Source organism: Acomys russatus, chromosome 15 (genome assembly GCF_903995435.1).
Source record: "Acomys russatus chromosome 15, mAcoRus1.1, whole genome shotgun sequence".
Taxonomy (NCBI): domain Eukaryota; kingdom Metazoa; phylum Chordata; class Mammalia; order Rodentia; family Muridae; genus Acomys; species Acomys russatus.
Window position 1 is genome coordinate 60,284,444 of NC_067151.1, and position 71,405 is coordinate 60,355,848.

Genomic DNA, 71,405 nt, shown 5'->3' on the forward strand with positions numbered 1-71,405 from the left:
TTTTTGAAAGGACTGAAGAATTGGATGTGCAGCTAGAGTTTGCAGATCGAGTTTGTGGTGCTTAGAAAGAGAAAGGCACCTGAGAGCATAGAACAAAGGGTTCAGACCTGATAGCTGGGAGCAGGAGCTCCCCAAAATTGCTGCCAGGTCCTTTGTGCACTTTCTGTTTCAACTCCAAGCAAACTTGAACACAAAGCAAGTCTCAGTATATACAAGAAAATTTAAATAATACCCTAAATTCTATCTGGCCGTAACAAACTAAAGCTATAAATCAACATCAACAGAAAGTATATAAATTAATGGAAGATGAACAACTCACAACTGAATGAGAAAAAAAAAATGAGTCATGACAGAAATTAAGGAAAAAATGAAAGACTTTCTAGAATTGAATGAAAATAAATACAAAGCATACCCAAACTTACAGCACACAATGAGGGCAGGTCTAGGAAGCAAGTTTATAGCATTGTGTTTATATTTTTTAAAAAATAGAGAAATCTCATTCTGGTAACTTAAAAGTGCATTGAAAGCTATATAACAACAGGAGAGCAAGCAAGAAAGGACATTCAGAAGGAGTAGACAGCAAGAAAAACTAAACTCAGGCCTGATAAAATAGAAGCAAACAAACAAGATAATACAAAGAATCAATGAAACAAAGAGTTGGTTCTTTGAGAAAAATCAATACAATTGACAAACCTTTATCCAAACTAACTAAAAGTCAGAGAGAGAAGATCCAAATTAGTAAAATTGGAGATGAAAAGGGGGATGTGACAATAGACACCGAGGAAATGCAGAGAATCATAAGAACATAGTTTAAAAACTTGTGCTCCACCAAACTGGAGAATCTAAAATAAATTGATAGTATTCTTGATACATACCACTTACAAAAGTTAAATCAGGAAGAGATAAGCAATTTAAAGAGATCTATAATGCCTGGTGAAGCAGAAGCAGTAATTAAAACTCAGCCTAAAAAAGCCCAAGGCCACATGGCTTTAGCACAGAATTCTGCCAGACTTTTAAAGAAGAATTAGCACCAACATTCCCCCAAATCATTCTACAAAAATAGAAATAGAAGGAAGATTTCTCAGTTTATTTTACAAGGCTACAATCACCCTGATACTCAAACCACATAAAGACTCAACAAAGAGAATTACAGACCAATTTTTATTATGGACATAGATGTAAAAGTTCTGAATAAAATAATTGCAAACTGAATTTAAGAGTGCATCAAAAAGATCATCCATCATGATAAAGTAGGCTTTATCCCAGAGATTCAGGGATGGTTCAACATCTGTAAATCAATAAGTGTAATGATTAGCCATATAAACAAACTGAAGGGGGAAAAAAAAGCACATGATCATCTCATTAGATGCAGAGAGGGCTCTGACAAAATCCAACGCCCCTCCATAATAAAAGTCCTGAAGAGATTTAGGGATACAAGGAACATACGTAAACGTAATGAAGGCACTTTACAGCAAGCCTATAGCTAGCATCCGATTAAATGAAGAGAAACTCAAACCAATCGCACTAAACTCAGGACAAGACAAGGTTGCCCACGCTTGCTATACCTATTCAATATAGTCCTTGATGTGTTAGCTACAGTAGGAAGACAACTGAAGGAGATCAAGGTAGACAGAAATTGGAAAGGAGTCAAAGCACCTTTATTTGCAGATCATATGATAGTATACATAATTGATAAGAAAAAATTCACCAGGAAACTCCTACAGCTGGTAAACACTTTCAGCAAAGTAGCTGGATACAAAATTTTCTCAGAAAAATCAGTAGCCCTCCTATATATAAATGACAAATGGACTGAGAAAGAAATCAAGGAAACAACACTTTTTACAATAGCCTAAGATAATATAAAAATCTTGGGGTAACCAAGAAAAAGTGAAAAACTTTTATGATAAAAATTTAAGAACATTGAAGAAAGAAATTGAAGAAGATATCAGTAGATGGAAAGATCTCCCATACTCATGGATCAGTAGGGTTAATATTGTTAAAATGCCCATTTTAAGAAAAGCAACCTACAGATTTAACTAACCCCCATTAAAATTCCCACACAATTCTTTACAGATCTTGAAAGACAATCTTCAGCTTTATATGGACACACACACACAGGATAGATAAAATGTCCCTGAATAGTAACAGAACTGCTGGAGACATAGCCATTCCCAATTTCAGGTTGTACTACAGAGCTATAATAATACAAACAGCATGGTAGTGGCACAAAACTAGACATACTGATCAATGGGATCAAACTGAAGACCCAGACACAAATCCACATACCTATGGATATATGTTTTTTATAAAGAACCCAAAATACACATTGGGGGGAAAGGACAGCATCTCTAAAGTGGTGCTGGTCAATCTGACGTCTGTACATAGAAGAATCAAGATAGATGCCTACTAATCACTCTTCACAAAACCCAACTCCAGGTGGATTGAAGTCCTCATCACAAGGCCAGATAAACAAAATCTGATAGAAGAAAAGGTGGGGAACAATCTAGAGGTCATTGGCATAAGAAAAGGACACCAATTAATACATGGGACTTCATGAAACTAGAAAGCGTCTGTATGATGAAGGACACTGTCATTCAGACAAAGCTGCAGCCTACAGAAAGGGGGAAAAAAAAGTTACCTACCACACAGCCAATAGATGGCTAATATCCAAAAAATATAAAGAACTCAAAAAGCTAGATAGCAAGAAAACAAATAAACTAATTTAAAAAATGGATTTCACATCTAAACACAATTCTCAAAACAGGAAATTGAGTAACTGAAACACCCTTAAAGAAGTGTTCAATATTCTCGGTTATCAGACAAATGGAATTTAAAACTATTTTGAGACTTCATTTTACACTAGCTAGATGGGTAAGATCCATAATAGAAATGGCAGCTCATGCGGGCAAGGGTATTAGATATTGACAAAGGCCTTCTCCGCATCCAATGGGATGATCATGAAGTTTTTGCCTTTCAGTTTGTTTATGTATTGGATTGTGCTTATTGCTTTGTGTCATACTTCATCATGGTGGATTGTCATTTTGATGTGCTCTCAGATTCAGTTTGCAAGTATTTTCATTGAGAATTTTTGCATCCATGTTCATAGAGATTTGGTTTATAATTTTCTTTTCTTTTTTTTTTAAGATTTATTTACTTATTGTGTATACAATGTTCTGCTTGCATGTGTGCCTGAAGAGGGCACCAGATCTCATTATAGATGGTTGTGAGCCACCATGTGGTTGCTGGGAATTGAACTCAGGACCTCTGGAAGAGCAGACAGTGCTCTTAACCTCTGAGCCATCCCTCCAGCCCTACACTTTTCGTTGTTGTTGTTGTTGTTGTTGTTGTTGTTGTTGTTGTTGTTGAGTCTGTATGGTTTAAGAATCAGGGTAGTTATGACCTCATTTTAAAAATTAGGGAATGTTCTTTCAGTTTCTATTTTATAGAATAATTTGAGTAGTCTTGGAGTTATTTCTTTTGAAGCTCTGATATAATTCTATGCTGAGTCCATCTGGCCCTGCACTTTTTTGGTTGGGAGACTTTTAACTAATTATCTCAATAGAAGTTATGGTCTATTATATTTGCTTATTGGATCTTGATTTAACTTTGTTAGGTTATATATTCCATTTCTTTCAAGTTTTCCAGCTTGGTGAAGATTTCTAGATTTCTAGAAATCTTATGTTCTAGAAACCTTATGTTTCTCTCAATTTCCTCAGTGTCTGTTCTAGTGTCCCCTTTTCTTTTCTTTTATTATTATTACACATGTATAAGACAAACTACATACAGCAGGGAGAACCATGTGACAATCATGAGAATAATGAGTTCTATACATGTTACATTCATAGTGATTTGGCCATCTGCATTCGTCTTGTTTGAAGTAAATGTTTTTCCTGTCTTGTTGGGTCTAAATTTCTGAATGAGATTCAATATTTATCCTATCTCAATTCTAATAGCTTAACTTCTTTATCTTGATCTAAAACGATCTTATCCCCTAACCAACTAAGCTTGGTTGTAAAACTATACTATCTTGTCTTCAGTGCCCCTCAGAGACTTGAGAAAGAATAAAATGTAAATTCCTGAGTGAACCAGCAGTGTGGGTTAGCAGCTTCCAAAATGCATAAACTGCTAATGTCCCCTTTTCATCTCTAATTTTATTAATTTGGTCTTGTTTCTCTTTTAGCTAAATTAGATAAATAAAAAACACAAATAAATAAAACTGGAGATATAAAAGGAGGTGTTATCAGATACCAATGAAATTCTTAAAAAGCAATAGAACACGCTGTCCCCAACCCGCGGGTTTAGTTATTCGTGGAGTGGCGAGGAGGGTCGCAACCTGTGAATAAAGCAATGGGAGAGAGAGAGACAGGGACCCAAGGAAACATTGCTTGTCAAGGGCCGTTTATTGTAAGGGGGTATCCAAATTTAAAATAAGCTTCTGGGAGGGCGGGGGATAGGAAGGAATGCAGTGAAAAGTTACAAAATCTTCTGGGCCAGGCCCAAGGGCAGCAGGTGTGGAGTGGGGCGATTATTCAGAAGTCGCGATACACCGAATGTTCTCTTTCTCAAGGTCAGGCTGGATCTTTTGTGGTTGCCAGGCAGAATAATTATCTCAAGTATGCAGACAGCTGTGGCTTTCAGCCAGCAGGGCCTCTCAGCCACTGGGGCAGGTCAGGCAAGGTCCTATGCCTCCTGACAACACGTCTTAAAATATTACATTTCTTTCTTTCTTTTTTTTTTTTCCGAGACAGGGTTTCTCTGTGTAGCCTTGGCTGTCCTGGACTTGTTTTGTAGACCAGGTTGGCTTCGAACTCACAGCGATCCACCTGCCTCTGCCTCCCGAGTGCTGGGATTAAAGGCATGCCCCACCACGCCCGGCCCCAAAATATTACATTTCACCAAACCAAAAAAAAAAAAAAAAAAAAAAAAATTAAAGAAATGGATGAGTTTCTAAACTCTCATAACCCAAGAAAATTAAAGCAAGATGAAGTAAACAACTTAAATAGATGGATAGCTAGTGATGGACGGTGAAGATTGGTATCATCGGTGAGGAGCAGCAGCTGAGCTGGAGTCTTGGACATGGGAAAGCACATGGAAACCCATCCTTGCTAGAAATTCACAGGGACCAGTCGGATGAAGAACAAGAAACATCCTGTAAACAACAGATCAAGACTCTGGAACAGCAGCTTCCAAAGCACCAGTGATGAGGGAAGAAAAGGGAAAAGAAAAGAAATGCTGAAGGTGCGGGAGACAGAAGGAAAGGAAGGAGGCACGACATAAGACTGCTGACTGAGGAGGTAGGCATCTTCCTCAAGACCGCTGGTTTGGTGGCCTCTAAACAGTTGCAAAACCTCTGAGATGTCATTTCCTCGTCCCATTTCCATCTTGTAGTGAACAAAATGGCTGGCCGAAAGGACACTGTCCTTCCGTAGGTCATGTGCAACAGGAATGCTGCAGACACAGAGAAAGGCCCCTGGGGCCCAGGGGAAACCAAGTCATCTTCTTGGTCACACAGGTCAATGAAAACCTCCCTTTGGTGATGAAGACTGGCATTTCCCAGCATGTCATTTCCAAGAAAGGTAAGAGTGTGTGCCTCCAGGGGACCCTCACTGTCCTCCATGGAGGGCAGCAATACAATGGTGGCCAGCCATGGTGGGGACACTTCCCAATGCAGCAGGACCTCCCAGGATAGTGCCACTTTCCTCTTTTCTCATGGCCTGATGCTGAGCCATGGGGTCAGAAATCATCAGGTGAGGGGCCTTTCTTCGTGCGAATTTGTGTCCATCACGAGGCTTGGATCAGAGATGTCCAGGGGAGCAGCTTTGGGGCACAGGGCACTAACTGGCTCCAGGAAGTGGTTGCCTCCCCTCTTGCTGCTTCTGAGGCATCATAGGAACCACTCTCTTTACTGTCATTTTTGAGTCCCATTGAAAAGAGGAACAGGAACGCGGGTTAATCGAGATCAAATTACGTAAATGCCCGTTACCTAATGAAATGCAGAAATAAAAATGTGATGATGCTAGCAAAACGCAGGGCAAATCCTAGCCAAGAAAACTGCCCCCAAAGGGCTATGGTATCTGGCTGACTGCCTGACCGGTATGAAGCTGGGGAGACATGGATTGAGGTCTCTGATCAGCAATGCCCAGGCTCTTAGCTCCTCAGCCACAATGTTTCATTGTAGAGGCAGTTGTCAGTGGGTCCAGAAAAGCTCAGGCAGAGCATAGTGGGGACATAAAATACTAGGGCCAGTTTGGGGGCCAGCAGGACACAGCCAGCCAGTAGATGCTGCCTAGGCAGCCAGGCTAGCAGCAGGCTTCCTCCTGTGGATGCCACTCCTGGACTGCCATCTCCTGTCTGCCCCATTCTTGGACCTCTCCCTGCATGTACCTGCCACAAAGGAGACCACTGTGGCTTTGTTGTGACCTGAGGGAGACCACAGCCTCCATGTTCTGTGTGTTTCTCAGCTGCCATGGTGCCCAAGACTGACAGGATCACCGCTGGGGTTTAAAATCTTTGGGCCTCTTTCCTGTGCATGATTCGAATGTTTTTAGTTTTTGTTTTTGTTGTGTTTTTCAAAAACAAACTTTTATTTGATAATATTTTAAAAATTAACTAGAGCAGGAAATAATCATTTTGAGTGAGGCAATACAGACTCAGAAAGAAAAAGGCTGCATGTTCTCTCTCATATGTAGAATATGTGTGTTTAAACTGAAATGTCCCTAGGGAAAACTGGTCATGCCCCTTGTGGCCTGGGTGTGGGATAGCTGGCCTGCTGAAGTGAGTGTGGGAAGGCTGGCTCAGCAGCTCACCAGTTGCAACACACAGGAGAGCTAGCACTGCCCCTCACCTGGGCAACTCAGGAGAGCTGACTACGTTGTGAGGGTGCAGGAAAACTGGTGGACTAACCAACTCAGCTACCAGCTAGGCCCAGATTCTGAGCTTTGAGTTGGCCTACCCCCAACATCTACTCTATCTATGAGCTGCTGGGGTGCATGAAGGGGCCAGTCCTGCAGAATCAAAGCTACGGGATCTCCATAGCTCAGGGAAACTGCAGGGTATCTGAGAGGAATCTCGGGGGGGGGGGGGGGGGGTCCAGTCCTGATGGTGTGACAGAAGTGGAAGGGTCAATGACTCATCTGCAAGTAAGCTGTTTGGACAAAAGGGTACCCTGTGCAACACACCATGACACACCACAGCTCCCAACTAAGATTTTATTTTAATTTTTAAAATTTTTTTATTTTCTCTGTGTGGAAGAGGTTACAAGGCTGTAGAGCAAAAATGAAAGGACTGGTTATGAGTGGGGTTGGGGTGCATGATGGGAAATTCACAAAGACTCAGTAAAGATTCAGTAAAAACAAAGTAAAACAAAGAAGCTAGGAAGCCACGGCCATGGCAGTGTATATTTTAAGGGAAGGGCGATATGTAGGTGATATGAAAATGGGAAGGTGAATGACGCAACAGGAAGGATTGTATGGTGTGGAGGAGAGGAGGGCTGAGTAGAGGAGGGAGTATGGTGGTGGCTTACCAACACTGAAGAGCTTTGAAAGCGTCATATGGAAATATACAAGTTTCCAAAATATATACATATATAAAAGGGATTTAAATGAAGTTAATCTATAACGGAGATACAATATCTCCCGGAGACACCACAGCTTATCAAATGAAAACCCCAGTGATAGGTATGGGTTAGGGTTACCTCTTTTCAAGTGGTCAGTGGGTTCCCATAGTTAGCAATTCCTAAACACTATAGGCTATTACCATTGGTCTTGGTTACTTCCCAGAACTTAATGGTAAGACCTTGTTGCTGAAGATATCATGTACTTGAGTTATGGGACACAGAAGTCAAGCTTCATCTCTGCTAGCTAGGTTTCATAGTACTGGATGTTTCTATGCACATTACTGGGGCAAAAAAAAAAAGTCATCAACAGATTTCCTCAGCAATGAGCTTAGCAAGCTACAAATCAATGAGCCTTGAAAAGTATGCTAGCTAGCACAATACTGACATAACGCTAACAGGCATAACCAAGCACTTTTGATTGGATTTAAGACCTGTTCCATGAGACAGAAGTCATGCCTAGTACCTTTAGTTAGGCCAAGAATCATGGTTATGTACGTCCTAGGTCCCAGGAGAGAACCTAATGATATTATTTTGATAATTGTATTTCTACCGCTGTGATAAAACACTACAACCAAAAGCAACCAGAGGAGAAAAAAGTTTATTTCAGCTTACAGTTCTATATTATAGTTCATCACTGAAGGGAAGTCAGGACAGGAACTCAAACAGGGCAGGAACCTGGAGCCAGGAGCTGATGCAGGAGGAGAGCTGCTTACTCAGTCACTCCTTATCACTTGCTCAGCCTGCTTTCTTATACCACCTAGACCCACCCATCCAGAGCTGGAACCATCTGCTGTAGAACGGGTCCACATATACCAACCATCAATCAAGAAAATGTACCACAGACTTGACCACATGCCAATTTGGGGGGGGGGGGAAGCATTTTCTCAACTGACACTAACCTGTGTCAAGCTGACATTAAAAAAAAAGAAAAACAAAACAAAACAAAAATCCAGCCATGGTAATAAAACAAAAACAAAAACAAAAACAAAAACAAAAGAAAACCCAACTTTCTCCTAAGTTTTTATCTTTAAACCCATAGGTCAGTGAATCTCTCAATTGCCATTAGAGCTTCCTTTTGCAGTAGACGCCAGTTAATACAGTCAACATACAGAGAATAAAGACTGTGTGGTGCTCTGCTCTAAATATGACACCGATAGTATCTTTGGTGGCCTGGTGGCACTCAAAGAAAGAATAAACAGGCTACCAAGATGAGACTTGATAGCCTATGACCATATAGTGGGGGGGGAGGTGCCCCTCGGTCATAGACCTAGGAGAGGGGAATAGGATGAAAGCGGAAGTGAGGGAGGAATGGGAGGATAGTATACCTCACATCCCCACACCTCAGCGTTCATTATGGCATAGGGATCAAGAAATATTTGAACCCGGGTCCTCCAGAAGAGCAGCCAGTGCTCATAACTACTGAGTCATCTCTCCAGCCCACAACTTGGTAATGAGCAGCACATATCACCCTTACAAAGGACCTGAGTTCAATCCCAGGCACCCACATCAGGAAGCCTACAACCACTTCTAACCATCTCCAGAAGATTGTTCTTCTACAGGCAAAATAAAATACACGCATGTGTACATGCCCACTCTCTCCCCCATAACTAAATAAAATGAAATAAAATAAAGAGCAAGGTTCATAGTGTACAAAGTCATAAGAGGCCATTTGGAGGTAAAAAAAAAAAAAAAAAAAAGAAAGAAAAGAAAGAAAGAAAGATTGTAAGAGCTACTAGCCCAAAAGGCACATTCCACAAAAGTCTTCACTTACCAGGAGATTGGGATAGATGTAAGGACATCCTACTGGGACTCTAGGTAAGAGAAATATAGGAGATGGGGAAATAGAATAACCCAGAGGGACCTAGAAACCTACAAGAACATCGTGATGAGTGGATCTGGGCCCAGGGGGGTCTGCTCAAACTATTGCACTAACCAAGGACAATATAATAGTAAACATCAAACCCCTACTCTGATCTACCCAATGGACAGGACATTCTCCACAGTTATGTGGAGAGTGGGACTGACTCTGACATGAACTCTGGTGCCCCATATCTGACCACCTCCTCTTGGTGGGGAGGCCTGGTGGCACTCAAAGAAAGAACAAACAGGCTACCAAGATGAGACTTGATAACCAATGACCATATAGTGGGGGAGGAGGTCCCCTTCAGTCATAGACCTAAGGGAGGGGAATAGGGTGAAAGTGGGAGGGAGGGAGGATACAAGGGATGGAATAACAATTAAGTTGTGATCTGAATAAATAAATAAAGAAAAAAGAGCCAGTGGTAGAAATTCTGCAGTGAAATAGGATCTGTTGGTCATAAACTCACAGTACCTGTGCAACATGAATAAGACCTGCCATGAATATCAACATGGATACCAAACCAGCCAAAAATCTCACTGTGGATGGAGGGGACACTCATGAAATCCTCACCTTAGCTGAGGAGCTTTGCAAGTCACGGCTATTGGGGGAAATAGAGTCAGTTTTACTCAGGAATGTGTCCCCTGAGAGGCTATCCATGTTCCAGTAGATGCTCCTACACCCGTGTGTGTGTGTGTGTGTGTGTGTGTGTGTGTGTGTGTGTGTGTGTGTGCGCTGCACTATGTGGATTCAGGGGGCTTAGGAACAGATCACAGAGATTTTGGAGGTAAAGTGGTTGGGGGACTAGGAGAGGAAGGAATTGGGGAGATTTGATTAGAACACATTATAGACATGTAGGAAATTTTCAGATGATGAAAATAACGTAAATAATAGAGCGCATATCAGTAGGCCATTTGATTGTGGTACAAACAGAGACAGTCGCAGATCACTCACGCATACACAGACAACCTATTTTCTCTTCAGCTGTTTTTTTTTTTTTTCATAAGTTAATAAAAGAGTTTCTCTCGCCAAGTGTAGTGACACCTGTCTGTAATCCCAGCACTCAGAAGTTGAGCCAGGAGGATTAGTGTGAGTCTAAGGTCATCCTTGGTTACACTGTAAGCTCCAAGCTAGCCTGGCTGTATAGAGTGAGACATTGTCTAAAAGAAAAAAATAAAGCAAAACAGAGGATTGTGGCTCAGTAGCTAAGAACAGTTGCTGCTCTTGCCGAGGACCTAGGCTTGGTTTCCAGCACCCACAAGGAAGCTCACAACCACCTGAAGCTTCCCTGCCATCCTGTTGTTCTGATTACCTACCTGTTGTTCCATAAACGGACGAGTGTGCTTTTGTTTGCACGTGCTCTGCCAAGCTTCTCTCATGCCAGCGCGCTGCTACACTCAGTTCTTAGGCCTTGACCCAGTGTCGTCACCTCTTTGAACAGCCCCAAGTCATTAACTACATTGTGTCCCCAAAGTTCTACCTCCCTCTCTTACATCAGATTTTATGTGCTACTGCAATGATTAGACTTTATGTTTTTGTGTTCTCACCCGGCCACTCCCTCCCTTCAACACATTGTCTGGCACCCACAGCTGCCGAAAACTGTTTTTGAAGAAAACAACCCTTAGACTATGGTCTGCCCCTTCAGACCAGACCCCAAAGCCTGAATCGTGTAACCTTCCAACTCTCTCTGGGACGGAGTTAAGACACAGTGAGCGTGGTGACTTGACAGCTCTCCGTCACACACGCTGTGCTGAACCAAATCATGTGATGTGGCACGTGCTGCCGCTCCTAAGAGGTTATAAAAATGTTAGGTCTTTCCTTTGTTCTTGGGATTGGACTGAAACTCCTCACGGGGATTTGCTCAGGGAGAGTCTCTGAAGGCTCCTTCAGCCCCCTCCCACCATGCCTTCTCTGAGTGCCCACCCCGAATCTCACTCATAATGGAGCCCTTCTCCAAGTTTTAAAGGGAAACTTCTCCTTCCTTTTCAGGCCCTACCATGTTAAGATCTGCATAGCGAACTGTCTGACTTCTCCCTTTTACCTCAGGGCCCCACCGCGGCCCCAAAGCTTCTCTTTTTAATAAACTTCACATCCAAAGGAAACCCCAAATTATGTGTCATCTTCCCTTTTTGTTTTTGTTTTTTTTGGTTTTTTTTTTTCAAGACAGAGTTTCTCTGTGTAGCATTGACTGTCCTAGACTTGTTTTGTAGAGCAGGCTGGCCTCGAACTCCCGTCGATCCGCCTGCCTCTGTCTCCCGAGTGCTGAGATTAAAGGCGTGCACCACCATGCCCGGCTCCATCTTCCCTTTTTGAATTGACTGTCACTATTGTCTTCTTTTATTGTATTTTAAATAAGTAAACAAAGAAATATAGTATTAAAAATAAACCCCGCAGTGAACCAAGTCCCGTGTGAAATGATCTAAGCTATGCCTTCATCAGGGAAAATTTTCTGTGCGTGGAGCTGCGTGCTGCACTCAATCAGTCTGCTAGCTCTTGAAGGGAAGGTGTACTTAATAATAAAGGAAGGCAGAGGGCTGAGGCTCTTGAGAGACACGTGGCCCAATTTGCTTCCATCATAATTTAGACTGAAAGACCACCAGAGTTCAGCAAAGGATGTCTGTCCATCAGCACGGGGAGCTGAGGCCGAACAAGTTCCAAAGATGGGTAACAACCAGCAAAGCCTAGAAAGTCAGACTATGTATCCATCCTCCTGCTCTGCACTTGGGAAGCTGGTTGAAGGTGGGAAAGCCAAGCCAGCCCTAACAACAGAGCCAGATACACAGTCATGGATTACGGCGTATGGGATGGGCCTTCAAGGGTGTCTAACATTTATCCTATGACCTCGGGCCCTGAGTGCTTCATCCAGAAGTCATTCAAATTGACTCACTGGCCCCACAGAGCATCTTTGGAGGGTGACTGTGCTCTAGGCTTTAATGAAAATGGACCATAATGGGGTACCTACCTTCCCTTGTGAAGGCTGTTTCCTCATTTACAGAGATACGAGAATGAAGCAGAGACAGGTTGAACTAGGCTTTCCATACAATGGAGTCAGCCCCTTTTTCAGGATCTTAGCTCCTTCCGGCCACCTCCCTTCCTCTAGGCATGCTGAACTCAGCATAACTTTATCAGTTCCACCTCCCAGGGCCCATGGGCTTTGGGTCACTTGGTGACGCTGCTGCTGCACACAGGACCTGCCTCTCTTCCCTCTCCTGGCATTCAAACCTGACATTGCTGCCCGAGGCCCTCATCCAGCCTGTCTCAACACACCATCATCGGCAGCTGCCTGGGCCATGGCTCTGTGGTCCAACATGATGCTCGGTGAGTGTCTCTGCTCCTGTCTGTCTAGAGTACCAGATTTTTTCCTCAAGAACATTCTCAGATCCAGGGTCAGGTGTCTTTCAAGAACAGCTTCTTAAATAAGGTAACTTGTAAGCCTTAAAAATCCCCTAAATCCATGCTTGAAGTTTGTCTTAGTGATCAGATTTTTGTCCATTTCCCTATATTTATACACCTTTTCCATAGATTTCCATTTTCACAAATTTCTCTGAATATATTAAGAAGGAGATGACTAGGTGTTTGGTAGCTGTGAGGTATGGAAACGGAAGCCAGTGAAGCTCAGTCTAACCCCTTGGGAGTATTTCTTTCTGTAACAAAACTCTGCCAACCTCCTTTTCTCTCTCTCTTTTTTTTAAGTTTTTATTTAAAAATAGGAACAAAGAACATAAGGATGCAGTATATTCATTTTTCCTTGGACTAGTAGTCTAGTGTCCTCCAAAAGCAATTCATATGTTTCCCTAATTTTCCCAAGGTCAGTTTAGATATTGGAAAATCTGGAGTTTCTGGTTGCAAAGAAACATGTATCTTAGTCACAACTCTCAACTGAACTTGTAGGTTACCATACTTCTCTGAAGAGTTACCCTCTGAAGTAAATGTAATGTTACATCCCCCCAGAGGTTTTAAAAAGGATTTGGTGTGATGCATGTGTGTATCAGAAGAAAACGTTGGCTTGTTGGCCAACCTTGATTTGAGACTATTTCACCAGCCTGAAGTTGACCAATTCGTCAAGGTTGGTTGGCCAGTGAGCACTGAGGAATCAGTCTCCCCTTATGTCTATTGCCAAGTGCATGCCCTACCAGAAGCCTTTTAATAATGTAATTAGTGTCCTATATCTAATGATGGCTACTGATCTGCTACCACAAATCATATCCATTTTTGGTATCTTGATTACTGATAACATTATCAAAGCCCACACTGTTCGGTTGTTCTTTGTTTTGTTTTGTTTCGTTTTTAGCTTTAGACTTAATAGGTCAAAACAAGGGTCCTGCCATATCTTAAACATCTCCTCATCCAGGCAGAAGCTAACAGCCACCTTGTCTCTTGTGGATTACTGTTGAGCCTTCCAGGCTCACCTGAAGTCTCACCTCCTTCCGACCTATGGCACCTGCACTTACCCCTCCTATCAATGGTGTTCAGAGGCTCCAGGCCACTTCCTGATTATATCACTTCTGCTCCTTGCCTATCAGCTTGGTATACTCACTTTCCTTCTAACGTCCTCCTGTTCTGTGTGGGAGGTTATGCAACGCACACACATCATATAACTGAGTTTTCGACAGCTGTAAAATACAGAGCCCCAGTCAGAGAGTGACCTCACGGTGAAGATTAAGAATAAGAGTCTCCAGAGAAGCTGTTCATTTCAAGATTAACTGCTGAGCTATTTAGAGCTGTTTGAAAAACTCTACACTGGTCCAAAGATATTTGCTCTACTGGGGAAAATCCAATAACGTACGTGGTGGGCAAACTACATAACTGAAAATACTTGGCTTCCTGAGCAACTGAGGGTTACAGGGCTTCACACTGTGAAGAAGGTGACAGAAGAGCCCAACCATAAATAGACTGTGTAGGGAAAGACTCTCCACGTTCCAATATGCTAGACTGGAATATGCTAAAATTTTGGAACTAAATAAATTGCTGCTCCTGGCCTGTTGATCTCAGTTAACTGTCAACGAATCACAGGTTACAGGCTGTGCATGCCTTTTACACTGTTAAATGGTGGAAGAAAATAAAAATGAAACTATCCCTTCGCAATGCAGAAAAATCACCTGAAATTTGAAATGATGTCCATAAGCAAAGGCTTCTGGGAACCAACAATGCTCTTTTGTCCACATATCCTTGGAAGCTCTCCTATCTCAGGGGCAGGGCTGAGCAGCTGTAACTGAGCATACAGCCTACAAAGTCAAAACTCTTTACTATTGGCTCTATACAAAAGGAGTTTGCCTACTCCCATCTGAAGGCAGTGCCAGTGAACAGAGAGGGCCATGCCACTCTGCCTTGCCCATGGAGTCATTGCCTTTCCCACCAGTGACTGGCCTGTGGCCACCAGTGCCCTTTTCTGTGAACTAAAATGCTACATCGCTACTCTCCCACTTTAGGCAACTACAGTAAATCAGTGTAAATGACAATAGTAGATACTACCTGGCCCCGGGCCTGGAGTGGAGCTGCGGACAGACATGTGCACGGGACAACCAAGTCACTTAGTTTGCTAGAATTGGCCTCTGTGATTCCATGGTGTCCTTTGAGGCAGGTGCCAGGAGAAGAAGGCTACCAGGACAGGGCTGCCCTTGGAGGCTAAGTGTCTCTCACTTTCCCTTAAGAAGTTTGGCAAAGGCCTTCTACACATGGGTAATTTGAACAAGGTCTATATGACCTATGACCGACCTTTCTTCTTTTTTTCTTCCCTCAGCCATTTCGGGCATTTTCATTGGATCGTGCCTCTCAGGTAAATTTTTTTTTTTTTTTTTTGTCTATGTTTGCTTCGTTTTGTTTGTCTGCTTGTTGAGTTCTCACGAGAGAAGCCTCTAGGCCTAGGACTGAAGAAAATCTGTATCTTCCTAGGCTGTAAAGAGCTTCAAACCAAGCAAGCAATCTTCCTTTCTAGTGCCTACAAAGACCCACCAGCCTTGTGTGGACAAATGTCCGCCTGCAGCATCTAGATGTGCCCGGGGTGGTTTTCCTGCTATGGGTCTTCTGTGGCCCTGGGAATTCATCCGACACCCAGAAAGGACAGGTCCTCACATCAGGTTCCTTAGTGGCCATGGCCAGGGAAGGCATTTTCTTTGAGCTTCCGGGTTCCCCCATCCACGTTTTCTTCCGGCCTTATTGGCACCTTTGAAATAGAAATGCTGTGTGGCTTGACCAGCAAAAGAAAACCTGGAGTTCAGCCCTCACTGGATGCCTCCTCGAGGAGCCTGTACAGTGGTGAGAGTGATGCTGCCAAGGGCGGAGAGGTGGAAGAGTGCACCGAGGGGAGGGAAGAGAGGAGGACCCACAGACTACGGTTTCTGTTTCTTTGACTATCCCTCTACGCTCTCCTTTGCTGGATGGTAGCGGCTTGTACAGAGGCAGCCCCATCCATTACGTAGTGAGACCCACCTGAAACATAGGTGCAACTTGACATATCAGGGTGCTCACCTAGACACTGGTGGGCCTCCATTGTTTTCACCAACACAGGCACTACCTGCCCTCTTTGCAGTCTCTTCATACCAAGATGTTGCTCCTGTACAACACACACACACACACACACACACACACACACACACACACACACACCACACCCTTCATTCAAGCCTTCTACTTTTAAAGCCAAGTAAGAGCACTGCCAGGAATGCAGTTGCCCCTGTGTCTCTTCCCTCAAGCTGAATTTCCTCAACTCAGTTCTTTCCCATGTATCCTCGCTGCACTTTTGGTTTATGTCATCTTTTCTGGAAACTGCACTAGCCACCTACTCCATAAAAAAATAAATGAAATAAAAATTCATCTCCCAGCACTTAGGAGGCAGAGGTAGGTGGATCACTGTGAGTTCAAGGCCAGCCTAGTCTACAAAGTGAGTCCAGGACAGGCAAGGTTATAACGAGAAACCCTGTTTCAAAAAAATCAAAACCAAACCAAACCATTTAAACAGGAACTTTATAGTCTAAAATAAAATAACTTAGCCCATGCGTGATCCTGATAACTTTTTCCCTGGCCGGCAAAATAATGCTAACATAGACTCTATTCTTAGATCCAATGACCCAAACAGTTGCCTCAGAGGGCTGCAGATCTCTCATCTGTGCCCAGAGGCATAAACTTCAAACTCAGTTCAACACAATGGAAAGTTTCTTAGTTTTTTTTTTTTTAATAGAGCATCCTTCATTTATTTATTTTTTGACAAGTCCATCCATACATGTAAACAACGTATCTTGATAATATTCATTCCCAACGTGTCCCTCTCACTTCCCCAGGCACTCTCAACACGTCCCTCTTCCTCTTTTATGTCGTCTCCTCAAAACAAAAACAAATCAGACAAAACCCAAAACAGCAACATAAAGCACTGACTTCAGCTGATGCTCCCTGTTGGCCTGTCAACTGATGCTGGCTTGAGCCTCTGCGTGTCTATTGACTGTGGCTGCGGTGAGCTAGCAAAACTGCCATGTGGTGTGTGGAAGGCAGCATCCCACAGCACACCTCCCCATCCTCCAGCTGTTCCTCTCTTCCCTTCCCTCAACCATGTTCCTTGAGGTGATAATAGACATCTTACCCATTGGCTACTTATTTTGAGTGCTCTGGCCAGGCATGAGTCTTTTCCTTAACTGATGCCCCACTACAGAGAGAAGATTCTCTGGCCAAAGCTGAAGAAAGCACCAATATATGTGTACAAACACAAATGTTTAGAAGGCAGTTTTGTGGCACGTCCGTTTGGTAAGACAATGGTAATAAGTTGCTCCCTGCCACGGCCTATGACCTCCACCCCCTGCCATAACCTATGGCCTCTGCCATCATCAGAAGGCCTACAGCGCCAGGCAGGAGTTCCCTTTTGTGAACAGGCCTCAAATTCAATCCAAAAGCAGTTGATAACCTTCATGCCATTATTGCACCAATTGGCGTGTTTTGCCTGACGAGTCGGTTTGTAGCGGGCAAGGTTCACCATTAGGTATATCGTGGATGGCTTTTCTCCCTCCTGCAGCCTACATTGCACCTTTTGGCTCTGTGAAAGCTAGCAGAAAGGAAAATTTCAGGTCAGTTCCAGCTTGGTTCCTCTATATCCTGCAAGGAAACTGTGATGTGTCTTCAGCAATGGGATCTTATTTACGGGCAGCAACCAAGATCAACAGCAATAGCCCGTGTTGTTTAGAAAGCCTCTGGGGACTTTCTAGTTAATAACTCACAAGGAGGGATCTCAGACTAGACACTGGCTTTCCATGTCTTCTAAGGGGAGGCATTACCCACCCACACAAGGTACCTGTGTTTAAATCTCCTTGACACACAGCAATAACGGGATATCCGACGACAGTCCCAGTGAGGATCCGATAACGATAGTGTAGGCCTCCAACCAGAGCCATGACTCATAGCAATGAACATTTGAAAGTAAACATATGTGGACAAAAGGCTATACTGCGTGATACACTACAGTTTCTGGGAAAAGAAAGAAAGAAAGAAAGAGAGAAAATTACTTTTTTTTTTTTTTCTAAGACAGATCTCTATGTAATAGCCCTGGCTGTCCTGGACTTTCTTTGTAGACCAGGCTAGCCTAGAATTCACAGAGACCCACCTGCCTCTGCCTTAACAAGTACTAGCATTACAGGCATGTGCCACAACATCTAGCTTAAAAGATTACATTTTTAATTAACCTACAGAGCAGTGGGTTTCTGTAATAATTCTTCATATATCCTCGGTTCTGGTTAACCTGCCTCGCCCCTTCCTCTTTTAACTTCCTCTCCTCTTCTCTTAGGAGCTTGTCTTCAAGATCTTAACCCTACTAACCCTTTGCCCTCCAGGTTTCTTCCCCACCCTGCTTTACTCAACTCTACTAACCCTTCACTCTTGAAGACATCCCCTCACCCCCCCCCCCCCCCCCCCCACTCCCCCCACCCCAGGCATTGGTGATGCACTCAGGAGGCAGAGGCAGGTGGAGCTCTGTGAGTTCCAGGCCAGCCTGTTACAATTTGTTACAGTAAAATGTATCGGTTTGGCCTAAGATGGCTAATAAATAACACAGAGTCTGAAGCGTACCTTAAAGCTGCCAGCACTACACTGGGCAGAATCTAAACTGATACAAATCTACTCCTAAAACTAACATAAACAAACCACTCTAAACCTCGTATCATACATGTACCCCAAGCACTTGCCACTATGGTGATCCTCGGGCCATTTCTCCCCCCTACCCGCCCCTCCTCCTCAGCTGTAAACCCTCTTCCCCTTCTCAACCCTCAATCCTAGGTCCACCACCCTCTCCAGGAAGTCCCACCTTCTCCTTCCTGTCCTTCTGCCCAGCTTGTTGGCTAAACAGCCCTTTATTGACACTTGTTACATCCACTCAAGACATTCCTCCACACCAGCCTGGTCTACAAAGTGAGTTCTGGACCGTCAGGGCTGTTACACAGAGAAACCCTGTCTTGAAAAACCAAAAAGACCTCTTCCTCTTGCCCTTTCCTGGGCCGTTCTAGCTTTCCCCATAAACACTTCAAATTAAACATACAAAACTAACAGTTTATGCTAGGGCCCATAAGAGAGAGAACATGTCATGTTCATTTTCCGGGGTCTGAGTTACCTCAGTATGACGTTTTTCAGCAGGTAAATTTCATTTTTCTTTACAGCAGGTAAAGGCCCACTGCCGTTCTCCTCCCTTCTGTTGATAGACATCTAGACTAATTCCATTTCCTGTGTTTTCTTGGGTTTTCTAGTGGTTGCATTTGAATTTATATCCTTAGTTTCAATACGTGATACTGCTTTCCCCCAAAGCATTAATAAAGAAAAATTTTAAATGAGCCAATAAACAAAACATAAACTTCCTAAGAAAACTGAAAGCTAAGCAGGTCTAGTTGGTCTTAGTCAACCATGCTGTTCCTGAGTCAGTTCCAGGTTCTAGAGTTTTGCAAAGTTGAGACAGGGTAGACAGTGGGAAGTCTGATACTCAGGAATCAGGCTGTGCTCATGGAGGCAGTGGTGTCAGCCATGGTGTCCCTCTCACAAGCAGCCACAGACTGCCAGACCAAATGTGTCCTTATCTAATATCTTTGACCCCTCAGTTGGCTTTCCCACTGAATGAAGATGTTACTGATTCAGCACTCTGCTGTTCTACTCTGAGGCTACAGCAGACTTGGCAAGATTGTTTCAAGCTGTAAGGAAAGCTCGGGGAGGGAACAGATTCCATGTGTTCCTCATTGTTTTCTGAGTTCACAAAACAATACTGGAAGCAAAGAATTGCTCGGTGCACATGTTTTGTCTGATAGGCTTGGTGTTGGTTCCCCAATAGCATTCTCTGCCCTACCTGCTTAGTGCAAGGGGAGAATTTATGCTTTTTTTTTTTTTCATACACAGAGCTTTAATATGGAAATACAACTCAGTCCGTTATTCCTCAGAACCTATGGGGAGGATCCAACGCCCCGCCCTCTTTCCCACAGACTCTAATCAAACCATTGGGGTTGGAAGCTCTGCCTTTGAAGCTCTGCCTCTTCTCTTGCTATATTTCTTCTGAGTTAGGTTTTTGGAGGAGTGATGTTATAGGAAACATCAAGAGAGGGGAAGCGAGAGGAGGAGGAGGAGAAGGAAGAGGCAGAAAGGGAAGGGAACTATGGAAGGGAAGGGGGAGAGATGAGTAGAAGAGAGGAGAGGGTTCGTTTGTTAACTTCGAGTCATGTATTGCTACCTACCTCAATCTGGCTACAGCAAAAGAAAGTCATGAAAGAAAAAAAAATCCTGAAAGTATCATCCTTACACAGTTCTGGGCTGGGGCCCATAGTGAGCCATGACTTCTATGAAGAGAGTTTTCCTTATCTATGAAATTGTGGGTAGACATTTATTGGTCCTCTTATTCTGACCACTGGAGGGTCTCAAATTTCTGCGAAGTCTTCAACTAGCTCTTTGTCTCAGTCATCACTCTGAAAAGGCTATCAGTAGGTCTATGTGTCTTGAAATGGCAAGTCTTGGAAGCGTTTAATTAAGAGCATAAACATATCAACAAGTTCCCTCACCTCTCCTATTGTGACTTCAACTCCCCATGTTGTCCATCAAAGGCGAAAAGGCCTCAGACTGACTGCATATAGACCTAAGCACCCTTTCTTCTGCTTCTCTGAGGCCTCCAGCTACCATCTCGTCTCTTTTGCAGAATCTCCATCCAAAGTGCGGCTAGTGGGAGGTGCCCACCGCTGTGAAGGGCGAGTGGAGGTGGAACGCGATGGCATGTGGGGGACAGTGTGTGATGATGGCTGGGACAAGAAAGATGCAGCTGTGGTGTGCCGAGAGCTGAATTGTGGAGCCCCCAAGCAAACCCCACGTGGTGCCTCATATAAGCCACCAGCACCAGAAGAGCAAAGCGTTCTCATTCAAGGAGTTGCCTGCAGTGGGATGGAAGACACATTGTCTCAATGTAGCCATGATGAGGATGTTTTTAATTGCCCGCATGAAGAAGATGCTGGGGTGCTGTGCGAGAGTAAGTATGAGAGGACCAAGGATCATCTTCCAGTAGCCCATACCCCATGTGGCCATTGGAGTGTCACACAGCACTAGCGTGAACAGGGGCAACATTATGCTTTACATTTCACACTTTCTTGCTTGTGAAACTTGGCTATAATAGTGCCCACAATCATTATCCATATTGCTTTTTTCTTAGTTTCCGTTTATATGTGAGATCCGATTTCTATAAACCAATATGTACAGCTCCATCAGCCACTGGCCAGTGACTCGGTGTTCATGGGATGGAGCTCAAAAAGAGGTTTAATATGTGCTTCTGTGAGCATTTAAATTCCAAAGTTCTCTATCAGCTTAGCTGGGGAGATGGAAGATACTTGTAGGAAGCCAAAGCTGTCTCACAGGCATCCAGATGTGCACCCAGTGCAGTCTCACAGATAGACGGGCACACATGCATAGTTAGGTGTTTCTTCACCCTTCTACATAATTAGCTTCCTATGAATTAACAGTTCATGTGTGCTTTCTCTGAAGACTGTGATCTGACTGCAAGATTGCCTCTGCCCCCTTCTTTTTGTCTCCCCACAGGATTTATCATTAGAGAAAAGATGACTCCTTCCAATGTTAAACTCTCTCTCTCTCTCTCTCTCTCTCTCTCTCTCTCTCTCTCTCTCTCTCTCTCTCTCTCTCTCTCTTTCTCTCTCCCCCTCCCCCTCTGGAAAGTGGAGGTTTGGGCATGCAAACATTGAGCCCAAATTATTTTGACATTTCATGTTAGTATGTGCATTTATTAACATTTAAATCCATACTTCCTTTAACTGTCCCTTGTGATGAGCAATAAAGAGTTACATACAGAAATAATTTGAAAAACTAGAATACTACAGAAATGACTACGACTTATCTGGGGGGCCGAGACGTCTTCAGTTCATTCTCTCAGCCACCACCCAGCATGTGGCACTCACTGTTCTAACAGGCCTGTAGTGGACACCAAGAACTAAACCATGTATACATCAGAGTCCCTTCTCTGAGCCGACCATACCCTGGCATTGAATAGATATCGTCTCTCCCTTTCTTTCCAGACCCAGACATTGGTGTCCCCTCCATCCCGGAGAATGTGCGACTGGTGGATGGCCTGGAGCGCTGCCAGGGTCGAGTGGAGGTGCTACACCAGGGCCAGTGGAGCTCTGTGTGTAAAGCGGGCTGGAACTTACAGGCATCAAAGGTGGTTTGCAGGCAGCTGGGATGTGGGCGGGCGCTTCGGACTCACAGATGCTGCGACAAGATGACGCAAGGCAAAGGGCCCATCTGGACGGGCAGGATGTCGTGTTCTGGACAGGAAGCAAACCTTAAGAAGTGCCCTCTCAGTGCTTTGGAGAACAACTGTACCCACAATGAGGACACGTGGATGGAATGCGAAGGTGATGGAAAATAATGACCCTGCAGGCAGAGATGAGGTTTATTCATAAACGTGATTAAATTAAATGGAAACCCAGGCAAACTCTATTTGTTTATTATTGTAAATTCTATTTACAAAGAACTACTCCTGCACTAAAAGGCCATTGCAAACTTATGTATTTGTGTTGATTGCCAATTCTCTTAGTAATAACTCCCTTTGTAGAGGGAAACACTTAGAATTATGTATTTTGCAGTCAGACTGTGAACTATGACGCAGAATGCTGCAAACAGGGCATATCTGCTGTGTTCTTTAGCTTTTAATAACCACTAGAAATTCATTTATAAGCATTATATGTCTATAAATAATATACATGTAGATATTATATTTAAAGAATAAAGTGAAGATATTCTAGTTAAGAAAACAGACCTGGCCATGGGAGCTAGAAACGGATGAAGTCACAGGGAAGGAGTGGCTGTCACCAAGACACATGGAGAGCTTCGAGGCTGGTGGGGTTTTAGTGACATCTATCTTCTCTCTCTCTCTCTCTCTCTCTCTCTCTCTCTCTCTCTCTCTCTCTCTCTCTCTCTCCCTCTCTCTCTCTCTCTCTCTCTCATCTTTTCTGTCATCACTTTCCTCCTTCAACCCACAGATCCCTTCGAGCTGAGGCTGGTCGGAGGGGACAACCCCTGCTCTGGGAGGTTGGAGGTGCTACACAAGGGTACATGGGGCTCTGTCTGCGATGACAGCTGGGGAGAAAAGGAGGACCAAGTGGTATGCAAGCAGCTGGGCTGTGGGAAGTCTCTCCTTCCATCCTCAAGAGCCCGAAAGAGCTACGGACCTGGGGTGGGCCGCATCTGGCTGGATGATGTCAATTGCTCAGGGGAGGAACAGTCTCTGGAGACCTGCCGGCACAGGCTGTGGGGGTACCACGACTGCACCCACAAGGAAGATGTGGCAGTGATCTGCTCAGGTAAGCCCTACTCCCAAGGGACGAAGGAGGAGAAAGGCAGATGCAAGCCGCTGGTCATGGTAATTCCATCTGGACTGTAGTCATTACCTGCTTGCTCTGTGCAAGCCTCCAGGGTTGGGAGCCAGGCTCCTGGCAGTAGTTTTGTTTTTCTTTGGGGCAGTGGAGAGGCTGGTGATGGGTGGGGATATATTTTTGTAAAGTATAGTTACTGACCATGAGAACAAGAGGGGCTGACCAGTGGCCTTAGAGTAAACATGAACAAAGTGAGTCACAGCAAACAGTTTTCCAAACCATGGAAACGACTTTTAAATCACACAAAAGTCTTTGTTTTCAATCCCAGGCTAGTTCTCTGAGGTGACCCGTCCCCCCAACTTTCAAGCCCTAAATTTGAGCTAACTGTAGAAGGCGGCTTGACCTCACTCTGTTGCTCCTTGCTGGAGTTTTAATGCCGGGGGTTGGGGGGGGGGAGCTGGCAGGGAGCCCTTTTGAGATTGTCTGGGAGCATCTTGCCAACGAGCACAAGATCCCAGCCCCGAACCACTGGCCTCCTTCTGGGAGGGGAGGAAGAGGTGCAGTGTGAGAGGAAGTGTAAGTGTACCCCTCTGATTCCAGCTGTAGGGCTGCTGCCCAGATGTGGAATTAGGATGGGGAGGTGGCTGAAAGGGGCTCCTTGCTTTAAGCAGCTACCTCTAAAGTGAGCCCAGATAAAGACTCTTGACCCATTTGCATCAACGTTGTTTGTGAATGTAGAAGGGATAAAACACGAGTACAGTCAACCATCTTTGCCCCTGCGCTCAGAAGTATCTGAAGGACAAAGATAACGCCTGTACTGAACACAACGTTTTCTTGTGGCTATTCCCTTCACGACACAGCGAGACTTTGCATCCGGTGTTATAAGTAACCCAGGGACTAGTTAAAGCATCTAGAAGGATGTGCTTGGCTTGTATGCAGATTTTTGTTACAACTATATGGGAGACTTTTGCTGCACCTGTGGGCTTGGGCATCCTTGCAGAGGCTGGCACCAGTTGTCTTTCAGTGCAGAAGGGGGCCTGGACTTTGTCACAGGAGACGTAGTGGTTGTGCCTTTGGAATGTAACTGCAGGTTTTGGCCTGTCTCATATCATCGTGGAAAGAGCTGTGCATGTGGCTTTGCTCTTTCCTATTCTGGCCCTTAATCTTGTCCCTTGACCAGTGCAATGAACCTTTCCAGGCCTGATTTTGCCCTCACTGTATTTTCCTCTTCTCTTTACAGAACAGTACCCTGGACTTTGATGCATGACCCAGTTCCCTGCCTGTTCAGTTGGTCCCTGATTGTCCCAGTGCTAACGTCTGGCCGTGGACTTTTTATCCACCTCTCCCTCAACCTTTCCGGAGTCTGAACCTCGTGCCCATATCTTGATCTCATGGCTACACACCATTACAGTCACCTCAAGATATGATCTGCTGAGCCCTCTCTGCTGATGAAATGTTTCCTGTTGCCCCGGGCTCACTGGTCACCCCTTGGTATCCATCCCAGCCTTTGCAAACTCCCTCTAGCACTCCTGCAGTTCTCGGGGGCTGCCAGTGTAACCTGCTGGACAGGCCATGTCAAAGGCACAGCCTGTCTGTAACCAACATTGAGGACGTGGCAAGACAAAGAACACTCGAAAGGGGAAATGGGTAGACAGTATTTTTGGAAGTGGGAGAAAAAACTGGTGTTTTTTTTTTTTTAATGCATTTTAAACTTTATAACAAGTGAAGTGGTCCAAAAAATAACACTTCCCTACCATGCCATCTCCCAGAGAAAGTAGCAGGGTGATTTTCCTGAATCTCCCGGCTGTTGTGTGCTGAGTTCTAGATGTCTACCAAGAACCTCTATGTCCAAAGTTTGCTGTCTAATGCAACAGAATTCTGAGGCGGGGCCTTTGGGGTCTAATACATCACGTAGCCTGATCTCTCAGCCCTTATGAGTGGATTTATCCACTAGCAGATGGTAGAAATTTCAGGAATTGGGACCTAGTTGGAGGAAGGTCGTTGGGTTGTGCCTTTGGAAGGGGATATTTTGTCCACTGCTTAACTCCCTCCCCTATGTTGATGGGTTGGTTCCATATCTTAGCTATTGTTACTTGTGCTGCAATAAACCCGAGTGTGCAGGTATTTCTTGATATGGTGGCTTTATTTTCTTAGATTTATGCCCAAAAGTCAGCAGTAATTTTATAACCACGTAATCATCTCATACCCATGGAGACATCTTCTGAAATTCGTTGACCAGTGTAGTCCTGGCCTCCTAGGCTCTGTTGGTAGCTCTAGCTGCCCTGGGGGTTAATTAGCACCGTCCAGGGACTGGATATTGTGGCACAGGGTAGATTGGTTTCTCCAGGTGAGTGGGCTTCTAACAAGTTATTCTGGACCTGGGAAAAGACCCACAGGTAATCGCAAACACATGTGCAGAGGATAACACATAGGACGCACATCAAGGTACAGGACAGAGCTTGGGAACCAATGGCATTCCTGACTTTATGTAACAAACTGCTGTGGCATCACAGTCATTTTGAAAACTGAGTTGACTGGTACCAGTTTTAGTACTTCTAACCAAACCAGTTTACTCATTTCAAATCCATGAAGTGGTAATTTACCCACGTTTCCTGAGGTTGGTTAGATAAGCCAGTTGTTAGCAATGCAGAAATTGTCATTGCAGCTATACAACAAAACTCATAGATGTGATAGCATGGGGACCAGGGCCCTAACGGGAGTGCCACTGTGAGGAGCTGACCACGAGTGGCCTGACTTGCCCTTTAAGTACTTAAGAGCTAACGTTCACATATAAGAGAAAACATACAATATTTGTTTTGGGAGTGGTGGTGGGGTCAGGGTTACATCATCCAGGATGATTTTTTTCTAGCTTCATCCATTTTCTTGTTAATTTTATAATATTTTATAATACTTCATTGTGTGTGTGTGCCACAGTTTCATCATCCACTGGCTGGTGGACATCTACACTGTTAACAATTTCTGGCGATTTCGAACAAATCAGCAATGAGCACGGTGGTCAAGCATCTCTACGGCAGGATGTAGTCCTTTGGGTATATTTCCAAGAGCAGTGTAGCTGGCTCTTGAGATAGACCTATATCCCCAAATTCCAGAGGAACCACTACACTGATTTCCATAGAGGCTGTTCAAGTTTGCAGTCCCACTAGCAATGAACAAGTGTTCGCTTTCCCCCACATCCTGGCCAGCATGAGGAGTGATTTGTTTTATTGGTCTTGGCCATGCTGAGGATGTAAGAGGAAATCTTAAAGTAGTGTTGATTTGTATCTTCCTGATGACTAAGGGCAGTGAACATTTCTTTCTCAGCCATTTGTGTTCTAGGCTTTGAGAACTCTCTACTTAGTTCTTACTCCACTTTTGTTTGTTTGTTTGTTTGTTGAGACAGTGTTTCTATGTGTGTAGCCTTGGTTGTCCTGGACTTGCTTTGTAGACTAGGCTAGCCTCGAACTCACCAAGATCTGCTTGTCTCTGTCTCTCCAAGTGCTGGGATTACAGGCATGTGCCACTGCACCTGGCTTCTTACTCCATTTTAAATTGGGTTGTTTGATTTCTTTATGTCCAGTATCCTTAGTTATTTAGACGTTTCAGATAGTAACCATCTGTTGGATGTCTCTTTGGTGAAGGTCTTCTCCCATCCTGTAGCCTGCAGCTTTGTCCGAACGATGGTGTTCCTTTGCCATACAAAAGTTCTTCAATTTTATAAGGTCCCACTTGTTGGTTGTTGATCTTAGTGCCTGTGGTTAGATGCCCTGTTGGGAAACTTTTTCTATGTCAATGACTCCAATCCTATTCCACACTTTTTCTATCAGATTCAGGGTATATGGTTTTATGTTGAGGTCTTTGGTCCATGGGTGTTGAGTTTTGTGTGAGATGATCAATATGGATCTATTTGCGTCCTTTTCCAGGCAGCCATCCTCTTTGACCTGCATCCTTTGTTGAAGATGCTGTCTTTTCTCCAGTATGTATTTTTGGCTACTTTGGCAAAAATCAGGTGCCCATAGGTGTGTGGACTTAAGTCTTCACTGATCGTCATGTTTGTTTTTATACAACTACTCTGCTGTTCTTACTATGTTAGCTCTGCAGCACACTTTGAAATCTGGGATGGTGATGCCTTCAGCAGTTCTTTTATTATTCAGAATTGTTTAAGCTATCGTGTGTGTGTGTGTGTGTGTGTGTGTGTGTGTGTGTGGTGTGTGCGCGCGCGCGCACGCTTCCATATGAGTCTGAGAAGTGTTTTAGTTTTGTTTTGAATTTCTCTGAAGAATTATGTTGGAATATTTATGTGTCGGAACTGTAGATTGCTTTTGGTAGAATGACCATTTTCACAATGTTAATCCTACGAATCCATGAGCGTGGGAGAGCTTTCCATCTTCTGGAGTCTTCTTCAATTTCTTTCTTAAATGTCTTAAAGTTTTTTATTATACAAGTCTTTAACTTGTTTGGTGAGAATTATCTCAAAACATTTTAAAGATATGTGGAAAATACTATTTCTCTGGTTTCCCTCTTGGTCAGTTTGTCATTTGTAAAAGGTGGGTTACTTATTTTTCTGTGTTAATTTTGTATCCAGCTACTTTATTGAAAGTGTTTATCAGCTATAGAAGTTTCCTGGTGTAGTTTTCATTTGTGTGTGTGTGTGTGTGTGTGTGTGAGAGAGAGAGAGAGAGAGAGAGAGAGAGAGAGAGAGAGAGAGGGAGGGAGGGAGAGGGAGAGAGAGAGAGAAAGAAAGAGAGACAGAGAGAGAGAGACACAGATAGAGACAGATAGAGACAGACAGAGAAAGAGAGAGACAGAGAGAGAGATCTTATCTTTGACTTTCCCCTTCTATTTGTGTCCCCTTTCATCTCCTTCAGTTGTCTTTCAGTCTCGTGTATGCTGGGGTCCATGTATCGATTTTCATATGTTGAACCATTCCTGCATCTCTGACATGAAGCCTACTTTATCAGCGTGGATCTTTTTAATGTGTTCTTGGATAAAATTTGCAAGAATTACATTGAAAATTTTTGCATCTAATATGGATCCATTTTTGGTCCATAATTTTCTTTTTGTGTGGCTCTTTGTATGGTTAAGGTGTCCGGTAATTGTGGTCTCATAAAATGAATTAGGAAATGTTCCTTCTGTTTCTATTTTGTGTGGAATATTGGAGTTAATTATTCTGTGAAGGTCTGGTAGAATTCTGCACTGAATCTATCTGTCCATGGACTGTAGTAGTAGTAGTAACAATAATAACAATAATAATAATAACAACAACAACAACAACAACAATAATAATAATAATAATAAATAGCAACAACAACAATATTATTTTGTTGTTCCACCAGGGTAATAGATCTGCTTAAGTTATTTATCTGACCTTGATTTCACTTTGCTTGGCTGTTTATATCAAGGAATTCATTCTTCTTTTAGGTTTTCAGTTTGGTAGAATATAGATTTTTAAAGTATAGCCTCGTGATTATCTGGATGCCATTGGTGTCTGTTATCAAATATACCTTTTCATCTTTAATTTTATTTATTTGGATCTTCTCTCCCTGCCTGTTAATTAATTTGGCTAAGGGTGTATCAATCTTGTTGATTTTTTAAAAAGAACTTTATTTTTGTTGTTTTTAAAGACCTTAATTGTTGTGGTTGTTATTGTTTGTCGTTTCTATTGTACTGGCTTCAGCCCTACGTTGATTATTTCTTTTATTTTGTCATTATTTGGGGGATGTTATTTCTTCTTTTCTTTTTCTAGAGCATTTAGATATGGTATTAAGTTGCTAATATGAGATCTTCTTATTTGTTTGTTTGTTTGTTTGTTTGTTTGTTTTTTAATGTAGACACTTAGTGCTATGAACTTGCCTCTTAGAACTGCCTTCATTTTGTTCAATAGGTTTGGGTATTGTTGTGTTGTCACTTTCATTCAATTCTAAATTTTTTGCTTTCTTTCTTGATTCCTGTCTTGATCTGTGTTTCATTCAGTAGTGAGTTGTTCAGTTTCCATGAGCTTGTAAGCTTTCTGTAGTCTATGTTGTTGATACCCAGCTTCAACTCGTGGTGATCAGATGCAGGGTACCATTTCAATTTTCTTATATCTGTTGAAACCTGCTTCATGTCCAAATCTGTGCTCAATTTTTGACAGTTCCATGAGGTTCTGAGAAAACTAGGGGTCTATTTGTACATTCCCAAAGGATTTGTAGAACAGTGACAATGAGGCTAATTCATGTAGAGAGGAGAGTGCTAGGTGTTTACCGAGCGGATAAAGAGGCCATGATAATTTGGGCCCGGGCTTGCAACATTCCACCTTCTCCACATCACTGAAGTTCTAGTCAGTCAATCAGCCTTTGAAGACATGGCATCTTTCCAGGAACTCTCATTCACAGTGTGTAGATCATGACCCCAGGGTTCAGACTGTGATCCCAGGGTGTAGATTGCGACTCCGTGTTTAGTAACACACACACACACACACACACACACACACACACACACACACACACACACGCATTGTTGAGATGATACAAATATTCTAGAACAGTTACTATGGTTGTATTTATATCAGTTTACCTTTGTCAAAAATAATTATGCTGTATGCTTATTGAAGGGACTGTAGCCAGCCTAGCATGGCAAAACGTGGCTCTGGCAGACCCTGCACTTCTCCCTATTTCTTTTCTTTTATTTAAGTAATTTATTCAGATTACATCTCAATTGTTATCCCTTCACTTGTGTCTTCCCATTCCTCCCTCCCTCTTTCACCCTATCCCCCTCCCTTAGGTCTGTGACAGAAGGGGACCTCCTCCCCCACCATATGATCACAGCCTATCAGGTCTCATCCTGGTAGCCTGCATACTCTTCCTCTGAGTGCCACCAGGTCTCCCCACCAAAGGGAAAGTGGTCAAATAGGGGGCATCAGAGTTCATGTTGGAGTCAGTCCCCACTCTCCACACCGCTGTGGAAAATGTGCTGTCCATTGGCTAGATCTGGATAGGGGGTCTAGGTTTGTTGGATGCATGGTTCTTGGTTGGTCCAGTAGTTTCAGCAGATCCCCCCCACCCCAGGTCCAGATCCAACAGCCTTAATGGTCTTCTTGTAGGTTTCTAAGACCCTCTGGATCCTTCTATTTCCCCATTCTCCCTTACCTCTCTTACCTGGAGTCCCAATAGGAAGTCTGAGTATCTATTCCAATCTCCTGTCAAGTGAAGACTTTTGGGGGACATCCCTGTTGGACTAGTGTTCAATTATAAGTGAGTATATGCCATGTGTATCTCCTCCCCTATTTCCTCTGCTTTGCTAAATACCACTAGATTGCATCCCTAAAGCTAACCCCCAAGGTCTATTCCCTTATTTAGCCACTTCTTCCTCCTGAGACTGGCCACCAAGGTCCAGCTATCAAAGTATTGAAGTCCAGCAATCAAAACCCCACTTTGTTTCACCTAATTGTCCTGTCCAATCAAAATTAAGCACCTCATCCTAACATGGGGATTTCCATTTTGCATTTACAAACTGCCATCTGCCTATGGGCCATGTCTGTCTTCTCTCTACCCATAGGCAGTCCTTTGCCCCTCTAGGACAAACACCCCTGTCCCCTCTACCTTGCTCCCTTTCCCCTTCTCCCCTGTTCTCTGTCTCCTGTCTTTGTCTCTTATCCCTGCCCTCTGTGTCTTTGGGACAAGTACATCTCCTTTGTGCTGAGAACTTGGTCTTGTGGGTCCTGAGCTAATAGTTTTCCTTTTGCTTACGGTGAATTCGTTCTAGCTTATGCTCATTGTACTGTAGTGGACAGAATTTATAAAAAGCCTTTAAATCTACGAAGCAGTGTGGAAAGATACTTTAATCTCAAGAAATCAAAGGGCACTGGAGCAGGACACACAGGAAAAGAGATGTGAAACTCGTGAAAGCCCCTTACCCCTGAACCTCTGACTTCTGCCTTTCAAGGGGCAGTGGCTTTTGTGTTGTTTTGGAAGTTTAAGTTTGGCAGACATCTTCATTATGGTTTCCAACTGTCTGACGTCCAGAGATTTCCCTGGACATTCAGTGGGCGTAGTGGGTGTAAACATGTTTTTGTTCTGATCCCAAGTGTGGGGTGTGAAAACAGACTTGTGTAGTGTTTGTTTGTTGGAAACAGACTTTTGAGAGAACACGTGGTATTTGTCCACTAGAAAAGGAACTGCCTCTTATGGGGGCATGGTCTTTGCCAACTTATAAACATCCTAGTACCGCCTCTGGGAGGAATATATATATATAAGCCCAAAACAAGAGGCTTGGCTTTTTCATTTCGGCATTGCTTCTTATCATTTGGCTGTTCACTGCTCCACTTCAAAACGCTCCTAGAGAGAACAGCTCCAGAGAAGCCTTCGAAGTTTCAGTTTCCTGCTGCCGCTCTGGATTCCCACTACTGCGGATGCAGGCACCATTGCTGAATTGCTGGTTTGCTGTTTAACGGGTCTGTTGAAATCCTGACTACAATCGCTCCACGGAACTGAGTTTTAAAACGTGTACTTCTCCTATTCCCAAATAAAGTAGGTTTGAAAAAGTTCCAAGCCTACAGGCTGGATTGCCTAGTGCAGGGCTTTTGAGGATCCCACTTGTGGTTGAAGACACAGAGACTTCTGTATAGTTTAAAGCTGTTGGTCTTATGATGAGGCAGTCTGTCAGCTAGCTCTCTAAAGTTAACCTGACTTCTCCACATAGCTCTCCCTGCCTCTTCCTACTTGAACTGTCTCCCTTCCATCTCTGTCTGCAGCTGTGCCTGCCGGGAAGTCCCATCCCCGTACTTCCTGCCCCAGCTCCAAGCCATAGTCCACTTTGAACAAATCAAAAGTGAGGGCAGGGGAGGAAGAACAAACATTTACATCTAGAAAACTGGTGGTGAGCCATAGACGTGACGATGTCAAGATCCTGCCAGCACTTAGCTCTCTGCCTGGCACAGAACTCACAACTGAAAATAAAGGAACACACCTTCTCAATGTGGGGGGACATCACCCCAACAGTTGGCAACGCCAGTCTCTTTCTCCTAAAGTTGAGTGTATCCACTGTTACTCTAATCCTTCTCTTTGAAGTTGATACCCAAACTTGGACTTTTCAGTCTTCCCTAACAACTCAGCCTTTGTGGATTGCCTGGCTATTCTTAATCTAAGATGACAAAAGATTCAAGAAATGTTGAAAAAATAAAATAGTTTATTCCCCATTGATCCATAATGAGAATCACATACGGGCTCAGATAACAAAGAGATGGTAACACAAATGCTAAAGAAAGCAATGGGAGGAACTGCATAGCCCCTGACTGGTGTAAGGGAGGGTGTCACATAAATATCAGTACACAGAGGCTCATTGATGCATACACAGTCCCTGTGTTTTATTCCAAATACCTTCCAGTTTATAACTTCCTATGACTTTTTTTTTTTTCAAAAAAAGAGCTTCATGTTCATTTAGTGGGACATTGAAACTTTAAATATGGGAGCAATAGCTATATGAATAGATGGACCCTATATAAATCATAATATGCAAAACTGCAGACAGTGAACATAGCCTGTGAATCCCTGAATCCCTGAAGCAGACAGACAGAGAGAGAGACTACATTAGAAGCTTGTGAGAGAGTATGTACGTGTATTTGGTCGGACACTTAAGTAGACATCCTTACCAACAATGACGAGAAGCTGTTTGAAACCAAACAGGCCTGAAGCTCAGTGAGACGCGTCAAAGCCAGAACCACTTTCTGGAAACCCCCAAGAGCCCTCATGTCCTGATGCACACAAAGCCCGAGTCAGGAAAGTGAACCAAGCCATATGAAGGAGAATCTTCCATGTTTTCAGCTTTCATGGAGGGGGAAATGGAGATTAACCTCTATACTTCTATTTTTGTAAACTCGTGCTGAGTGAAGACTAACTTCCGATGCTGACTTCCTCAAACCTCACAGGTGCTGTCATCTGTTGACTCCTTTGTGAGGGTTTGCTTTTGCTTTTGCTGTTTTTTTTTTTTTTTTTTTTTTTTTTTTCCTCTTCTGGTGAGAGGCACCTCCAAGTAACCATCCCCAGCCTGACCCTCATGCTGCCTTGGCTCCTGCTGGTGGTCTGGGGTGAGTTGGACAACTTAGAATGGGATCTGGGATCTGGGAATCTCACTTCTTAAAAAAGTGTAGAGAATTCTAGAACTAAGTTTCTGCCGGGCAATGCTTGAGGATATTCCTGCCGTCTCTGTCTCTCTGTCTCTCTGTCTCCCTTTGGGGCCCATTTTATAACTTTGATTAATACTTTATTTTAAAAGCACAAACAGCAAGAAGAAATTCTCTATATTTCTACTGCCATGTCTACCAACAAACTACTTGTCTTCCTAATGCACTATGAATACACCTTGTCTCAAAGATGGGAGTCTCCACTTCTTCTTTTAGGACCCTTCTCCTGCCTTAAAAATCTTCTCCTCCACTGGAATGTTTCTCTCTCCCAGCTTCTTCCCATCAATGCACGGGGATGCCTGGATATCTTTTCTCTCACTCATGCGCCATTTCTTTCTCCCTTCGCTCTGCTCTCAGTGACTTTGTTTTGTTTCATTTCCCCGGTTCTTTCTTTCCTTTTCTTTTCTTTTCTTTTTTTTTTTTTTTAACTTAATTTTTAGTTGCACTGAGACTCACCTTCTTTAAGCTCTTGAGATTTTTTTTCCCTAGATGTCAACCAAAGCAGAGAACATTTCTACCACATCAAAGACTTCTTCGGGCTCTCAGTCATGTCCTGCGAGCTCCTCTCTCATTCGTAACCCAGGCAAATGTTTGATTGTTTCAGGTCTCTTGTGTGGTGCGTGCGTGTGTGTGTGTGTGTGTGTGTGTGTGTGTGTGTGTGTGTGTGTGTGTGTTGTGTAGTCATTTTAATCACCTTTTGTCTCCTCCACTCCTTTGAAATGATCCTTGCTTATTTCATCCACAACTTCCTCGATCCCTCACCCAAAGGCCATTTCCATTTCCTGCTTCCTTGACCTCTCGGGGCAAGCACAAAGGCTCATCCTTCTGAGAGACACTCTTAGCTTGATGACCAGAGCGCCCTGTTCTTTGTTTTCCTTCTGCTTCACACCTGCCACTCTTAGTTCCTTTGCTGGATCGAATCTGTCCTCAGGATGTTGACAGCTCTGACTTCACCTGTAGTTTCCTTTCTAAAGTTAAACACCTCCATCGTTTAGTGTGCCACATTAAGTCTAAACTTGAGCCAATCTCACCAGCTTGGACTTAATCTTTAAATACTTCTTATGTACCCAGGGGCTACTCAGGTGTCTCCCAGGCATCCTAAACACCGTTCTTGGTTCCTACGTCTGTCACCACTCCACCAAATGTACCCAATTTTTCTCACAACCTTTCTGTTTCAATAAATGTCATCACCATTCTTCTGGCTGCTCTGGCCAAAAACTTAGAAATAACATTTACTAGCACTCTCCCTTTTACTATCTCTTCCTCTTTCCCTTCTTTCCTCGCTCCATCCCTCTCTCCCTCTCTTCATCCCCATTCTTCTCCCCTGCTTTCCCCTCTCCTCTAATGCCCTCTCCTCATGGTTGCTGCTCTGTTCCAGGAGAGCTCCAAGTGTCCAGGCTATCTGAAGCTTCAATACAACTTGTTTCTCTGCTTCACCTTTCATTTGATCACTATTCTCTGAAATAATACTCTATTTTTATCGAAGATTTTAAAATTAAACTAGAATTGTATCACTTCCCCATTCCTCGGCCTCCTCTAACCCCTCTCATGTCCACCTCACTCCCTCACACACTGATAATCTTTTTTATTATTGTTGTTCCATAATATGTACATAAATATATAACTACAACCTGTTGAGTCAATTAAACGTTGCTTGTGTGTATACAATTTCAGGGCTGATCACTTTGTTTTGGACAAACAATTAGGGACCTCATGCCTAGAAAAGGATACACACACACACACACACACACACACACACACTCAGCAGTGATTTTTTTTGTCCATAATTCTTGGTCTAAGGGTGGGCCCCATGAGACTTCCCCCTTGCGCATTAGCATGTGTATTGATATTATCATTGTTTAGGTCTATTTTAGCAGCCATACTGTTGAAGTGTCATGGGTCCCTGTTATTTCTTGGACACACAATTTCACAGCAAACTTTCTAGTCCTCTGCTCTTACAGTCTTTTTGCCTTCTCTTCTGCAGTGCTCTGTAAAGCTTTAGCTGTGGGACTTGTCTCTCACCGTACTTGACAGCCAAGTATTCGAAAGCATTTATTTATGAATGAACACACAAATATGACGTTTCTGCTAGCTCCCTCTCTGATTCCTTGCTACTACCTGAAGAAGCAATTATTCTACTATGCTTCTAATGAAGTAGGCATTTCAAACTAAGCATAATAAAAACAATGGATAATTATGGGAAAATCTTGATTAGATCTTCAAGAAATCCTAGGCGCTATTCTCAGCACTCTATGGGCACTCACTTGTGTCCACAAACACAGTAAGGCAGGGCCTGTCACTAGCTAAACTGTATAGAGAAAAAAGCTATGGCAGGGGAGCACACTTCGCACGGCCTCGTGGCTTATGAGAGGACATTGTAATATCAGCATCTCCTCTATCTTGTGACAAAGCCCGCATTTCCTCCCAGAATATCTCCTACTTGACCAATAATATGGTCAAGCCTCTGCGTTAGGAGAGAATATTTGAAGTGCTCTAACTCAAAGTGCTCTCAGGCCCCCAAACCTCTGCTGTGGGAAGCTGGCAGCCCGCAGGGTCCCATGCCTCAAGAGTGAGACCCTTCTTCTTCTTATTCGAGTGTTGTTGCACCTAAGCCAGAGTCCAGGGATGACCCTTCGGATTTTTTGAGAGGAGGAAGGAATAGGGTCAAGGAGAGAGGAACAAACTGGCAGGCAGTTAAGAACAGGGCTCTTCTTCACAGAGGTAAAAGTTACTGAAAATTACCTTAGAATCATAAAAAGGGCATAGAGAAGAAGAAAGGAATTCAAGGAGGGAGGAGCAGAAGGTGACGGAAGAAGGGGAAGAAGAGGGAGTTGTGTGCAGGGCACAAGTGAAGGAGGGGGTACTGTGGGGAGAGCCCTTCAGAGTTTAACTGTGCATGTGTGTCTGTGCGTGCCTGTGTGTTTGTGTGTGCGTGTGTGCATGCACGCGTGTGTATAACTAACCGATCTGGTATAGCCTGGGCTGATTTTCTTTTCCAGCTCTACCCTGTGAACCTGCCGGTGAGTTGTGTTTCCCAGTCTTCCTTGCAGATTAGGGGTACCGTGTCATACCCAATCAGCACACGAGGCCTGTGGATGACTGAGCAGCCTCGCCTGTCCCAGAAACAAACATCAGAGACTCTTCTGTCCGCCCAGCATGGTGAGCCTTTCTGGAGCCACCTCAGCACTAGGAGGGAAATACAGTCACAACAAGATGGTAGAGAGCATCAAAGATTCACATTTGCAAAGGTCTCTTCTCCTTCTCAAGCTCCAGGTCTGACTGTGCTCTGTAGCTAGGGACCCACTGCCAATGGCTGAGAAGAGCCACGGAGCACAGCACTGCAGTTAGTCCCCAGCTATGTGCAAAATCCAACAGGGCTGCCACCACCTGCTATTTTTATCTCCACTCTGTAGTTATAGCTGTTTCTCTCTCTCTCTCACTCTCTCTCTCTCTCTCTCTCTCTCTCTCTCTCTCTCTCTCTCTCTCTCACTCTCTCTCTCATATGCAAATTTAATTGGTTTTCTTGCCACAAGGCATTTTTCACTATGAAGCATATGCAAATTTACCACATATGACCTGATCTTCTGCACACAAACTGTTAACCCCAAGGTTTAAAAAGATCATCTGGTACACTCAGAAACCAAGGATCGGAGAGCCACGTGATCAGTGGGATGAGAAGCATCTGGTCTTCCGCTGTCCATGTTTAGGTCATGTGTGTGCCCTGTGTCTGGCTTCCTCTTTACCGCTAAGCCCGGGTGCTCAATCATAGCCTAAACAGGAATACAAACCCATATCACGGGCGAGGAAATAGCTGCTTTACATGTTTTGAGGGCGTCTCTGATGCCTCAGAGTTACCTGAAGTGAGCTGTGATCTACAAGGTGGAACTCCAGACTCTTGTAGTGAGCTGTGCTGGGTTCTTGCTCCTTGTTCCACTGGCCCAGTCAAAGGAGAGGGCTGTGGGTGCCTGCCACCTTCCCTCCTCTGCTCAGTATCCAATGCTGTGAGGTTATCAGTACTCTGGGGACCACAGACATCCAAAGAGAGAAGATGCAGGGTATTCCACACTTGGGCATCTGCTAGCTGTAGGTGTAACTGATGCCTAAAAGGATTCTACAAAAAGGCTTCTTGTAGGAAGGGTCTGAGGTTATAGACACTGAACTAGGAACCACCAGGGACCCAGAGGACTTGGTATTTTTATCTGGTAAAGAGAGACATACTTTATTTGGGGGAAACTAATAAAGCCTCTCAAAATGAGAGGCTTTCAGAGTTGAGAAATTTTCTGAGACTGTGGCATATCATGGGCTGATGAGACCATGAGGAAGATGAGGAAAGAACCCAATCATCTTTACACATTCAGAAAAGATCCCCTAAAGCACCAAAGCATGTATCCCTACAACTTAAGGCAAGTGTTAGATTTTCATTTCATCTACAGAGGTCTGTGTAGAAGTTCTGAATCAAGGGCTCTGGACTGTGTGGGTGGTGGGTTCGTGGCATTTCCAGCAAGTGCGCTCTCTCGCCTCCACTGAGAGCTGACACAGGAGGCTCAGAGAAGGGGTGAGAGAGAACGGAGCCCCTTTGTGTTGCTTTCATACCACCTGCTTCCTCCAGGTCCCCTGTTGTACTTTTAAAAGAAATTATGTGAGTCTGGGATGTCAGGGAAAGAGGAACCTTTGTCCTGACCAACGTGGTTTACAACGAAGGTAAAAGAAAGGGCCTGAATTTTAGCTCAGTGGTAGAGCACTTGCCCAGCATATATGTGGCTCCACTGTTTGATTCCTGGTACTACCAGGATGAGGAGGAGGAGGAAGAGGAAAAGGAGGAAGAGGAGGAAGAGAAGGAAGAGGAGGAAGAGGAGGAGGAGAATGATGACTATGACAAAGGCAATAACAGGGTAAGGATGAAGAGAGAGAGAGAGGAAGGGGAAAGGAGAGAGAAGGAAACAGTTTACCACAACCTCAAGTGACAGTCTTTAATATACCTGCACTGGCAGAGCTTCAAAAATTAAACCAGAAACTTAAAAAAAAAAAAGATATTGAGATCTAACTTCTGGAAGCTGATGCCAAGGCGCAGGATTAGGATGTACCAGAGGGAGCAGGGCAGGTTCACAGCCGAGGGAACCTTGTGGCTTTAAGGGAGGTGGTGGGAGATGTTGTTTGTCCTCCTGGCTGAGAACACAACAGATGTCTAATCGTGAATACTGCCCTGGAGTTTGTGTTTATGTCTTTTCTCTAGTGCTGTCTCTCCTCCCTGTGCTAGAAGCCAGGCCTTCCCATCCTGTAGAGGGACAATCAGTGACCCTGACCTGCAAGACCCAACTCCATGAACAGGGGCCCTCTGTCAAATTCTGCTTCTCCAGTAATGTCAAGTTTCTGGGGTCAGGCTGCCGCAGCTCCCCAAAGCTTCAGATTCCTGCCATATGGAAAGAAGACCCAGAGTCATATTGGTGCAGGACAACTCAACAAGGCAGCAAATGGAGCCTGCCAACCAACATACACGTGCAGAGTGAGTGTCTGAGGAGCTCACCCTCGCAGAGTCAGAGCTTGGTAGAAGAGAGTAGACGGGCCATCTCCCATGCCCCTCAGGAGGTAGACATTGGGAGGAGCTGCCAGCTACCCTGATGAAGCACCAGGAGAAGGCTTTGTGGAAGGCACGTGTACAGTAGGCTGCTGGCGAAAGGTTTGTAGGACAGGCTACAACAGAAAAGGGATGTCTTGTTATCTTGGACTGAAGGAGAGATAAACATGTTTTTTTGTTTAGATCACAAGTGGGGGATGAGAAAAAGACTTGTGAGAGAGCAGGTGATGTTTATCCCCTTAGATGTTGAACTACCATGTGGGGGAGATTGGTTATTAATCAACTGAAAAACATCCTTGAACAAATTTTGAAAGGAGGTCTAAATGTGAGGCAAAAGCAAGAGACGGGGCCTTTGGAGACTTGGGATAGTTTTGGAGACTTGGGATAGTTTTGGTTGTTCATCACTCCACTTTGAGACGCTCCTTGAGAGAACTGCTTGAGGGAAGGCTTCGGGGCTCCAGGCTCCTGTTGAGGTTCCAGGTTCTGGTTGCTCCAGGTTCCAGCAGAAGAGATCCTGCTGATTACGCCAGGAAAATTGTTCCTTGGAACTGATATCTTTACGGTTTCATTAGTGTATTCTTTAATCTTCTTTCTTATTGTTTAAGTTAGTCGGGGTTATAAGTGAGGTACTCTTGGTTTGTAATAAAATATATTTGCTAAGAAAATTGAGCCTACACTGGACCATGTGTGTGACGCTGTGTCAGAGTTGATAATCACGAGCAAATGCCTAGGACCTGCAAAGGGTTGAATAGTCTCAACCTTGCTAACACTTCTGCATTTAGAAAAAACAAAACGTACCCCAGTGCTGTAAAAAAAACCTTGAACGGCTCACATATAGCAGATTTTACTCTAGCACATGTGGTGTGAGTGACTTCTAACCCATTTACAAATGGGAGTTGGACCTAAGAGAAGTTAGGTCATTTTACCTAACACACCCAGCAAGTAAGAGTTCGAAAGCATATTGGTAGCCCAGCAGTTTGATTTATAACTTGGACTTGAAATCATTATAGGGTAGTAGAAGCTTTGTTGTCACATACTCTTACAGGTAGTGGTACATGTTGGGGTGTAGTGTTTTTCCTACCCTGGGACTCCCAGCCAAACCTAAGATGACTCCAATCCAACAGAACACCAGCCCCAATTTAAGCTATAAAAGGCACTCACTTTCCCAGCAGCCTTTGCTTTTGGGACCGCCACACTTACCCCTTCGCTCCAAAAAGATCCCTGGCACTCAGAGTCTCCCTTGCTATTTGTGTTCGCACAGGAATCCCGGTCTCTGATGTGAGCTTGAAGACGTGGCCCGCGGGGGGATGGGTGATGGAGGGTAACAAGCTGGTCCTCATTTGCTCCGTTGCTAAGGGCACTGGAAAGATAACTTACATCTGGTACAGAGGGGCCCTGGGTTTAAACCTGGGAACGAAGATACAGCGTTCACTAACAGCAGAGTTTGAGATCACTGGAGCTAAGGCAAGTGACGCTGAGCAGTATTACTGTGCAGCTGACAACGGCTACGGCCCTGTTCTCAGTGAGCTGGTGGGCGTCACTGTCAGAGGTAAGTAACACAAACACCACACCTCAGCCAGTGTGTCTCACCTAGACTAGAAGCCCCGCACTCCCCTGAGCTGCCATTAGGGAGGTCAGTGTGGTTGATCCTCTAGAGGACAGGCAAGCAGTCATAGGTCTGTTGGCCGTCACGGCACCTTTCTCTAATTGTCCATCGTTGATCAGTTCCAGTGTCTCGTCCTGTTCTTACCTTTGGCAACTATGGAACCCAGGCTGTGCTGGGGGGCCTGGTGGAGCTTCACTGTGAGGCCCTGCGAGGCTCTCCCCCAATCTTCTACCAGTTTTATCATGAGAACGTGGTTCTGGGGAACAGTTCAGCGCCCTCAGGAGGAGGAACATCCTTCAACTTCTCCCTCACCGTAGCACATTCTGGAAACTTCTCCTGTGAGGCCAGCAATGGCCAGGGTGCCCAGCGCAGTGAAGTGATGATGCTCAATGTGACAGGTATTTGTCAGGTTTGGGGACTCCCAAGGTCAGTGTCTCTTAGCATCCTGGGAGAGCTTCAGTGTTGCCCGTGGTGTTTTGTTGGGGGCGGGGCTTTGTACAGGACGCAGTCAAGGGTGCTCTAAACGAACAGTGTAGAGAATTGAGTTTAAGTGCCTATCTTCTTTGATCACCGTGAGAACAAGTGGTTCTCTAGATAAATAAGGGTGCCTCCCCACCCCATGAGGAGCAACGCTTGAACACAATCCACACACAAGATGTCTGTGTCTCCAAACCTAGACCCTCCCTTCCTTACATGCAGGTCTCTCCTCAGTGCTTGGGGAGAACGAGAGTGAGAACGGAAACAGTCCTCTCACCGCAGGAGTCACTGACTGGCTGCTTGGCAGTCTTGGCTGTCTTGGCCTCAGCACCATGGCCCTAATATTTTGCTACTGGCTCAGGAGAAAAATGGGTTAGTAACTGAATATATTCATATTTCGCTACTATGACATTTCCTCCCTGAAACAGACTGCATTTGTGGTGCACATCCTGCAGAGTGAAGCGCACGCCCTAGTCACGTTGCCTCTGCTTCCTTTTCACAAACATTCACAGCCTGTTTTTACCATTTTTAGGAAAACTATTTATCTCTCATTTCACCAGCTGATGCCTTTTTCTTCTGGACTTAGCCTGTATATAAAATGTAACATTTTTTAAGCCCAGTCAGCAGCTACAGAGGAACACTAAGCTGCTCACCCTCCCCAGGCCCAGTGTTGACACTAGTGCCAGCAGTCTTACAAGGGTGCCGTCACATGCTTTTTCCTTCACCCTGAAATACAATTCATGTTCCTGGATCTTTCTCACTTTGGGGATGAAACATTATTTTCCTTCCCCTGTAAGACTCACCTGGTAACATAGCTAACAATTGTTCTCCGTTTTAAATTTTAAGTTACTTACCTTCCCAGTTTATCCCAACCCATAATTTCCACATGTATTATGTTTAACCTATTCTCCACTGAACAAGTGGGAGACCCTCATTTGAATCCCAAGCTTCTCCAACACCTTTCAGCACGTCTTTCCCTCTTCAACTTGGCCATGCCAGCATCTGGCTTGGGGACTGCGGACTCTGTGCAGGATAAGACTCATCAGGGTGGTTGAAAAATTCAAAGCAAGGCATGTAACAGACGGAAGGTCCCAAATCCTGTTTCTGGTATTTACCAGCTTTAGGGAGGTGACTTAACTTTTCTGGGACTCAATTCACCTTCCTTGTAACATGAAGACCCCAGAAGAGTCTACCAGATATGCCCTGGGGACATAGTGACATCTAAACTGAGCCCCACCGAGGCAGGAGGGCAGTGGGAGAAGGGCTGCACTAATCCATGCTCTTATTGTTCTGCCTTGCAGGAAGACCATCGGATGATCCACTCAGGTGAGGGCCCTGGTTTCTCTGAACCTAAATACAACCCGGCTCAGGCTGTATATTACCTGTATGCTTGTTTCCAGGCCTGAGCATTTGGTATTAGGTAACCAATTGATGTGCTCTTCCTTGACAAAGATTATATCTCCCACTCTCAGCACCCCTTCCAATGCCTGGAGATTGCATACAGTCTTTTTTCCCCTGCCCGCTTTAGTCTGTCTGTTTTTGTCATCTTTGTTTAGACAGGCGTGTTGGTGAGACTTTATGGATGTAGCTACAGACATTACTGGGAGACAGGGCCTCACAGCAAACTTTCTGGCCCTCTGGCTCTCACACTCTTTCCACCCCCTCTTCTGCAATGCTCCCTGAGCCTTTGGTGCAGGAGTGTTTTGTAGATATATACACTGGAAAGACACTTCACAGCTCCACATTTGAATTGGTTGTGGTTTTCTGTAATGGTCTCCATCTGGTGCGGGGACGTTTCCTTGATGAGGGGTGAGGACCACACCTACCTTTGGGTATAAGGACAAATATTTAAAATGTAGTTAGACATGATGCTAGTTTACTGAAGTGGCAGTTGTATGTTCTTCTCTGACATTGGTGACGTCACTAGCCCTGAGCACGACTGGCCACCGCTGCACCCCTAGGGTTATTATGCCACACTGGTTGTTGTTGGGGTCCCTAGGCATCAGAGCTGGGTAAGACTGTTGGCTGCTTCCCCTCTCCTGAGCCAGTGCCTTCTGGTACCGTGAAAACTTCCTTTTAAACCCTTGGTGTCCTCTTCGTGAGCTGCTTACCTGTTTTACACACCCAGACCTCTCTCCTGAGCTCTCCCACTGGCAGCTTTGGACATTAATTTGACATCTCTCCCTCTTACTAGTTACTGTAAACCACTTTGCCATGCTCTCTATCGCTTCCTTCCGATGCCTCCGCGGTTGTCTTCCTTTGGTCTGGCCACTGGTTTATTTGTGCAGCCAGCTTGCTTACAGCGGGGAGATTTGAATCAATGGAAAAACCCTGAGACTCTAAAAGTATTTTACGACAGGTACATTGAATATGCTTGTGTGTCTCTGAAATGCAAGACACAAAACAATGAACACACTGAAAAACATTATTGGTGGAATTTGTGAGAAGCTTAGAGGAGGAAAACATTTCTAAAACACTTGAAGGTTCCATATTCAGTCTGGGTGTCTTGCACAGCAACAGCAAACACCCGTCCCCAGCAGCCCCTGGTGGTGCAGCATATGCACGGCCACTTTCTTTTGCTCCTTTGCTAAGTTGCTTATTCTGGCCAGCTCTCCATCATTAACTAAGATGGATCCCTGTTTCTTTACTCAGTATCCTGCGCTGTTCTCGGGGACTAGGAATTAGACTCCCTGATAGGCAGACAGGTAAGGAGAGGACTCATGACTAGGTAATAAAAATGATGAGCTTCCAAGGTGGCCGTCTTCTTCCTCAGTCACTCCTGACCTGAGACAAAAGCCTGGCAGCTTAAAACAAAGGCCTTGTGGGGTTTTTTTTTTTTTTTCTCCTTCCAATAGGCTCCTGCTGATAGACTGGCTTAACAAGTTCGAGATCTTTCTTTTAAAAAATATGTATTTATGTGTTTAGATATTTTGACTGTGTAGCATGTATGTAAGTGTAGGATCCTCTTGGACTGGAGTTACAGGTGGTTGTGAGCCATCATGTGGGTGCTGGGAATTGAACACAGGTCGTTTGGAAGAACAGTCAATGCTCTTAGCTGTTGAGCTATCTCCTCAGCTCCCGAATTCAAGATCTTATCCAGACACATTGACACAACAGTTATGAGCCAATCGGCCATTTAGTCTTTCTTCAACTGATCAACTCCAAATAAGGGGAGGAGGACTTAAAACAACAACAAAGAAGAAGGAGGAAGAGGAGGGGGAGGGGGAGGAGGAGGAGGGGGAGGGGGAGGAGGAGGAGGAGGGGGAAGAAGAGGAGGGGGAGGGGGAGGAGGAGGAGAGGAAGGAGAAGAGGAAGAGGAAGAAGAAGGTAGAGGAGACTCCCACCCCCGCTTTGCCAAGGGTCTTCCTCTGTGTGCTGGTGTGTGTGTGTGTGTGTGTGTGTGTGTGTGTGTGTGTGTGTGTGTGTGTGTGTGTCTTCACCCCTAGTAAAAAGCCTCTATTCAACAGCTGGTTGTCTTCCGCTGTCTGCCGTGTTCACAGTTTCTCTGCTGTTATCTGTTGCACTCGGGGACTCATCCTGCCCTTGAATTCTTTAACTGGCAGCGAAAACTGAACAGGATCAAGGTCCCTACGTGGTAACACGGTTACATGTGTGTGGCCGATGCCGTAAAGAATAAGTGAGCAAGACGCCCTGTCTTTGTGGAGCATGCGCTCTGAGGCAACACCGTGGAGCCCCATTCCACCCACAAGTGAGGCTTTGGCTTGTGCCACAGAGCTGTACCTATTAGCTGTTATTTTCCCATGACTTAGTGTTCTGTACAGGACCCTTTCTTTCACATCTTACAATCTCGGACAGCCACGCCTGCGACATTCCTGGTGGCATGTGTTTTGTGTTTGCAGGAGCCCTCCTAGGCCTGTACTCCAAGAATCCAACTACCTCAACTCACCTGACGCAGAGCAGCCACAGCCGGTGTATGAGAATGGTGAGGCTGCCCCGTGGTCTAAGTCAATAGGGCACAACCAGCCGCAAGGGAGGCTCTACAGGGTGTTGTCTGCTTGCCGGAAGTCGATTCTGCTAGGAGGAGGTGGGCGTTGGGTAAGCGAAGGAACAAGGAAGGGAGGGCTGCGTCACTACGTCTCCTTTCTGGTTTCAGTGACTGTTGCACGCGGCGATGAAGTGTATTCCCTGGTGTACCATACAGAGCAGGAGCTGGAACCAGCAGCGGGTAAGACATGGAGGGGATGAATCTGGCTTTTGTCTGTCTCACAACCAAGAGGACAGTCACTAGCTCTGCGGGGCGATATGGCAGTGTTTGTCCTTAGAGCCGATGGTAGTTACTTGAAAACGGGCCGTTGCTCAGAAATCTGTGTCAAGCAGAGCCCAAGGCTGTTGCTAGGACGGCCTGTCACGTGGTTCCCGTGGTCCCACACTACTCTCGCCCCATCCTACACACACGGCAGGCCCTGACGAGGAGAGAGGTGGCAAAGGGCTCATGTGATAGGAAGGGAGACAGGAAATCCTGCTGGAGAGCAATGTATGGAAAGCAGGCGGGAGAAGAAACAGCCTTTCCTTATGGGAGGTTGTGAAAGACTAAATATGAGTGCAATCTCACAGTCTTATTTGTCCCCCAGCAGCTCAGCGCTTGAGGACACACGGGACAAACGAGGTAAGCAAAGTCTTCACGGTTCCCTCTGCTCTCTCTCTCTCTCTCTCTCTCTACCCTCTGGAGACTGCGCTAATACCCTGCACAGTATAGCTCCTTAGGAGGAGGAAAACATGTCATGGTCCGGTCCTTATCCGCCAGCACAGTAGAGACAGAAAGTATTTAGCTGTAACAGTGACTAATCCCGCACGAGGGTGTTTTGGAGGCTTATGGGTGCCTTTCCTTGAGCAATGTGCCGATGTGTGGCTCAATCGTGGCTTCTCCTTATTTTAAACATTCGATTTACTTGGCAATCTTTATCCTAAAATACTGTTGAACTGTACAGCCATCTGCTAGTACTGTGTAGTTAGCAATATGGAGTGAAATAAATTAATACTGAATAAAGCCAAGATAATGGTTCATATGTGAAAATGTCCTAACTTACACCTCCTGGATGATTTGAGGTATCCAAGATGGGAGCGGGAATGATGTCAACAGCTAAGAGCCTCACAGCTCTTACAGAGGACCAGAATTCAGTTCCCAACACCTACATGTGGCAGCTCACAACCACCTGCATCTCCAGCTTCAGGGAATCCAGTGACACTTTCTGCTCCCCATCGGCACCCACACTCATGTGCACATACTCACATATAGACACACACACACACACACATGCACAAGTTTTTAAAAAATCTAAAAGGTACCCATGATGCTACATGCAGGCATTCCAACTTTGTTCCCACAAGTCTCGAGGGTGCTTTGCCATTGGTCTCAGAGCAGAACTCAAGTCCTTGGAGCTCCAAGAGCACTCAGCTTAGTTTATTCATTCTGATATGTGCTCAGAGGGCTGCTCAGCAGGAGCACCTCCGGAGTAACAGGTCCTTGGACAATGCTGGCGGAAGGCCACGGCTTCCAAGAGGCTCCTTAAGGTGTTGTGTGTGCACATGACAAAATGCATGTAGGCTGACTCGGGGAAAGCCCCGTGGAAGACATGTTCTGTTCTTTTCGTTGGCCCTTCCAGGTGTCCTTTGAAATCTATTCTAAGCCAAGGAAGATAAACATGGCAGATGTGGACTATGAAGACGCTATGTAAAATTATGTGAACAGCAACTGTGAAGTGCTGCGAGAAAGCCTAAGGCCCAGTGTGGCCTCCAGGTCTCGGGGGGGTAGGAAGAGCTTGCCAGTACACCTTCCCTCATGTGCTTCCCCTCACGAGACGGTTTGTTCATCTACCCAGGTGGGGCAAGTCCCGCAGAAACCACCCAGGAAAAGCCAACTGAGACCCAGAAGCTGGAAGGATTTCCCGGCAGCGTCTAGCTGCTGCCCATTCATTTTGGGACATGACAGATCACACGCTAACTTTATTTACAAGAGGAAGATGGTGTAGTGAAAGCAACAGAGGTCTTGGAGCAGAGGGACAGTGAGACTTAGAGTGTCCAAAGCCAAGGTCAATGACTTTGCAGGTCTGCTGTGGAGACAGATCCATGCTTCCTCTGTGTGTGTACCCTGTTTCCTCCTAAAATACCCAACTTCAGTGTACTTTGTGTCACTGTCATCAGCTTAGAATTAAAAAAACACGGTGGCATAAAATTTTACTGTGGCTATATTTTATTTTAGTGTCGTATTTTGTGTGTATAGGTTAGTCTAAATTAATCCTCTCAGGTTTATAATAGTCTTTGGAAGGTTCACCAAGTTCTAAGTTTTGAACTTAGTGCAACATTTGGACTAAGCATTATGAATATGTGAATACAGATCTATACAAACCTACACACCCTCCAACATGTAAGAGGGAATCAACATGTGGGGAAAAGACGTAGTCAGTTTATTTTATAAGTTGATTCAGTTGTTCATCTGTATATAAATTCAGCTATTCGTGGTTATTAGGCTTCTTATGTTTAATCTTTGCTGTTTGCATTCTTCTTTTATTTTTCAAAGATGCAAAATTTGTATTTTTAAGGTTAAAAAAAAATAAACAGTAGAAAGTCTTCTAAGAATGTATCAGAGGGGTTGGGACTTTGGCACTGAGATTGAGCGCTTGTCAGCATGGTCAGTGGCCCTGTTCTATCTTCTATTCCACAAAACAAAAATAATCATAAACGCAGGGAGCCAAGATGCTGCCTGTCCCCCTTATTTATAGTAACGCAGTGTCTGTCAAGGTCGTGGTGTATACTATAACTTTTTTTTTAACTGAGCCTACAAACTATGTGCTCACATTCAAAGGTACCCCCTTTCTTTGTACTACGTACAGATCCAATTTGGCCTGAGCGCACAGTCCCACAGCAGGAGCCTAGCTCTCTTTACCTTTTAAAAAGCGTGTTGAGATTCAGGGGTCCACATCCCTGTTTGAATGTCCCTGGGTTTGACTTTTCTTCTCAAGCCTTACAAAGAGACCTAAGCAGTTCAGGATGTCTAGGAATCCAAATCCTACGCTGTCCAGTAACTCCCAGGAAGGCTCTTAGCTGTTTCGAAGTCTAATGGATAAGAAAGTTTAAAATACATTGGATCCATTACAGTCACAAGGCCCAGGGCCCTTTGTTAAAGTCAGACCCCAAACAGGTTACGTTGGGTTTGCAGATATTGGTCTTACCTTGAGATTCCTTATCTCTGTCTCTCCCAAGAGAGTCTAAAAAACACTCTGTGACCTGGAATGTTACTCCCTCAGAGTGTCCACAGAAGAGAAGGGTATCCATAGCAGGGCAGCATGGTTTGGGGTTGTATCCAGGTGACTGTATGGTGGTTGAATAATACAGACCCCATAGGCTCATATAATTGAATGCTTAGTGACCAGAGAGTAAAATTCTTTAATAGGAATAGGATTAGGAGATGTGGCCTGGCTCAGTTCTCTTTCCTTCAGTCTGTGGATCAAGATATAGCTCTCAGCTACTGCTCCAGTGTCATGCTTGCCACCCTAATGATAATGGATTAAACCTCTGAAACTATAGGCAAGCCCCCAATTAAATGCTCTTTTAATAAGAGTTGCCTTGGACATAGTGTCGCTTTCCAGTAGTCGAACAGTGACAAAGACACTGTAGGCTTAATTTGGAGTTCCACCGAGGGCAAACAACAATCCTGTGCTGGGGAAAGGATGGGTTTAGCCTTCATTCTAGCCAAGAGCTCTCTTCCCAGAAGAAGATCTGGGGTCTCGGAGTCTGTTAGGAAGGAGTGACAGAAATGGAGATCTCCCCCAGGAGCAGGCAAGGGGTTGAGTAAAATATCTTTTAAGAGACTGACTAGCTGTTTCCACACAATAGTTGTTTGTTGGGATTTGGGGGAGAAATGAACAGCTGAGAATCAAGTACCAGTACTGATAAGGAAGCTGATCTGGTGCTCCCCTGCAGCCATTGCTGTCCAGGGAGCCTCAAGATACACTGTTGGCACAGGAGCCTGTACGGAACCCATCATTGGTGTGGGGGGAGGGGTGGGAAGAAAGCCTCTGCCTCAGCAGATTCTTGGGGTGTTGATTCTTCCAGCGATTGCCCTTACAGATGGGGCAGAGTCCTAGGGTGGCCTCCCTTGAAGGTATCAGTCCCACCCACAGGGAAGCAGGACCATGATTCAGACTGTGTTCTCCCCTGGGGAGCTTCCTAGGTGGCAGCCCGCAGCTCATGACGCTTGTCATTGCGTCTTTCCCTCTCGGTATTCTCCCTTCGCTGTTCCTGACCACAGTTGGAAAAGACCACAGCAGCAGCAGGATCATGGTGCCAGCAGAAATCTTGAATGATCGCATCCCCATCTGTAAACAAAAGCCAAATGGGAGAGTTTGGTGGAGTGTGGCCTGATCCTCTTCCCCACTCTCTGTCCTCTGCCCAAAGGGTCACTTCCTGTCCAGAAGGGGGAGAGGTGGCCCAGTGCCCCCTCGTCCTGTGCACGCCCATTGTTCACCGTCCCGGTCCATATTGCTTCCACTTGTACCCAAGGCATCTCTGATATCTTTGTTTCTTAAAGCAAAGTAATTCCTCCTTACGTTTCTGTACAGATGGTAGTCTAAGAACTACAAGGGCTAGCCTCTCACAGCAGGGGACTTTCCATGGCTTTAGCAGGATATGACTTGGCCTATTTGGCTTTAGAAAGGCCAATGTATAACTACTTGTGAGGTTAGAGGGGGTTGGGCCCCAGTGAACCCCCAAGAATAAATGAAGGTGGCTGCTTAGCAGAAATGCTGCTTCCATTGATAAAGTTAGTGGCCTTCTTACTGTAAGATGGGCCTGATGAGGACATGATAGGCCAGAAAGATCTCAAGGAATGGTTCCCATCTCCCTGCCAGGCTGTTAAGCCAACGGTTGGTCAAGAAACAAAGGAAGCAAGGAGACTTAAGAGGGTACAAGGAAGTAAAAGGTCAGCCACCCCCCCCACCAGAGGTTATTGTTTATAACCGTATATCTCTAAAGATAACTTTCCAGGCCTAAGGAGGGAGCGTGAGATGTGCCATTCACCTTACAGTCTTTCTTCTTCATAGATCTAAGCCTTATGGGAGGGGAGTGACAAGCCATTTAAGGCCCAGTGCTTCAAAGACTGTCACTCTCTGCAGGATGTCCAGCTGCAGGCCTCTTGTTAATCACCATCTACTACCAGAAGAAGCTTCTCTGATGAGGATTCAGCGATGCACTAGTCAAGGGTATAGTGATACGCCATTAGGAGACATTTTATTGCTAGGATAATGATGGTGATGATGATGGTGATGATGGTGATGATGATGATGGTGATGATGGTGATGATGATGGTGATGATGATGGTGATGATGATGGTGATGATGATGATCTAGCAGAATAATAGTATCAGGTCCTTGGACTCATTAACAGTATAAGGTATGGCATCCATCTCAAGAGGTCAACCTTAAACCCACTCAAAAAGTGGTTGGTTACTCCCCTAACATTTATGTCTAATAAATATAATTATTATATTGTATTAATATATAATATTAAAATCCCCAATACTGAATATCCTTTTAAATTTTTTGAACACATTAAATTCCAAATAAACTAAGACCCTAAACCAAAATAACATAAACTTCTGGTTTCTAATTCTTGATATATCTCAAATCAGAAGTGTTCAGGGTAGGGAAGGAGCTATAGCTGTATGGGCAGTCCGGGTCTCCACACACCACAAAAGAAACAGACTCATCCACAAAGGAAAACTAGCTAACTTCTTTGCCTAGCATCATCAGGGTGCCCGTTGGTTCCAGGTGACTCCAACCCCTTTCAAGTCAGTTGATGAGCACTTAGCGGCACATGGCTACTGATGACGATGGGCATGCAGTGACATGGAGATTGGTGAGAAACAGTTACTTTGTGACTTTCTTCTTCACTGAATGTATTCAAAGCTTCTTTGATTTCACTTCCTCTCTAAGGGACGTGCTTTTCAAACCTGGTGAGAGACCTCTCACTTGATGCTGAGCAAACAGAGCAGCAGTGTACCTTCTTCATGTGAGCTTGCATCTGCTCTACTGCTCATCTCCTGGGGAGGATTTTCTTCGTGCTCACACATTCATTCCAGTTAGGAAATCCATCCCAACACTTTCCCGGAAATGACACTGGTGTGTATGTTTCTGAAACCTGTGCTCAGAGACTCTAGTGAGAGTCAGTTCTTTCCAACGTGCTCCTTCCCAGTACCCTGATGCTTGTGCTCCTTTGAAATCCATAGATTTAGGGGGCTGGAGAGATGGCTCAGAGGTTACGAGCACTGGCTGCTCTTCCGAAGGTCCTGAGTTCAATTCCCAGCAACCACATAGTGGCTCGTAGCTATCCATAATGAGATCTGGTACCTTCTTCTGGCAGGCAGGCCCACATGCAAGCAGAATGTTGTATATATAATAAATAAATCTTTTTAAAAATAAACCTATAGATTTATTAGACACAGTTCCTATAGGACATAGATAGGACCTGCTTGACTATCGGAAGTAACTCTAGTCTCCAATGTAGCTCAGTAATTCCTTAGATATTTTCACCCTTAAGCCAAGAGGGTACTATATGAATTTAAGTGTAGTCCCTCTAGTTTTCTCCTTGGACATGAATGCAACATGGACTCTGGAGTGGCTAATACAAGGGGACATCTGAAGTGTCAGCAGAGTGGGGCTAGATCCTATTTGATGCTTTGGGGCACAGAACAAATCTTATAACCCCCAAATATTATCCCAGTCACCAGTTTCGGCAAAAGTGCACAGACTGTGTGTCGGGGGGAGGGGGAGCCTGTGTGCTTCAACTGTTGAAAGCATGGCCACCTGGGAAAATGGCTCCAACTCCCCTTGACCTTTGCTGAGCAGCTTCACACACCCGGAGATACTTGGCGCCATTCCTGAGCAGTGATTTAGAGGCCAGCTTTGCTGCGTTTCTCCATGTTTGTCAAGACCTCTACAGATGTTTGGAGGACTTCCTAAGATCCCTGTGTCTTATTCATTTCTATTCGTAGGTGTGGTCTTTCTTTTGTAGGAGCAGCTACCACCCTTTGAGCAAAACCATCACAACCTGGCTTCCTCCTCTAAAATCACAAACCATAGCCCTTTAAGGCTGCAGGACCTACGTGAAAACTGGGAAAGTTAAGTTTAGAAAGTTTGAAAAGCCCAATATCACCTCTTCGATCTAGAACCAGAAGTCACTTTGCTCATCTTATGTATGAAATGAGTTCAAGTAGGAGTGAAAGGGGACAGGAAAGATACAGAGACAACTTCCTGAACAAAACACCAATAGCTCAGGCTCTAAGATCAATAATTAATAAATGGGATTTCATGAAACTGAGAAACTTCTATAAGGTAAAGGACACTGTCAACAGAACAAAATGACAGCCTACAGACTGGGAAAATATTTTCACCAACATCCAATGAGGGTTCATATCCAAAATACATAAAGAACTCAAGAAATTAAACACCAACAAACCAAATAATCCAATTTTAAAATGGGGTACAGAGCTCAACAGAGAATTCTCAACAGAAGAATATCAAATGACTGAGAAACACCTACAGAAATGCTCAATATCCTTAGTCATCAGGGAAATGCAGATCAAAATGACTCTGAGGTTTCATCTTACACCTATCAAATATGGCTAAGATCAAAAACTCAAGTGACAGCACATGCTAGTGAGGATGCAGAGAAAGAAGAATACTCCTCCATTGCTGGTGGAAGTGCAAATTTGTACAGCCACTTTGGAAATCAATCTGGTGCTTTCTCAGAATACTGGGAATAGTTTTACCTCAAGACCCAGCTATACCACTCCTGGACATATACCTGAAAGATGCTTTACCTCACAACAAGGACACTTGCTCAACTATGTTCATAGCAGCTTTATTTATAATAGCCAGAATCTGGAAACAACCTAGATGCCCCTCAACTAAACAATGGATAAAGAAATTGTGGTACATTTGCATAATGGAATACTACTCAGCTAGTAAAAACAAAAAAATCTTGAAATTTGCAGGCAAATGGATGGAACTAGGAAAGATCATCCTGAGTGAGGTAACCCAGACCTAGAAAGACACGCAAGCTGTGTATGTACTTATAAGCGGATATTAGCCACATAATACAGGACAACCACACTACAGTCCACAGACCTAAAGAAGGTAAATAACAAGGAGGACCCTAGGGAGGATGTCTAATGTTCACTCAGAAGAGCAAATAGATCAGACACCAGAAGTGCTTGAAGAGAGGGGACAGGATGGGAGCCTACCATAGAGGTCCTCTGGCAGACTCCACCCAGTGGGGGATTGAAGCAGATGCTGAGACTCACAGCCAAACTTTGGGGCAGAGTGCAGGGAATCTTATGGAAGAGTTAGGGGATAGAGGGACCTGAAGGGGACAGGAGCTCCACAAGAGGAACAACAGAACCAACAAATCTGGGCCCAGAGAGACCTGCAGAGACTGATGCACCAACCTAGGACCATGCATGGAGAGGACCTAGACCTCCCTGCTCACAGTCTCCATGTGTGAGTCCCATAACATGCGGAGTAGGGACTGCCTCTGACATGGGCTCTGTTGCCCACTCACAGATCACTTCCCCATGGCCAGGCAGCCTTGCCAAGCCACAAAGGAAGAGGATGCAAATGAGACTTGATAGGATGAGGTCAGATGGTAGGGGAGGAGGACTCCCTCTTTCTGAGAACTAGGGGAGGGCGAGAGAGGTAGGAGTGAAGAGGGGGCAGGGTAGGGCCTGGAGAAGATGAGGGGGCTACAGTGACTATATATATGTGTGTGTGTGTGTGTGTGTGTGTGTGTGTGTGTGTGTGTGTGTGTATAGACACACACACACACCATAAAGACAGATTTGTACTTGACGTCGTGGAATGGAATCTGCACAGTATACACTGTCAACAGTTTCTTTAGTCTGAGTTAACCCAGCCCCCAGCCCCCACCTCAGAGTACAGATGGTGCCCGAGGAACATAAGTATCAACATCCCTGAGGGTTTCCAAACCCAGCTAACACAGAGAGACCATAACAGGGAGAAATGTGAGAGAGCGACGTGACACCGTGGCTTTCAGGGTACAAAGCACTTGAGGGGGCGAGACTGAGCTCTGAAAATGGTTGACTGCCCTCACTTCCCTTCTGCTGCCCACAGAGGAAGTGTATTTTTTCATGTATCTCACAAATGAAGTATTTTTAGGGCGTCACTCCTCAGCCTCTTACATCACCAGCTGTCTGAACAAAACACAAGCTAAAGACTCCATTCCTTCTCCGCCCCTGGAAGTATACTGGGACAGGCATCACAAGGTCCGGGATTTTAGTTACAGATTGGAGTGCCCGCGACCACTCTACACATGTCTTTCACTAGTTTATTTATGCAAAAGTGATGGTTTGGTTTAGGATTATCAGATCTAACCAATAAAAACATGTCACTTCTCTTTACATTTGAATTTCAGTAACTGATTACTTTTTTAACATGAGTATATTCCAAGCACTACATTGGATGTAGTTAGGGTAAGAATTATTTGTTACATAAAAAGAAAACTAAATACCCACCGTTCTATTTGAAAGCCCGATTTTTAATGTCAGGCCCTCTGCTGGGCGCTAGGCCTGTAATACAAACCAGACAAGGGTCCTGCTTAGCCAGAGCAGGCCCAGAAGACGTGATCATATGGCCGAGGTGGATGGTAAGGTTAGAGTGTTGTTTTCTTGAGTTTGCATTGATTTACATGTGGAATTAGTCAGACTTTGCCACACCATTTGTCAGAGCTGCAGCCGTGCGAGCCTTCCTTGGGCTGACGGCAGTGCTGATGGCTGTGTTCCCTGTGGAGAAGTCAGCCAGGAACCTTTCCCTTCTGTGAGGCGTCCTTGAACAGCCATGACTTTCTGTTCAGCACTCAGATTGCCAAGGAATATCTACTTTCATGTCTCTGTCTTCTTACCAACAAGGGCAATGCCACCCTCAAAGGCACAGAATTGATTCGTGGGAAGGCAAAATCCTCTTACTTTTTTTTTTTTTTTTAATAACTAAAAGATGCCTTGAGACGTACACAAATATGTTGTGGTTGAATTTCCATAGAGAAAGGGGTCAGATTTTTAAAAAGTGATATCTGAGAAGAATGACTACAAGAAAAAAAAAAAAGATTAAAAAACTCTGGCCCAGAGTTTCCCAGGGCCCATTAACAGTCCTCAACAAAATATAAACGTTATAAGACAGACACCAGCCCCTACATGCTACCCTGGAGAGATGAAACGGCAGGAGTGTAGAGACAAACACACTGAAGAAAGCTTGTAGGGACTGGCCCAGAATTATTAAGCATAGCTTCAGACAGGTTTGTGAAATATAAGATATTTTCAGGGTCCTCTGGCTTTTGTTTCCGTGGACCTTAAGTTGACCACTGCATAAGATGGGAAAGGTCTGCTGGTTGGCCCTGAGGAATCAGGATGGAGGTAAGGGGTCTCAATAATTCTACTTTGTTTTAAACCAGTTTTATTCAGAATAAGCATTGGCCTGTTTTAATTCTCTTCCCTCTCTTAGGTGAAGGTCAAGTTCACAACACTGAGGTAGCTTGAATGGTGCTTAGGGATGCTACCAGGAATAGTGCTGTGCACTTGCCATCCTGTCACCCAGGAGACAAGGTAGGAAAACCACAAGTTCCAGCCTGAGCTCAATAGCAAACTCTTTCTCAATCAACTAAAACCACGGAGATGAGAGGGACAAAAGGACTCCCTTCTGAGTAAATCCAATGCCTGCCCAGTCCCAGAATGCAATTCTTCTGGATTACTAGTGTTTAAATAAAAAAAGAAAGAAAGAAAGAAATCGGGCTGGAGAGATGGCTCAGAAGTTAAGAGCACTGACTGCTCTTCCAGAGGTCCTGAGTTCAATTCCCAGCAACCACATGGTGGATCACAACCGTCTATAATATGATCTGATGCCCTCTTCTGGCCTGCAGGTGTACATGCAGGCAGAACACTGTATATATAATTATAAATAAATTTTTAAAAATCTCTGAGTTTCTCAATAGGAAAAAGCTGGAAAGCTCCTACAAGCACGCAAATCTGAATAAATATCCCTGAATAGCCCTTCTGAGGCTCACAGGTGATTAAAATTCTCACTGTCTTCCTGGGGACTCAGTTGAGAACCTGCATCTCGGGTGATGATGGATCCAAAGGAATCTTATTATTGCGTGTGTTATATGGTCTGGGTGTGAACATGTACCACGGCACACCCACAGAGGGACAGGACAGTTTTGTGAGGCCAGGTCCCTCCTTCCATCTTGATGTGAAATCAGCTCACCATGCTTGCACAGTGAGCAATGTCAGTCACTAAGCCATCTCCCCTACCCCAGTTGTCAAACTCTTTAGCCCTTCAACCTGTAGTTTTTTTCCTAGTTTTTTTTTTTTTCTGATTTTCACAATCTTGAAATTTTCAAAGACGACAGGCCACTTACACTGCAAAATGTCCCCCCAATTTTGATTTATCTGGTGTTTCCTTAAAGGTTGGATTCAGGTTGTAAAGCTTTAACAGCAATATTGCAAAGGTGAGACTTGGCATTGAGGTGCGTTCTCCCGCATGGGGCAGGCCTTGAACCTGTTTCTTCATTGATGATTGCTCTTTGATCGCTAATGAAGCTGATATATGTTTTTTTTTTTTTTTCCTCTACCTTAAAGTCTCTTGTTTGGAAAAGCCTGGGCAGACAACTCAGTCAGTAAAGTGCCTGCCGTGAAAGTACAGGAGGACCTGAGTTCTGTCCCCGGAAGCCAGGTGTGGTAGCACACTTTTGTAATCTCAGGGCTGGGGAGACAGAGGCAGGTAGATTCCCTGGATCTCATTGGTTCAGCAGCCTAATCTACTTACTGAGCTGGAGGCTAATGAGAGACCTTGCCTGGTCTGCACAGGCGTGTACACACTTGTGCAGATGCACCTATTCCCATACAAGTGCCTATACCAATATACATGCATACATACACAGTAAGCAAATAGTTTATTGGTTTGCTTTTTTGTTATTTTGTGAGGAAGTCATATGAAATGCTCCAGATACCTTACTTCTTGTCTTTCAGTGTGTTCATTTACTAATGTATACTACTCTAGATTTATGATTTTTCATTCAACTCTTTACAAAACATTATAATAAGATTGTTGTGATGATGAAATTACCCCAGATTTGGCTAATGAAAGCCTGTTCAGGATGGTTTGTACATCTTTCTCCTATGTGCTTGTCCCACGGCTTCCCTGTGCTAGCTCTAGAATGAGCCATTTCTTTAGCTAATAGTGTCTTCAGATGCTATTTACCTTCTCAAAGCTGAAGCTAAATTGTGGTGTATCTTCTCCCTGGTCCTCTCTGTCTTCAGAATAAAGGATATAGATGATATGAATATATTTGCATATGTTTGCATCCATAATTAGTTCAGACTATCTAAATATTTACATATAACATGCGGGCTATTACAACACTTGCTTTGAAAATGTGAATTTATGCCTGTGTAATTGACAAGTTAAGAGGGTGAAGTACAACAAAATTTGTATTTATACAAATTAGATTTTTATTTTCTAAAAACAGTCTACAAAACTCTCAAAGAATTAATTCTTAAAATCACAAAATTATATCTAGTATAAAATAGTATTTATATTAAAACCAGTGACGAATGGATACAGATATATTTGTGCATTTCTGTGTATAAAAAATACATAGAAAGTAAATTAAAGAATGGGCAAATGCTACATCTGAAAAGGCAATCAACTCCTACAAAAGGAAGGTTGTGTAAGGGGTTTTTTTTCATTTGTTCTTGGCAAGTGTTAGTGCTGTTTGCATCTATGTGATGGTGTTGGGTGTGTTCATATAACATAGATAGCATTCATTAATACAGGTTCAAGAAGTGTTTGTTTGGTTGGTTGGTTGGTTGATTGGGTTTTTGAGACAAGATTTCTCTGTGTAGCCTTGACAATCCTAGACTTGCTTTGTAGACCAGGCTGGCCTTGAACTCACAGTGATTCGCCTGCCTCTGCCTCCCGAGTGCTGGGATTAATGGTGTGCGCCACCACACCCACAAGAAGTGTATATATATATATATATATATATATATATATATCTATATATATATATATATATATTTTTTTTTTTTTTTTTTTTTTTTAAGAGAAAAAGATAGCCAGTTGTGGTGGTGTGTGCCTTTCATCTCAATACTTGGGAAAAAGAGGTAGGTGGATCTCTGTGAGCTCCAGAACAGCCAGGATATACAGAGAGACCATGTTGCAAAACAGAAAGAAAGAAAGAAAGAAAGAAAGAAAGAAAGAAAGAAAAGCTGAACACAAAAAACTGCACCCAGCCAAACAGGACAGCACACAAAATATAAACATGTATGGATGAATGTACACACACACGCACACACACACCCCTTTAAGGTCTACCTGTTTCCATTCATTTTGTGTACCTCATCTGATGCGCTCCCCCTTTGGCATCCAGCCACCCCCTGATCATTGTCAACCTGACCTCGGTTAGAATCACCTGGGAGACACGTCCCTGGGTTTATCCGATAAGGTAAAGCGCTTTCAGGGAATAGTCACTGGTAGAAAACCCACACTGAATGTGAACCTGGCCGTTCAATAGGAGGGGTCCTAGACTACAGAGCCTTATTTTAAAGAAAATAAGAAAACCAACTGAACATCAACATGCATCTCTGCTTCCAGAACCCTGACACAGGATAACCCCACCTTCCCAACACCATGCTGTCAGCTCCATGGAGGATTGTAACCTTTCAAACCATGAACTAAACTGAGCCCTTTCTTCTTTAAGCCTCAACTGTCAGGTGTTTTGTGACGTCAACCTCAAAATAACTTCAAGGTTGTGGTTCCCCTGACGCTTACTTACACAAGAAAGCCTTAGGCCCTTTGCAAAGTACAAATGCCTATTTGCTAGTTCTTGAAGCAGTCATCGTAAACTGCATTGCCATGTTTATTAGGTCTCTGTCTCAGGTGTGTGTGTGTGTGTGTGTGTGTGTGTGTGTGTGTGTGTGTGTGCGCGCGCACAAGTGTGTGTCTCCCACAGAGTGTTTGAGTTTTGTGTTCCAGTGTTGTGTTTTTTGATAAACTCATGACTGCCTTGTGTGATTTTCCCTGACACAAATGATTTACTAAAGCACGTATCACAGCAGAACAGTTACTATTCACAACTGTAAATTCATGCAAACACCTCTCAACTCCAGCACCACAGAACTCCTTCTAGTCTTCCCTAGAGTGATGCCAAGTTGTTGTTCAAGCTGTTTTACACAGAGGCTCTCACATCACTAATATTGCCCCATTCTCTGTGAAGATAGACCCTTACCATAATGCAGCCCCCCCCCCCATATTGATGCCCCTTTACCCTTTAGCATGCTTTGGTACCCACAGCACCAGGCTGATGCCTATATCCTGCCCCACTCAACTTGTTGGCTATGCAAATGAACATCTTGTTAAAAAATAAAAGAAATAGAAAGGGACAAAAGAGGGCAAAACAATCATACTTTGGGGCAGAAGAAGCAAAGATAGTGACATCACCTGCAGGTAATCCTTCTTGGATTTGTAGTATGGGACAGATTAATGTATAGCTGTCCCTTTCGGGGTGGCCGTGAAATTTTCCATCTTGAATCAGAGGAGCTGTGATCACCCACTGGGTCTAGTAGCATCCCCTACTGAAGGGGTGGGCTCACAGGACCTTCAGGAGCTCCGCCCACAGATCCTCCCCTCCCTAAAGGTACGTAAGAGGTAATCTACTGGGGTAAAATTCTGTGTAATACAGCTATGTATAAGCTGATCGAGGAGCTTCCTGGGGATTTGTCTGCCTTTGTTCATCCAAATTCCTACAAGTAACCCAAATAAACTCACTGGCCCATCAAACTGGACTTGGATAAAACTCTTTCTTTGGTTTGTCAGTGTCTCCTCTGTTTTGGAAGGAAAAGCCACACAGCTGTAGCTTAGAAAAGACTGTTCCATTTCATAGAAGGATTGAGGGATTGCATCTCCTTTGAGCAGGCAGACAATCAGCCATCCTTCTCTCAAAACCACAGCGCTATATGCGCAAAGTGAAGAACGGACAACGGTAAAGCAATGAGGCATAGGTTGCTGGTTTCGTACGGCACCGACAACCAGTGCCTTAGAGAAATCCACTGGTGACCAGGATTCAGGTGGAAGGCACTTTTAGCCCAATGTGGGTTTTCCATGTCAGTGGTGAGGTCAGACAGAAAGCTGATAAATGCTGCAAAGGAAGGCAATCCCCGTCCTGGGGTGGGGTTCTTCATGGTGATGACTCCTCGGCCTCCAACAAGCAGCCTGCAGTGAGTTTATAATAAAGAAAGAAAACATCTGTAAAACAACAGTGAACAAAACAGCCCATAGTCTTTGAATAAGCACACAGGCAGAGCTAAAAATTTCAAGGCCACTTACCTTAAAGCAAAAAAAAAAAAAAAAAAAAAAAAAAGTATATGTGAGATTATTAAATGTCAGAGGACCATCTCTAGGATCTGACCTAAGAAGTGTCTAGGCCAGTCCAAACCACTCTCTTTGGAAAGTTTCACCATTATGTCAGAGCTTTGTATGAAGATCCCAGGGTCTCTTCGAGTTTATTGATTGTGAATATATATCTGGAATGGTATATATTTTAATTCTTAATTTGTAGATTTTTGACATTTTGAACAGGCTCTTCAACATCTTCAAAAAGTCCTGGGTATTTGTAAAGGAAGGAAGGAGGGAGGGAAGGAAGGGAAGGAAGGAAGGAAAGAAGGAAGGAAGGAAGAAAGGAAGGGACTTTCAGCCATTATTACGTATTCTTAAATAATGACTACTTAAATTCTCTCTCAAAGTTGGGTGGGAAGAGAAGGAGGGATGGATCGTGGTAGAGTTGGTGGGCTGAATATGATCAAAACACATTGCTTAAAACTCAAAAATCTCAAATAATCAGTTTAAAATTTTAAATAAATAAAAAACTTCTGACGTAGTGTTTCTGACATAAATGCAATTGGACACACACAAAAAAGAGAGACTTACTGTTCTCCTGTCCAACAGCCAGGAGGTTCCTTTCCTGACATGCAGTGTGCACAGCTCATGGAGTTAAGGAAAACTGTCTGCCTCTGCCCACGGAAAGCTCAAAGCACCTATAGAATCAGTTCTCCACTTTCATTGTCAGCACATTCCCCCTTAGCTGTCTGCACCCTTGGCTGCTTATTCCAGTATCCCATGTATACATGAAATTAGGATCATTTCAATCAATTAACATGTTACCAGCTTATTTAATGTATGTTTAAATGATACCTTTTTAGCAACTTGTCTTTTCAAAGCACTCAATACAGTTCTTACATTTTATTATTGTAGTTAAGAAAGGTAAGATTGGCTTTGCTGCATGTATACAAAGTTTAAGAGTCACCATCCATGGGCCTGAAGACATGCCTCAGCAGTTAAGAGCCCTGGCTGTTCTTCCAAAGGACCCAGGTTCAAATCCCACCACCCACATGGCAGTTCATAACTGTCTGTAATTCCAGTTCCAGGGGATCTGACACTCTCACACAGACATACATGGAGGCAGAACACTGATGTAAATAAAAAAATAAGAAAACTTTTAAAAAGAAAAAGAGAGTCACCAAGCCTGTGACACTCAGGGAGAGAGAGGCAGGTAGATCTCTGAGTTTGAGACCAGTCTGGTCTACAAAGCAAGTCCAGGACAACCAAGGATACACAGAGGAACCCTGTCTTGGAACAACAACACAGGGGAAAAAAAAAAAAGAGTCTCCATTCAACTAAGTTGTTAAAAAGGGACAAAATTCTGAAAAGACAATGCATTGATACTTAAAGTTTGCTATAGAAAAAAGACACAAATTAAATAAAACTTGGCATATGCGCTCAGAATAAGGCCAAGAGAATCCAGGCACAGAACCCCAGTTGTGTGGACCTTGTGGAGTCAATCAGACAGGACCTGCTCCTAACAATGAGTTGTGGCAATATGCACAGCATATTGACATTTGAGAAAATTCATCTGGGCCTCTGTGTGCAAAATGTTATTTTGTCTTGTTTGTATAGATGATTGACCAGTGAGTGGCTGCTTTCCTCCTTCAGCTCCTCTAACAAGTAAGCTGATACCATATGGCCCAAGGTCTGAAGTACAAATCACACTGTTAAGAGGAGCAGGGGAGGGGAGGGAGGGGAGGGACTCTTCTTATCAGGCAGACTTGGACGTTACCTCACAGAAGCTGAATGACCAAGGCAGATCTCAAGCATGCTAGCACACCTGACACCTGAGGGATTCAATTTTAGGAAGATACTAGATGGAGACTTCCCAAAAGAACCACTCAAAATATCCCTAGGCTTTATTGTAGAGGAATTGTAATCCAGCAGCACGGCCGCTCTGATCACATCCAAAGACCATCTAGGCCTGTGAATTGGCTGGAGAGAAGACACAACCTTAGAACACACCCCTTTAATCCCAAACAATGACCTCTAATTGACGGGCAGACAAAGTGAAGAATCAGAGAAAATTTTGACAGAAGGAGTTCTATATAGGATACCAGTGTAGTGAGTGCAGTGCGGTGGAGTTGAGAGGTTTTTAGTGAGTTCATACAGTTTCATGCGGGTCAGCAGAGGCAGGTGAAGCCAGGGAATAAAAAGGAACCAGAAGATTAGAACAAATTGTCAGAGTTAGTTTGAGGCCAAGCAGAGCAATTCAGTGAGAAACAGAAAGACGCCAGATTGAATCAGTCAGCTTGGAGAGGAGTTTGAGCCAGAACAGCTGAGTTGAACCAACAGCCAGAGTTCAGAAAGAGTTAGAAAGGGTGAGCTTATCCAGCAGCAAGTCTCAGAGAGGACAATTACATCAGACAAATAAAAGTTACTTTTATACCTTATATTTATTGTTGGAGTACAAAAACCACCATCCAAGCCACTGGAGCGCCAATCTCAGTGAGATATTGATGGTTTATTTGAAAGCCTTTTCCAAGTCGATTGGCCACGGCCACAGCAAGGACTCAGGAGCCTAAGTGTGACACTGGTCTGTTTTTAGAGCAGTCTTTTATAAGAAAACCAAGAACAGAAGATGGGGTGGGGTGGGGCAAAGCGAGGGAGGGGGGATGCAACATGTAATACATTTTGGCTAACTGCATAAAGCAATATGACATTTTTGGCTAACTAAACAAAGTATTATCAGCTGACCTTTAAGCTGATTGGTCCCAAATGAGGCAGTGGTTAGGATCTTTCAGAATACATCCAAAGTGTAGCCAAGTGTGTAGATAACAAAGTACGTCATTGAATTATCTAGTGTAGGTTAACGTGACCCTCTGGCAGGGAATATTAGTGTCACCTATGAATAACTGCTTCTAGGGAGGAGAGGCAAAAGTTTTTTTTTTAATTTTAACTTAATTTCACCTTATAAACAAAATGGAAGCTGAATACAGAAATGGCTGCAACTATGTCAAAAGAGCAGGCCTTATATTTATATTTATATGTTTTACTTAGAAGACATCACCAAAAATAAAATTAAAAGTAATCAAACTGTGTTTGAATTAAGTATGATAGGCTACTGAAAAGGAATTGTGTTGGTGAATTTTTGTCAACATGACACAAACCTAAACATATATTGAAAAGGGGCGTCTTAACTGAGATTAAACAGATTAAGCTGGTGCAAACTGGATTGAATGAAAAGGTCTGTAAACAGGATCAAGCTGGTCCAAACTAGTCCAAGCCCATCCAAACCTGTCCAAACCCTATTAAGCTGGTCCACTCTGGGTTGGAGAATTGCTCCCAAAGTAGGAGACAGGTTAGGATGGATTAGGGCCTTGACAACAGACAAGATGGAGAGGATGGAGGTGAGTTAGGGCTAAAGGGGAAGCTGTAGGTTTGGGTGAAGAGAGTGCCTCCTCCATTTCTGGTACAGCAACGGATAGAAAACATCCTTAGGATCCGGCAGCTTCTCTGAATGGCTCAACACAACACAGCTGAGTGACCAGGTCATCTCCGGTCTGGACTCATCTGGGCTGTGGAAATCCTAGGAATCTTTCTAGAGCCCTGCAGCCTGCTAAAGTTTCACCAGGGTCCCTCCCTTTCAGCTTTACAACCTGGCTTCTGTCTGGAGCATGCACAGCAGGTTGCTGACTGGTTGTCAGTTTCCTAGTCTCTGGAACTGAGTGACATAGACCAGGAAGAGACCCACAGCCAACCCCCTGCCTCCCACACCACAAGTGTCTCAGGTGCACATCCTGGGGAGGGCTGCACGCAGTCACTGGACATCCCAGCGGCCCAGCCAGTGCCACTCAAGGCCAAAGCAACCTTCCTCCCTCCCTGCTTCAGGATGCAATGTCACTAACAGACTATGAGGCTTGGGTGAAAAGGGAGAGCTGGGCCTAAGAACCCATTTTTTTTTATTGTTTTTACATTTTCTTACATAATGGGAAAGGAGGCATAGCAATGTGGAGATCAGAGGCCAGCTTGTAGGATCAGTTGAAACCCCTTCCTGCTTTTAAAAACTGAGTTGTACTCGGGAGTGTATTACTCATATAGGTGTGTGTGTGTGTGTGTGTGTGTGTGTGTGTGTGTGTGTGTGTGCGCGCGCGCACGCCTATCCCCATGCAAAAGCCATAAGAGGGCATTAGGTGCCCCCTTTGAGGCAGGATGTTTCCCTGATCCTGAGGCTGAGTTTTCTAGGCTAGATTCTCACCCAGCAAACTTCAGCCATCCTCGGGGTTATTAGAGTACAGGGGTCTGAACCCTAGTACCATGATCACATGACCCTCATCTTACCCTCTGAGCCAGCCCAGGACACACTTGAAAAAGACAGGTGCGGTGCCAGGGCCCTGACTTCCCAACTTTCTACTGGTTTTCCCCCTTTTAATTATTTTTACATATCTTTTGTCTGTTTACTTGTGGAACAGTGCCAACTCAGCCCCTGAGGCCAGAAAAGTGTTTTGCTCTGCCACTCTGTCTTACTCCCTCCAGACAGGGTTCACCCTACCAAGGTCTAGCAATCCTGCCCCTACCTCACTCCCACAGCATGTCACTAGAACTTCAGGCACCGGGGCCATATCTGGCTTTTATATATATATATATATATTTATATATGTATATATATTTTTTTTTAAAATATTGGGGTAACTCTACAAAAACAAGTACTGCCTTAAGTCAAAAAGTATGAACATCAGCAACTTTTGGTTTTGTGTGTGTGTGTGTGTGTGTGTATGTGTGTGTGCTGTATTAAGAACAGAAACCATTTGTGTAGCACAAGACTTACAAACCAGACAAGTTCATACGACACTTTTAAACTGTCCCTGGGCTTTTTAGCTGCAGATCTATTTTGGTTGCATGGAGCTGTAGCCTTCATACTGTTACAAAACCTATATGCGAACAAGACACTGAAGGATTCTTGAATGAAAGGCCCATTGTAACCAGGTAGTGAGTCAATCAATTGACATTTTTTCCCCTTGAGCCTTGAGCTTAGCAAAAAATGTCCCATTTTCCACATTATTTCAGAACTTCAACAGAAGAATGGCCTGCACATATGAAAAAAGGTTCCCCAAAAGATGTATTTATGAAACCATATTTCTCAATGTGGAGTGTGCTAAGAGGCGAGGAGGAAGAGCTGGGACTCCAATGTGCCTTGTTGGAGACTCCACACTGGCAGCTGCTAGAGTTTAGCATTCAGACTTTTCCTTGGGTCCAGGGAGAGTGTTGAAAGTGTTTAGATGCTCACTTGGGCCATCTGGTGTCTCTTCTGTGACAGCTAAAAGGATGCTCTCCAACCATTTCTGTTTCAGTTCCTCACTACCTGCAGCAAAGCCGTATGCAGGCTTGGACTGGGTCGATCTGAAACTGTGTGGCAGATCTGCACGCTAAGGCACATCGTCCACAATATAGCCCAGGAGTTGGTATGATTTCCTGGGCTCTGACATCCTGAGGAGCACCACACATGTACAGCACAAGGGAGTTCTTGCTTGGGGATCACACACCATGTTTTCTGCCGAGGTTTTGACTTCTCCGTTGACTGGAGAAAACTGCACACCTCACTATTTCCTGACACTTCTCCCGATTCAATCTCTGAACTCCCTTTTCTTGTCTTCACGGTCTGGGAATCCACTTATTATTTGGTAACAGTCTTTGCAAACTTTGTTCAACCTTTCGTCATCATGCTCAGCTTGAGCTCCCATACCCATCTTGGGGCTCTTTTTCCTAGCTCAGCAGTAGAAAGGTCCGCGGGAACGTCGTTACCCTTTGCAATTGCATTTCTGAAGGTTTCACGCCTTCGTTGAAAACGTCGATACTGTCTTGAAGGGCCTTAGAGACCCACTCTTCTTTGTCTTGCTCAGAACTGGCCTGTAGCTCCAAAGTTCTCTCTTTCCCAGGCACCTGGAAAGTATGTGGATATTCTTCCTTGTGACTCCCCACAATTTTCATTCCGTCGATGCCGACTCTGGTTGGAACTGTGAATTCTGACCCTACCAAGCTGAATCTGGGCACACAATATAGCAGCATGTCGTTGAATAAGAAGAGAGGGTGCTCTCCGTTTTTCTTATTGCACTATTAGAACGGCTTGCTGCTGTATATAATTTCAAGTGACTTTTTTTTTTTTTTTTTCATCGTTCCAGCCTGGGGAGTCAGGGGCACATCTTCTTCAGGAAATCCTTAAGGAGTATCCCATAGCATGTGATGCTGCAGGGTTACGTTTTCTGTTTCTGAATCTCTTCCTTCAGTCGCCGATTTGAACTGAAGAAGACGCTCTGTCACCGTTTTAACCAGTTTCAGTGCATTATCAAATCCCTTTACATATTCTCCGCACATTTTAAGGAATGGCACCAACCTTTGCAGGATATCTCCCATTCCGGGAGCGGTTTCCCACTCTCGCATTCGCTTCTCCAGCTCTGCTAACGGGAGTTTACTATGGGAGGGCGTTTCTTGACGCGAAACCTTGGGAAAGATTTTATTCACCATCTCTGCAGGAAACGAGGCTCGCTTTGCTGCTTCTTCTAATAGTTGGCAATAAGATACCAGAGCTACGAGGTTGAGCCGGCTGGCATAAGCTTTTCCTGTAAGCAAAAGTTTCCCTGGCTATTTTGTAAAGTGTCTGCTCATTAGTCTCCTTCACGTCATGGCGCTGCTCCATCTTGTGCAGCTCTGGGGTGCTCACTCCATTTCCCGTCTCTTGTAGCTCAGTTTCCATTCCTGGCTCTCCTCCTTTCGAGGGAAGCCCTGCGTCAGCCCCTGGAGTCCCGCCGTTGCTGTCGGGAGCATTTTACATCAAGACTATTGGTTAAGGAGGATGCAGAACCTGTGGCAGTTCCATGTCTTTCTCCATCCACCAAGAGCGTTATCAAGGGAGGCTGCAGCCCTTTGAATGGAAGTCCCTGGGCTCAGCGCAGTCTCTCTCTCATCTTCACATGCTTTAAGCCTGGGGGCTTGGGTTGTATGGGATAAAGGTGAATTCTGCAGCTGTAATGGCCTTGGAGGCACTTGTGGTTTTGGACTTGCAGCTGAGCGTTTTTTCCTGGTGTTCCTCCCGTTTATTCACTGCGCCCCTGTGGTTGTGCTGCTTGCCATGCGAGGTGGATTGATCTTTGAACAGGTATCAAAGCCAGTGGCCTGGCCCGCGACTAAAACATGGTCAGCGCGCCCCAAGTCCTAGGCGCAGGTAGGATCCTGACTTCCGCCGGACGGCCAGCTGCCTGAAGTTGTGGTCGCCTTCGCTGTTCACAGTGGCCTACGGTGGCCTTTTGGAAGGCCAGGCCTGCGTCCAGGCTGAGCGGCTCCAGGAGCCCGCCTGCCCCGTGCCGGCCTTTCTTCCCCGGGCAGTGGGCTATGGCTCCATCCCATTCACGGGCCTCCCTATATCTGGCTTTTGTATGGTGGTGCTAGGAGTTTGAACTCAGATGCTAATGTTTGAACCACAAGCTCTCCTGCCACTTCCTTCCTCTCTCGTTTACAGATTTATGTATTCGTTTATTTTGTGAGTGCATGTGTCTATGTGTACCTATACATGGAGGTTAATGGACAGCTTCCAAGAGGCCTCTGTATCCTTCCACCCCTAGGGTCCCAGCAATAGAACTCAGGACAAGATCGGTAGCAAGTGCCTTTACCCATTGAGCCATCTTGGGATGGCCTCCTGCTTACATTTTTGAAACACTGTCTTTCCTATCCCAGGCTGGCCTAGAACTCCTGGTCACCACAGGCAGCCCACTCTTATTCCCGATAGTACCAGCCATGGTGACTGAGTGTGGAGAGGCCCGGCTCAGGAAGATGGCTCAGCACTCTCCCCAACCATGGTGAAGGGACCTGGAACTTTGGGATCAGGACAGGCGATGGATTTGATGCTGACAGGGTGGGGGGCATGTCAGAGGGAAGGGCACTCGGCGAGGAGGACCCTCCTCCCACAGGCTCTGGGAGCTACAGGAGAGATGCGGGGAGGGAGGCAGAAGTGGGGAAAAGAGACCCACAAAGTAGAGAAGAAAGCTTGCCAGCCATAGGGTACGGGCTCCAAATCCCACAACCCAGTCCAGGCGAGTCTCCTTATGGCCGCGAGGGGGCGCCCAACTCACTCGGGAGGGAGAGGACCTGAACGAAAGGACGGGGGCTGCGGCTAGTCAGCTGGAGGGCTGCAATTGGCAGACCTCAGAGGCTGGTTGAAGAGGGCGCTTCTCAGAAGCCGCTCTCCTGAACTCCGGATTAGGGCGAGAGAACCCTAGGAGCAGGCATGTCCGACGGGGCGGGCGGAAGTGCCTAAGCTAAAGTTACCCAAAGGGGGTCGGGGGCAGCCGAGGCTATTGAGTGCAGCTGCGCAGGCTTCTCTGCGGGGTCAACAAGGAGGGAAAAGTGAGGCCAGGGTGTGACCCCCTGCTTCCTCCTTTCCTCTGTCTTCCTCTCCCCTCTTGCTCTCTCTCCCGCCTCCCTCCTCTTCTTTCCTCCTTCCTTCTCCTCTTCCTCCTCCCACCTCTCTTAAAGAGGTGCTCGTCTGCCCTCATATTGCCGGCAGGGCTAGCCTCCGCCCATCAGCCGTCAGGACAGGGGTAGGGGCATCTTGCCAGTGAGGTAGTTCGGGGAGACGATGGGGTATCCCAGGTGTGAGCTAAGGAGAGAAGTGTGGCCTGTCATCCAAAGATCCCAGAGCCCAGGATCCTGGCGGATCTCCCCACCCTGACTCACCCTGCGAGGCCAATATGAGGCGGGCGGCTGTGGGCAACTAGCCAGTAGCCAAGGGGCAGGTGGGACCTAGTATGAGAGCTCTGAGAGGGACATCACAGGGGCCACCATCTGTGGACAGGAGAGGCAGGAGAATGAGGCAGAGGATTGCTTTTCACTCAGGCCTAGACTCAAGGCCTGGGGACACCTGATAGGTTCCATGGCTGCTCCACGGGATGGTTCAGGGCAGAGGCCTCTCCCCAGGGAGCATAGGATGTCAGATCATCTGAGAAATGGTCACAGGAAGATCTGTTTGTTTGGTGAGCTCTTACATGTCCTTCAAAGCCCCAGTCATAAAACCCATTCCTCCTCAGGGACTGCTTCGTCACACACCAAGGACAAGACCAGCTTCCACACAGGTGGCTCTCCTGCCTGGCCCTTTGTCACTCATCTCTGAGGCTCAGGCTCAGACTCTGTATCGGAAGTGTGTTCAGGATCAGAGAGATTCGAAGAGGGAACAGAGAAGTGTTCTTACATAGACTCAGAGGCAGGAGGAAAGCCATGCCTTAGTCACCTTCCTGAGACCAAAGTAGCTTCTTTCCGGGACCCTCCTGTCCTTCATCTGTCTCCAGCATGGGCCCATCCAGGCCCCTATGCCCCTCCTCTTCAGTGTCTGTGGGGACAGCAGATGACAGGGTGGGCTACAAGAAGTTATGTCTAGATTTAAGCTTGGTCTTTTGACCTCAAGTGAGGTGGATGTAAAGTTACTCTCCCACCTCAGATGATCTAATTAACTAAAAATCTCCCACGTTAGCAGCTTCCCAAATGAGGTGACAGACAGTCTGCTACCTAAGCAGTCACCCAAAACTCTTGATAGCCCAGGAGTATCATCTTCAGCCTTTTGGCCCAATATATCTGACAGACATATTTGTGAGGCAGGAACCATTAAGGACTTGCTTACCTTGTCTTGGCAGAGTTTGGCTGTCAACTCAGCCTGCTGCCAAACTTGCCCTTTTTTAGGCAGAATTCTGTCTATGGTAGAAATGAGAACATTTTGCCCAGTGGCTGCTATGCCACATTTGAAGCTGCTAACCTGAACCCCCTGTATACTCTGGTAATTAATTTTGTTCCTTCTCAAGTCTCTGATGGGGTTGAAGACCAGATAGTTTAGTTTTACAATTAAGCTTAGTTTTTTAGTGGTTATGGTGTTTTTAGGTGTAGATAGATGTTTTAAGTTGATAATGATGAGATATGATAGATATTGATTTACATTCAGAATGTTAGACACACCAAGATAGAAAAGATGTTTTCTTCAAGGCTGACAAATACAAATAGCCAAAACACTAAGAATGCAACATTTATATAATTCCTAATTGTTTCATGGTTCTTCTTGTTGTAGGTAGTTTATTGTATGTATGTGTAATAATAGAAATGTATATGTAAAAAATAAAAATATTCAATAATAAAAAAGAATAAAACTCACCACTTGTACCTGCAAAATAAAAATAAAAAATAAATAAAAATTTAAAAGTCCCCCATGTGTGCCCAGTGACTTGGGTTTTTAGTTAATCCCAGATATAGTCAAGTTGACAACCAAGAATAGCCACTACAAGTGGGTGGTCCCTGTGTAGTCTTTGTTAGTCTTTCCCTGGAGAGCCATCTGCAGCTCCTGGTGTAACTGTGGGTGGCGGCACAGACGTGGAACCCTAGCCCTCATACCGGTCTGCACAGTTCACATGTCACACTTTCATTCCAGAGGAAAAGAATCTACCTCAGTTATTAAGATTTATGTTTTTATTATTTTTAATTATGTGGGATGGGGTGCCCACTTGTGGGTGACCCCCCCAAAGGGCAACAGCTTCCCCAGAACTAAAGTTACAGGTGGTTGTGAGCATCCCAGTAGGTAATGATCTTATATTTACAGTACTCCACACCATTGAGGCCCTCCTCTGAGGAATGCCAGAGCACTGGCTGGCTAATGCCGCTGTCACCAGTACCAGGCCCTACTCATTGGCCACCCTTAAGTCCTGCTTGAGAAACCCACCCTGTTGCCTGGTGATGCCCAGCTGGTACTCGTCCATGACTGTGATGAAATGAAAGATAAAACTGGGTGTGTGGGAGCTGCAGTAGTCACTCCCCTTTGCTTTGTGTCAGTGCCTCTGCATTCTGCATAGGGATGGATTTTCCCCCTATGA

The 71,405-nt window shown here is 44.7% G+C and overlaps 2 protein-coding genes and 1 pseudogene across 2 annotated transcripts; 2 read left to right on the forward strand and 1 right to left on the reverse strand.

Moving 5' to 3' along the window:
• Positions 1-12,632: 12,632 nt before the first annotated feature.
• Cd5l (CD5 molecule like) lies at positions 12,633-24,808 on the forward strand. The gene is made up of 6 exons (XM_051157425.1): positions 12,633-12,791; positions 15,214-15,249; positions 20,614-20,937; positions 21,998-22,330; positions 22,958-23,278; positions 24,531-24,808. The coding sequence occupies exons 1-6, from the start codon at positions 12,764-12,766 to the stop codon at positions 24,548-24,550; spliced, it is 1,062 nt and encodes a 353-aa protein (XP_051013382.1). The 5' UTR covers positions 12,633-12,763; the 3' UTR covers positions 24,551-24,808.
• A 13,697-nt stretch (positions 24,809-38,505) lies between these two features.
• LOC127199388 (Fc receptor-like protein 1) lies at positions 38,506-46,842 on the forward strand. Its single transcript, XM_051157426.1, has 9 exons — positions 38,506-38,949; positions 40,283-40,570; positions 40,747-41,053; positions 41,358-41,476; positions 42,406-42,430; positions 44,965-45,047; positions 45,219-45,290; positions 45,700-45,740; positions 46,729-46,842. Exons 1-9 carry the CDS (start codon positions 38,628-38,630, stop codon positions 46,798-46,800), a joined length of 1,329 nt encoding a protein of 442 aa, XP_051013383.1. The 5' UTR covers positions 38,506-38,627; the 3' UTR covers positions 46,801-46,842.
• Positions 46,843-65,735: 18,893 nt separating this feature from the next.
• Positions 65,736-71,405, reverse strand: part of LOC127199056 (FYVE, RhoGEF and PH domain-containing protein 4-like) — a 5,993-nt pseudogene continuing 323 nt past the window's right edge.

Excerpts from the sequence above, each read along its gene's own strand:
- Cd5l (XM_051157425.1), top strand. The coding sequence starts at position 12,764 with ATGGCTCTGTGGTCCAACATGATGCTCG. Across the intron at positions 20,938-21,997 it reads TGCTGGGGTGCTGTGCGAGA|ACATTGGTGTCCCCTCCATC; the intron begins GTAAGTATGAGA and ends TTCCAGACCCAG. Across the intron at positions 23,279-24,530 it reads TGTGGCAGTGATCTGCTCAG|AACAGTACCCTGGACTTTGA; the intron begins GTAAGCCCTACT and ends TTCTCTTTACAG.
- LOC127199388 (XM_051157426.1), top strand. The coding sequence starts at position 38,628 with ATGTCTAATCGTGAATACTGCCCTGGAGTTTGTGTTTATGTCTTTTCT. Across the intron at positions 40,571-40,746 it reads GGTGGGCGTCACTGTCAGAG|TTCCAGTGTCTCGTCCTGTT; the intron begins GTAAGTAACACA and ends ATCGTTGATCAG. Across the intron at positions 41,477-42,405 it reads CTGGCTCAGGAGAAAAATGG|GAAGACCATCGGATGATCCA; the intron begins GTTAGTAACTGA and ends TCTGCCTTGCAG.